Below are 72,089 nucleotides of genomic sequence, written 5' to 3'. Positions count from 1 at the left end.
ATGATACAGGGGTGAATAAATCGGGGTTAAATGATAGGGGGGTTAAATGAATAGGGGTGAAAAAGCGGGACACTTTTATAATAGGGCTTTAGGGCTACGGAAAGATAGGGGGTTAAATGATACAAGGGTGAAAAAATCGGGGTTAAGTGATAGGGGGGTTAATTGAATAGGGGTGAAAAAGCTTGACACTTTTATAATAGGGCTTTAGGGCTACGGAATGATAGGGTGTTAAATGATACAGGGGTGAATAAATCGGGGTTAAATGATAGGGGGGTTAAATGAATAGGGATGAAAAAGCGGGAAACTTTTATAATAGGGCTTTAGGGCTACGGAAAGATAGGGTGTTAAATGATACAGGGGTGAATAAATCGGGGTTAAATGATAGGGGGGGTCAAATGAATAGGGATGAAAAAGCGGGACACTTTTTTAATAGGGCCTTAGGGCTACCGAAAGATAGTGGGTTAAATGAAACAGGGTTGAATAAATCGGGGTTAAATGATAGGGGGGTTAAATGAATAGGGGCGTAAAAGTGGGACACTTTTATAATAGGGCTTTAGGGCTACGGAAAGATAGGGGGGTTAAATGATACAGGGGTGAAAAAATCGGGGTTAAATGATAGGGCGGTTAAATGAATAGGGGTGAAAGAGCGGGACACTTTTATAATAGGACTTTAGGGCTACCGAAAGATAGGGGGGTTAAATGATACAGGGGTGAATAAATCGGGGTTAAATGATAGGGGGGTTAAATGAATAGGAGTGAAAAAGCGGGACACTTTTGTAATCGGGCTTTAGGGCCACGGAAAGATAGGGTGTTAAATGATACAGGGGTGAATAAATCGGGGTTAATTGATAGGGGGGTTTAATGAATAGGGGTGAAAAAGCGGGACACTTTTATAATAGGGCTTTAGGGCCACGGAAAGATAGGGTGTTAAATGATACAGGGGTGAATAAATCGGGGTTAATTGATAGGGGGGTTTAATGAATAGGGGTGAAAAAGCGGGACACTTTTATAATAGGGCTTTAGGGCTACGGAAAGATAGGGGGTTAAATGATACAGGGGTGAAAAAATCGGGGTTAAATGATAGGGCGGTTAAATGAATAGGGGTGAAAAAGCGGGACACTTTTATAATAGGACTTTAGGGCTACCGAAAGATAGGGGGGTTAAATGATACAGGGGTGAATAAATCGGGGTTAAATGATAGGGGGGTTAAATGAATAGGAGTGAAAAAGTGGGACACTTTTATAATAGGGCTTTAGGGCTACCGAAAGATAGGGGGGTTAAATGTTACAAGGGTGAAAAAATCGGGGTTAAGTGATAGGGGGGTTAAATGAATAGGGGTGAAAAAGCGGACATTTTTATAATAGGGCTTTAGGGCTACCGAAAGATAGGGGGGTTAAATGATACAGGGGTGAATAAATCGGGGTTAAATGATAGGGGGGTTAAATGAATAGGGGTGAAAAAGCGGGACACTTTTATAATAGGGCTTTAGGGCTACGGAAAGATAGGGGGTTAAATGATACAGGGGTGAAAAAATCGGGGTAAAGTGATAGGGGGGTTAAATGAAAAGGGGTCAAAAAGCGAGACACTTTTATAATAGGGCTTTAGGGCTACGAAAGATAGGGGGTTAAATGATAGGGGGTTAAATGAATAGGAGTGAAAAAGCGGGACACTTTTATAATAGGGCTTTAGGGCCACGGAAACATAGGGTGTTAAATGATACAGGGGTGAATAAATCGGGGTTAATTGATAGGGGGGTTTAATGAATAGGGGTGAAAAAGCGGACATTTTTATAATAGGGCTTTAGGGCTACCGAAAGATAGTGGGGTTTATTGATACAGGGGTGAATAAATCGGGGTTAAATGATAGGGGGGTTAATTGAATAGGGGTGAAAAAGCGGGACACTTTTGTAATCGGGCTTTAGGGCCACGGAAAGATAGGGTGTTAAATGATACAGGGGTGAATAAATCGGGGTTAATTGATAGGGGGGTTTAATGAATAGGGGTGAAAAAGCGGGACACTTTTATAATAGGGCTTTAGGGCTACGGAAAGATAGGTGGTTAAATGATACAGGGGTGAATAAATCGGGTTTAAATGATAGGGGGGTTAAATGCTTAGGGGTGAAAAAGCGGGACACTTTTATAATAAGGCTTTTGGGCTACGGAAATATAGGGGATTAAATGATACAGGGGTTAATAAATCGGGGTTAAATGATAGGGGGGGGGGGGGTAAATGAATAGGGGTGAAAAAGCGCGACTCTTTTATAATAGGGTTTTAGGGCTACGGAAAGATAGGGGGTTAAATGATACAGGGGTGAATAAATCGGGGTTAAATGATAGGGGGTTAATTGAATAGGGTTGAAAAAGCGGGACACTTTCATAATAGGTTTTAGGGCTACGGAAAGATAGTCCAGGTGCACTGCCTTGCGTTTATGAACAGTTTGTGAACTGAATGTGCATCGTGTTTTTATCTTGAACATTTTTCGAAAAAAGTTGGTCTTTTGTAACGATTCTTCTGTTTTTGAATATGGGACATCAACATGTTTTGATCTTTTAAATACTCTTGATACAGTACTTATGATGTAATAACTAAAAAGTATCTGTTTTGTCGATTTATTTCGCAACTAGAATCCGTCACCAATTTTTTCTGTTACCTAGTAACGACCGCATTGTATGTACCCACCCTTAAGACAGTTCATAATTAGTTATACTACTATGGATTTGTTGGAGATATTGGGATTGATACGACAGGATCTTCTTCAGATTTATGGTTACATTTGAAAATTGGTTGGCTTAATGATTATTTAAATTTTAAATAATATTAAATGATAATTGATTAAGTAATAAATGATAATAGCAACTCAGCTGACTTCAGCTGAGTTTTGGTCATTTTTGCCCAGTTTATACCTGTAGTTTCAGTGATTAGAGAACTGTCAAACTTAATGGTTAACTTTTGCAGCACTTCAAAATTGTTTATATTTTATTTTTTAATAGTCAAACAAGTTAGTCACTTCTTAATAGCCGCCGTCAGCGTCTCAAAGACTATTATTGAGGCGCTCTCCTTTTTTACAATTCAAATAATTTGAATTGTATTGGGGCGCTGTTTTTTTAAGATCTGTTCACACATTTTCATGATTTTATTTTTGAAGTCAAATTGGAAAAGTGATTTTGGTCACGCTGAAACAGGAAGAGGAGCGAAAAAGCAAGTGGTTTTGTGGCGTGAATTTTTTTCGCTAATTTTAAAGTAGAGTGAGAAAACGGTGTTTGAACAAAAACTTGCTTTCTCGCTGGTGGTTTTTTGTTCACACGCGGCAATTTCACCTTGATTATTAGTTTTTCGAATTTTTGGATTGGATTATTTTCTAAATGCTTTTTTCAATCCATTAATGGTCCATTCTAGGCCTAGTTTTTTGTTTGAACCAAATTTATCTTTCTCGCCAGTGGTTTTTTGTTCACATGCGGCAATTACACTTTGATTTTTACTGTTTTTTTATTTTTTGGACCGGATCTTTTTTTAAATGGTTTTCCCACCCCATTCATAGTTCTTTCCAGGCCTAGTTTTCTGTTTGGACCAAATTTCATTTTCTCGCTAGTGGTTTTTTGTTCACATGCGGCATTTTGACATAGTTTTTAAAAAAAGTGATCTGATTTTTTTGTAAATGGTTTTCCCAATTCACTCATAGTCCGTTCTAGGTTAAGTTATTTCTTAGTCAATGAAAATTCTCTGAATTGTACGTTGGGACTTGTCCTGCTATGTTTTTTAATTAGCTTTACCTTTTGATCCCTTTTTTCGTTTTTTTTTTGAAGTCGCGATTTTTACGCTTAACTTTAGACTGGCTTCACTCACTGTTTCAACTGAATGGATTTTAAGTTCTTTCACGTACTGAGTTATATAATGCAGTGAATACAGTCAAGGTCAGATGAGCAAAATCAAAAGAAAAGGGATGAACATATAAGCGCGGTCGTTAAGTCATTTTGCCTTAGGTTATCAAAGTTCATTAAAGCGACTGGCGTTAGTATTATGCTAATTAGCCTTCAGTTTTGAAGCTGAATTAAGTGTAATTTTAGAACCTAACCGAATTTGTAGAATTTACACATCAAATATGAACACTTTGAAACTCCGAAAAATTCTCTCAATTCCTATCTCTTATTTTTTCTTTTTTCTGTTTCAAGCCCAATGTGCGTCAAGCGGGTCAACGGCGGCTATTTTCCGGCAGTTTGGCCAATTTTCCGCGTTATTGTAGTGTTTCGCCAGTAGGTTATCTAACTGTTTTTATCGCAACTAGAGTTGATTAATTTCCTGGTGAGGGCCTGGTTCTTAATCTCTAAGAGTTTGACCTCCTGGCAGGCAAGCCAACCCCATCCCCCGACACACACACCCACGCTCCAGATGTTATGTTCTTTCTTTTTAATGGGGTTTTTTCTCAATGGGCCATTTTTCAAATTATACCAATTCAAATTCTATAATCTTAAATTTTCATGATCTTAATTTTCTTAAAATTAGATCTTTCTGCAGCGTTACTGAACTATTCTCCCTCGCGAAAAATAGAATTGAAGATAATTAAGATCGTCTGATTCTAACGGCAACAGACATATACATGTGATCACGTTTTTTGTATTTTGCAACATTCCGTCACTTAGTTTTTTTGCACTACTATTTTACTACCAATCCTCTGCGTTGAAGAGACGTTTTAGAGCTCATTCGAAAAACAGATCGTTCCATTTTAAACAGTGAACCTCATCGCAACATTAATGATTCATTGCCTCGTTGTTTGCATTTTTGTGGGCTTTGAATTTTGATTCTGCCTTTCATTTGTTTGCCCCTTTCAGGCGTCTGATTTGTTCGAATTGATATGTTCGGTCGGTATCACTCAAAACAAATTTATATGATCAAACGAAATAGTTTTCCCTAAGGTAAATATATTTTCATGGACGTTTTGTTCCTGCCTTTCGTGTTCGGTCATTTGAAACAATACATAACAAACTATGTTAAACTACCACAAGCTTCTATAAATTTTTTGACCGTTTTTTATTTACCTTTTGTTGTTTGTTTATTGTGGGCAAAGATTCGTTTGTGTGACGTTGATAATTGATTTAATCCTTGTATTATGATGTTTCAGTGGTTACGGAACTGATAGATGATAACTCTCACAATAAAGCGAGAAAGAGATTTTAGTTCAAATTAATGAGAAAACTATTCATTAATTCTCGGATATGCGTGAATTTTGTATCCATTTGTATAGCGAAACTGTACAATATTTAAGTGTCCGATATTCGATAACAGCTCGGAAACAAAATTGAGAAATTCTATGGATAAATTTTTGGAAGGAGTTTTTCAACTTTGTTTGATTTGAAATAATTTAACTATGCTTAACTGAGCTCTCTGGTTACATGACAATATACCCAATGCCATTCTACCCATTGCCAAAATACCCAAAGCCATTATACCAAATATTCCAATAGTACCCCAATCCCAAAAGTACCCAATGCCAATATATCCAATTGTAATAATGACAATAATCACTTTGATGCTAACTTTGATAAAGAATGCTCATTTTATGTTCAAAGGTGAATTGCTAAAGCCTAATGTGCAAATAAAGAACAAAGCGAGACGAAATGACGTCAACTTTGTAGAATATTTTTGACTGAATTCTGTTCCGTTCTCGTGCTCCATTATTTGACCAGGAATCTGTTTCGCTTGTACTTGTCCGAGAAAAATTTCAAAATTATGCTCGTTTTGCTTTGAAAGTAAATGTTTGCCAGCAGTGGTACTGGCCGTAATTTTACATTTATAGGAGCTCCATTTTGAAGATTTCCAATGCTTAATAGTCTTTGTTTGCAATTTTTTTGAAACTCATGTCCATCAAGGATTAAAGTTAATCGGTTCTGCTGGGACGTACCCCAAGTAACTTCACTCATTTTTAGTGTCTATTTTCGGCCAGTTTAAAGAGTAGAATGATGCGCCAATTATTTTGAACAATTCAATTTCTGTGATAATTTTGCGTCTTGTTTACTTAAATTCCATCTAATTAGTTAATTTGTACTTAATTGTTGACTGGTACCTTAATTGTGGGATTGTACGTTAATTCCAAGATACGTACAGGATTGTACGCTAATTTAAGTATTAAATTTTAAATAGGGTAGTTTGGCCTTGGGTATAATGGAATGGGGTATTATGGCATTGGGTGTTTTGGCACGTGTCTTTTGTAATTGGGTATTATGGAATTGGGCATTTTGGCATTGGGTATTTTGGCACATTGTGTATTTTGGAATTTGGTATTTATTGCATTGAATTTTATGCTATTGGGTAAATTGTCCTGGCACCGCTGTCTCTACATAGGCTATATGCCTTAAAAACATCGATAATATGCCTTCTCAAATATATCTGGTGTTGTGAAAACTTCCTTTTGTCATTTTTTAAAACCAAAGAATTTTTTTCTTCTTTTCATGTATTTTGATTTTAAATCTTTTTCTAACATAATGGTTGTTCCTAGGAATGGCGTTTGCCATTAATTAATTTGTAAACATTTAAATCAGTGCGCTTCAATACAAAAATTAGAGGAACAAATTTATCAAAGGCGCTTCTTAGTTTGTTTATGTTCATTTGATCTAATTAGTTCTTTGCCGCAATTACCAAATTTTTTTCAGGAAAAAGGAATGTGCTTTTTTTATCATCTTTTGCTACATTAGGATCAATTCCTTTTCTTGAAGTTGCTAATTAATGTGTTTATTTTCGATTTCACAGAAAAGAACGGCTAGATTAGTTCAGTTGCATATGGACGGTAATAGAAGCAATGTGTCTATTTAAAGGGCCATTAAGCTTTTGCATTTCATCTCAAAACTTTGGTAGCAATTTATTTTTAGAGAACTGATATCATTTGTGAATAATTTCATATTCATTTCACAAAAGCGTTTCAGATTTCGGCCAATGAAATCTTGTTGCCGGGTTTTTTTCGTTTCACTGAAATTTTGAGAAAAGTTCCGACAATTGAAAAACTGGAAGAGATTGTTTCACAGATATCGAGAAAATTGACAATGAATTCACGAATGACTTTCAGGTAATTTATATGACATTGGTTTTCAGAGTTGGAGAGATTTTCTGAAATTTCTCAAAAATTGTCGCTCAAACCGAACAATGTGAAGTTAATGGCAGTTAATGAATTCAGTGCAGTTTATGTGACTCTTATAAATTAACATGTGGTATACATAAAGTTTCCGTCTGGGACTGGCTACTTTTTGAACATTTGCATACGATATTTCCTTTTCCACTAAAATGTTAAAATGTGTTTTTTTTGCAGTTGATACATCAGTTTTTTTAAAACGAAAACCATTAAAGAAGTTTTTTAAGGGAATTCAAAGACCACATCTTAGTTATCGAAAATGACCGCACCATGAATACACAGAGGTGTCAAATACTTAATGTTTGTTCGTTTTTATGAGAGGTTGAACTTGTTGATAAGGTTTCAACGAAAATAACGCAATCTGTTAATATTTGTCATTCTTAATACAAGATTAAAGATGTTCATTTTAAACGACATGAACGAAGTTTTACAAACAGCGGAAATTTCAAAGATAAGATACTATTAAACTGTTATTGAAACGTTTGGCAAATGAGCTATACCAACCAGAAATATGTTTAAACCAAAACGCCAACAAAAGGGCTTTTATGCTGTTAATTTTTTGGTTGTGATGTTCATTTTTTGTAGATGTGTTATCAAATCAGATGTTGCTAGAAAATTTAGAATACATATTTACTGAAAATGAAATAAATTAAATTAGATTAAGAATTCGCGGTGCCATCAGTTTAGAGTACAAGACATCAGTAAAAAAAAAGGTGCAATAAAATGTCAACTAAATATCAGCAACATACGTTTCCTCTCTAGGTTGGCCCTTCTGAAATAATAGTGACGTCATGTTAGTGAAATTGTTTTTTTTTATTAATTGAAGGAAAAACGGTAGCAGGAATTATCAATTAATCAAAAGAACATACACGTGAAATTCAATTTTTAAATAAGATTTGTAGAGGAGTGGTTCATTAAAGAATTTAAGACGTGGATCGCATCTATAGACCATGAAACAAGTAAATGGAACTTACATTATTTTTTTCTGAACTGTAGTTTCAAACATGGAGATCCTAGACCAGTTGAGAAGCCTTTGATAAAAGAAGCTTTTGACCCCTGCTTCTTCTCAAAGCGTAAATGTACCGATTTCTCCGCTTCTGGAAAACGGGAAGATATGCGCATGGGCCGACTAAATGAGCTCAAGCAGCAGCAGCAATCTCGTCTGAATCTATTCACTCGTAAAATTATCATAGAGAGAGTGAATTGAACAGCTTTAGGTTATCAACTATATTATTATCCATCACATTGTGTACGTATGCAGCAAAGGAAGAATGGTTGAGATTGTTCATTTTACTAATTAAGTTAATGTTGCTGCAAAACTTTACATGGTTACGAGTCGATTTTGAAAAAAATAGCATTACTGCTCCGTAAGAAAACTCATGTTATCGAAGGTGAGTAGGCGTCAAAAAAATTGTCAGAATGGAAATGGTTTGATAACTTTTGGCATTTCGTCCTCGGATCTCAGATTTTTTCGCTTTCACTGTGCAGGGGATGCATTATTATGTTCCTTTAGTTAACTGAGGATACGCATCAAGGATAAAGTTTATTTTTTTTAAAAAAAAATTGTACATTGTGTCATATGGCGTGTTGGCACATTGTGCAGACGCACATGGCCGATTTTCCTTGTTAATTTGATGGCCATCTATTGATGTACATAATTGGTTCTCACGAGAATTCCTGAAGTGTTACCCTTTACCGCCTCTCTTAACTGCACTTACTGTGCATGTTAATCCTGTATGTCAAGTGATCGAATTAGTGAATTCTAAAATTTGCCTTTCCTTTTTGAGCTTAAAATAACCCGGCATGGTGTGGATTAAGTTGTTAGTCAAGGTGAACAGATAGATCAGAGTTGAATTTTAGTTGCTCCGTTTGGGTTATGGCCTATTAAGGTAGTGCGTGTCGATATGTGCATGTATGTATAGATAACAGATAGTGGCATCATGACTACGCTATGACAATAAGTCGAAAGACAGTAGATCGAAAAAGCACAAATTTTGACGGCAAATCAAAAATAAATGTTATTCAAGCAAAACTGGTCAAGCAGACTTAAGAGCACACTGAGGCTATTGCGTTTAACATGTTTGTCTGTAATACGTCTGGTTTTGATAGATACACATCAAGTCCCACGGTCCGCCGAGGCTTGACCATGACTCGCGAGGCATGGCCAATCTCAAATAAATTTGCAAACACAGCTTAATTTGAGCCAATAAGTTGACAGATTAATTTTTGAGCTGCTGCATCAAGTTAACTTTTTTCGATCTATTGTTCTTTCGACCACATGTCCGATCACCCATAATGGCATAGTATTTTGATAGGTACTCAAATTTGCAGTGTGCCATGAAGTGACTAAGTGGGTAACTAGTGTGAGAAGAAGAGTAAATGGTTGCCATTTGTGTTAACTTGTCGTATGTCTTTTGGGAGATCAGCCAATGGATATAGAAATGTGTCCCCTTGCAATTAAGATAAATGCTAATGCATTGTGATGCTCCTAACTGCATTAACGGTAGCAGTGTGAACTAATACTCTTTCACACACACTCCCCCTCTCTCGCTCTCTTAAAGGCTCTCCGAGTTCAACTTTGCCTCATCCTTCAAACATTTTTGAACTATTTCCCTAAATTGAAAAATTGGGCTTCAATGGGAATTTTAAAAGGCTCTTCAAGTTGAACTGGTTATACCTAAGAAAATTCTGAGATAATTTAAAAATATCTGATGCAATTGAAAGAAAATAGTTTGCTAATAACTTTCCGAACGAAACCGTTGCAAAACCTTGTTGCAAAACAAATGTAACTGTAAATTAGTGAGTTTTGAAGTAGTAAAATTGATCTAATATTGATTACAAACATTTTCTGCTAAATATGTCAGATCCAGATGCTGTTTTAAGGGCTATTTTTAAGGCTAAGTTAGATGTCCTTAAAACAAGGAAAAGGTTGTAAACATATGTTTAATCGATTCAGTGCGCTTTACTCGGAAACCTCCTTCCCCCTTCTTTTTGTCTATCATTATAACCCAGTGATAGGATTATCCAGTGTTTTTCTTTCCATCAATTTTGGCTGATTAATTGCTCTCAAACGAAGTTTCTAGCAATTATATTAATCCTATCGGTCTTTTTTATGCGATTTTTTGCTCGACCAATTTTTTGTCCTCGAAAATTGGGATAAACAGGTAGCACCCAGCGGGCATGAAGTGCTCTTAGAGCCTTTCAGCTCAATAGTCTTTAATTATGCGATTCACAGAAGCCGGTTGTTTGAGAGCAATTCGCCCGACCTTGGTCGGTTATGTTTTATATATTTGACGTAGAAGGTCATGATTGGTATCATAAGAGAACCCTTCAAACGTAGAATAATTATATTGAACGTTTCATATAGATTATCGCAGTTTTTGAGAGTTTATTGAGGTTAAAAGTTTTTTTGAACATCGTTTGCTAATAACTTTCCGACGAAACCGTTGCAAAACCTTGTTGCAAAACAAATGTAACTGTAAATTAGTGAGTTTTGAAGTAGTAAAATTGATCTAATATTGATTACAAAGATTTTCTGCTAAATATGTCAGATCCAGATGCTGTTTTAAGGGCTATTTTTAAGGCTACGTTAGATGTCCTTAAAACAAGGAACAGGTTGTAAACATATGTTTAATCGATTCAGTGCGATTCTTTTTCACTTAACGTCTTTTTCGGTCAATTTTATATGTGTCTTGTTCCATTATGCTAACGTTTGACGCAATTACATGTTTTAACAGTTTCCTAACGATGGAAAAATTATTGTTGGTTTCATTCTTGGTTTCTGTATTCATAACTTTTCAGACTGATTTGGTGCGCTGTATGCTTTTTGAAGATCTATTCACTTTTTAAGTCTGATTTAAACCTCAAATAGGGGAACTAATTTTAGTGAAGCTGGATTTGTCAAGAGAACTAAATACCGAGTTTTATTAGTTGTGAATTTTGATCAAACCGCTTTTGAAGCGAAGTGAAAAGTCAGTGTTTGAACAAACAAAAATATGTTGGAAAAAATCAATGGGCGGCTAATGATTTTTATTATTTTGAAACTGTGATTTTAAGGAAAATTTTTTTGCGTTTCTCTTTTCAATTTTGATCTGATTTAATGTATTTTAAGTTTTGTCACATAGTCCTTTGAAGGAGAAGTACCCAAAGGACAAAAGTTTGAAAGTTTCTTTGGTTTCGTAAATTTCAACACTTTTTTGAGATTTCGAGTATTTGTGGTCTATTTCAAGTGTTGTCCCATATTTTCATTAATGACAGGCCCCATTGGCCCTTTAGAGAGCTCTAGTGAACATATCGATGCCTTTTTTTAGATTGTAGTCAATGTTGTTGCTAGATTTATTTGTCTTTAATAATATCATTGAGTTTTTGGACATTGTGGTCGGCTCGTAACTTTCATTTGAGAAGACCCAACTAATTTTAAGTACACCCCAAATTATTCTGCTCTGTAGTTTTCATTCTATTAATTTTCACTCTGAATCATTTTTTGTCATATTTTAATTTTCGGTGTTTTACATGTTTGTTGTTCGTTTTGTCTCCACTTCAGAAAGCTCATTGATGACTGGTCTTATTGCTCTGTAAAGAGCTTTGGTGATCATTTTAAGGTTTAGCTATTGCTTTCTGTGGCTTTTAAATTAAATGCTATGAATAAAATTGGATAAAATTATCAATGGATATTGATCTTTGCCCTTTTTTTGTTCTTTCTATCGATTCATAAATTTGTTTTTTTTAGAGAGAGAGAGAGAGAGCTACGGTTTGCTGGTTTTTCAACTTGGCTGTTTTTTCTTTTTTTTTACTGTGATGCAATGTTTTTCAATCTATTTTGTGTAGTTTGATTTTCTTTTTGTTGTCTTATTTGGTCCCTTTTATTCGAATGGACGCATTGACGTTCAAGTGAAGTGAAAGTAAGCATTAAAATTTCTCGATCTTTGCTGTTTTTTTGGATTTGACTTCGTGTTGAATCGTCCCTGGAAATTGTAAATTGTCTCTGTTTTTTTCCTGTATTTTTTGTTTTCTAATTGTTATTTCTTAGTCGCTTGGCAGGGCAGATCAGAATAAGTGCGTTGTCTTTTAAATGGCCCTAAAATTGTGTTTAAGTTGTCTCTTAGCCTGATTAATGGCACGTGTCATCGGCCCTCTGATGCTGCCGGCATTATTGAATTAATTTTGATTTTTCTGTTAGTTCGCTGAACCTTGCCTTTATTTGTTTTGATTCTCGTGCCTTGTTGTTGTTTTTTTTGTTAATATACAACTATATCTAGTGGTTAGCAGTTAAGCTTATGGTTGTTGACTTTGTCAGAAACTGTGCTTTGTTAACTTAGATTGCGCCGCTAGTTTTCTAAATGTTTTCTTTTTTTACTAATTCTATAATAATTTGGAGTTTTCCTGTCTCGGCTGAACTTCATAGACATCTATGCCAAAAACATGGATGAGCTGGGTGGAAGTATTCAGCGAACACTTTTTACCGAGCCTATTTGGTGTTAAATAGTAAAATTTGTTCGAACTTCAAGTTCTAGTTTTTAATATCTGTTTTTCAGCCTGTCTCCACAAATTTTTATGTGATATTTTGTTCACGCTCTACAAGACAAGCAGATTTTTTGTTCAGATGAAATTGCGGTTTGGAATTTTTCTACCTATGAAAAACTGCATTGCGTCATCTATATATTAATCGCGTGAACACATAAGGCGGCATGTTTTAGAGGCATCACTGTTGAGCATGTTTCAACAGTACTGCCGAAGAGCACGGTTAAGCAGTTGCCTAATTGGGGTTAATGACCGAAAAAGTGTGCTTTAAGGTCATTAACCGATTAATGTTTCTAAAAGGTCATTGACCCAAAAATGTTGCAAAAAGGTCATTGACCGAAAAGTTTTGCCAAAAGGTCATTGACCCAAAATGTTGCTAAGAGGTCGTGTCATCTACCGAAACATGCTTTGCGAAAAAGCGTGTTATCAGAATTTATGAAAATGACAGTAATCGGTGTTGCAATTAACCAGGAGAATAGTGTCGAAAAAATCATTGGCCAATTAGTTGTTCAATAAAGGGTTTGAGACCAGAAACTTCTTCAGAAAACGATCTTTGACCGAAAAGCTTTTGATACTGAAAAGGTAAATGAGGGAAATTGTTTCAAGACGAAGAGGGTTCTTTGACCGAAGAAAAGACATTGTTTTTTGTAATTCATTGTCAAAAATTGTTATTGATGAAAAAGGTGGTGTTGAAAATTTGTGAAGGAAAAGTCACTCACCGAAAACGTCATGGATTGCATTTTGGATGATGGAAATTTGTTTTCTCAGAGTTTCACTGTACGAAAGTTTTTTAATACAGATGAAATCAGCAAACAAAGTGTAAAAGACAAAAAAGCTGCCGATGCAAAAACCAATGTTAGGTGCCAAAAAATATGTATGACAAAACTGAGGTCTTGAATAAATACAAATTTTTTAGCACCCAGTAGAAGACTTGTTTACATTAAGGGTTGTTACTAATAAATTATTGCATACAAAACATGATAAGTATATAATCTACCTTCTTCAATTTTTTCGAAGAAAATTTTGTTGATGGCATTAGCCAGCACTTTAACTTAAAATGCATTCGCAAAGGCTTGCCAACGATTACTTTTTTTGAGCACATTCATTGTCTTGCGCACATCCACCGTGTTGTCACTAGCACATCCTTTTTATGAGAACCAGAATTCATTGTCTCACCCAGGATCATCTGTTTTCTCTTCTTTTGAACTGTTGTATCTCTCCATCTCTTCAGTTTCTTCTATCTTTCTTTTTTCTGTTGTTTGATCTTCTGGTTTTTTTTGCTCTTTAAGTGTTCTCTAACTGCAATATTTTTGCACTCAAATTTGTGCTTTTGTTTTTTGCGCCTGCTCACTATCTCGCTGATCTTGTACTTTCTCTCTCTCTCTCATGATTGAGGATTCTTTCTTTTTTCTGTCCCATTTGCCTTCATTGTATCGCTTTCGGTTTTTTTTGCGTTCTTTCTCTCGATCACCTCTTTTTTCCTCCTTTCTCTGTCTTTTTTCTTTTCTGTTCTTTTTGCTAACTTCTTCTTTTCTTTTTATTTGTCTGGTTTTGATTCAATTTTTTGTGTCCTATTGTTATTCTTAGGGTGGGTTCCTGATGTTATTATGGTTTCTGTTGCATTGTGTTCTTTCTGTTCTTTCCTCTTTCGCCAATTCTGATTTTTCGTTTTTTTTTTCTCGTTAATTCCCATATGGCTCCCGTTGGCTTTCTCCCAGACTCTTGTTTTTTTCTGATTTCCTTCACTGCTTTCAACCTTCTTTTGTTCCGTCTTTTTGGTTTTTTCGTACTTTTAAACCTATTTGCTCTCCACTCATTATATATTTCTGCTGATATCGATATCTCTCTTTCTCTCCCTCTTTATACCTCATTCTATCTGTTTTGATTTTTAATGCTCTGTGAGAACGTCTATTACTCTTAAGTCGCATAAAACTTCTCTTTTACAAATTTGGATCTCCATTTTTTGTTAGTGTGTCCAAAGTAGTTTTGCAAAAAAATTCATCGAAACTTTTGCATGTACACCAGTTATCACGAATAAGTTTTCAATGGAATATCAATAGTTAAAGTTTCAAGATAAGATGCATTCAGATAGCCTTTACGGACCTGCTAGTGAAATTGAAATCTTTGACGAAGGTCATTTGATCATTTAGTGAAATGAACAAAATGTATTCTTTGCAAGGTGCCTTCTCTAATCAAACCTTTCACAATTTTACATATTAGTTATAAATGGCTGATAACTTCTCATGCGTTCTTAAGCATTGTTCATATGTATTTATACGTTGTGGTTCCTAATTAGTGAAGTTTGCATACAATGATGGTAGCTGTGAGCGATGTGAATTTTTCTCTATCTCTGTTCAAATAGAAAAGGCTGTTGTTATTCCATATTAACCTCCCTCCCCCCACCCTCCTTCTCCTAAGGAAGCATCTTTTCAGCTTTTTCGGCGCATCATTTGCTGTCATTCAATTGTGACTTGTTCCCAATTTTTACTACGTGTGATAGACAACTTCAGACATCCTAATAGATGCAAAGAATTATAGGTCACAAATGGGGGGGGGGGGTTGACTGTGATATTTGTCATTTTTTGCCTGATACGTTACGCATGTAAAATTATAACGAGATGAATGGCTGTGATGTTGCTTAGCAAAAGAGCAGATGCATAATTTCTTTTGCCTTTGGTCTTTGTAGCTTCTCAGAGTAAAGTGTTGACCTGTTGAGGTGGTATGCATTTGAGATGAAAAAAGTATTGATTTGGTGAGATGAAAATGCATCAAAACAGCTCTGGGGGTTTTTAATCTATTGAGATTGTTTGTGTTGATGGGACTGAGTGCAATGGTTAAGGGTGCTTCTGTTCACTTGGAGCTGAGTAGTTCAAGGAATTCATTCTGTCAGAAGGTTTTAGGTTGAACAAAAAGTATTATGTATTGTTCAGCTCGTTAATATTAATGGTATAAATTGTTAGAGATGCTTTATGTGCTCTGCAATGTTCATTTTCGTGTTGAATATGTGTCAATTTTGGTGTCCCGCCTTTTCACCCCCCCCCCCCCCCACCCTTATTTAACCCAGATTAATCATGATTAACCCCGACACCATTCTATCATTCACCGTACTAATAATTTTAGTTCTGATCATTGTTTATTTTTCTTAGGGTTCGAGGGCACGTATGTTTTGTGTTACGCAGGGTTTGAGTAACGACTTTTAGGATTGACACCCAAACGTAGGGTTGCTAATGGTTTGGGAAAAGGGTTTTATGGTGAAAATTCTGCGAGGTTGAACACCTCATATTCAAATAGGGTTAAATTCAATTGGGAAGAGAAACAACCAATTTTAGATTTTTAGAATGTTCGGATTGTTGAACCTACTTGTTTTTTTTTCGATTTTTCCTCTCGCCGTTTCCTAGAATAATTTGTAATTGTGCAAGAGCTGTTCCGTTGTGAATATTTACTTCGGAGGAGCAAATTACTTCTATTCTGTTTTGAACTTCGTCTCAACGTGGCGGTGATTAGTTAGTTATTAACAGAAACCTATTGAAACTAGAAACAATTATCAATAATTAGGAATTGAACTCCTTAGGCAATCTGTACTCTCTTTCCTGTAGATAAAACGATCATGCACAAATTTTACTAGACCATGTAGATTATTGGTTAATCTCACAAATTTATCTAGCGATACACGACATTGTTTTGGCTTACTGGTCAGCATTCTGACCTCTCAAGAGTCTTTCCAGATAAGCGTTGTCATCATTTTGATTGAAGTAACTTCAATTCAAAAAATAACATCTCGACCAAACTTCACCGCCAAAATGACCGTAGGACTATTGGACGGAGTTGAAACCATTTACTTGGTTATAAAAAATGACTATTTTTATAACTATATAATCAAATGTTATCAATTGCAAGCCTAGCATGGCTTTCAATCAATGTTTTTATTGCGTTTACTACAGACAAACAGTTTTGAGGTTTCTTATCCCCGTGACTTTGTAGAAGGATTTGCATGGCCCATTCTTTATTCTGCTTTTAGCAAAACGTGAGCAATAATACAACCGCTCTGTAGAATAAGCTGGGTATTAATGACACCTCAGACATCAAATGAACAGCTAACAGACGGTCGCTTCATTTTCACTGCATTACCTAAAAAAATTTCCCTTGCATTCTTCTTAAACATGGCGCTGTATGAGAAAATAGACCCAATTTATCTTAACGCTACAAATTCAATGTGCTCTTTTTATGGAGTTCGTGGAAGAAATTAATTACCATAAGGAAGAAATCAACCAACTACGTAGAGGATGTGAACAACTAAGGACCGAAAAGGAAGAGCTTGCAAAAAGAGTTATCAGATTGTAACGTGTTTTATGTGTTTGACTTTTCATGGAGTAGAGAATGGCGGCGAGTACCCGGTACACAAAACTTTGGAACTAACCAGGCCGGTAAAAATTCAAATTTAAACTCACGATATTGCGGCCTGCTTTTACCTACCTGGGAACTGTAAAATAAATTCAACAATCGTTAGGTTTCTTTAGAGCCATCAGCCTTATTCGATATGGTATAATGGCAATTAGATTTTGATCCGACTTCCGGGGCAAAAGTTTACATAAACGAACGGAATGTGATTGAGACTTGCATAACTGTTGCAGAAAAGAAAAAAATCACAACCACGAGCAAAAAGTACGAGTTAAAATTTCAGAAAAACAATGGAAATTAGTATCCAGTGGACAGTCGACATCAACTTTGATTTAATTGTGAAAACTAATGCTAGTTTTCAAAGACTCCCCCCTCAAAGATGTTTTCAAAGGCATTTTGTTACAAAATATTTGGCAAATTATACTCCTTGACTGAGAAAGAATTCGATTTATTGGTTGAAAAAGAGTCTTCACCTTCAAAAAAAAGTACGAACTTGAACGATGAATGCACTAACTTTTCTAATATTTTGAGCAGTGAGAACCTTTGTAGTCTGCATACATTGATGATTGTCTTACTAAAAACAAAAGCAGAACTTTTTTATGTTTAAATTTTTGTTCCTTCAGATTTCATCATGCTGCCTAGTAGTTTTCGTTGATACATTAGAGCAGAAACCTGATGTTGTTGCTTTAACTGAGACATGGTTAAAAGAAAGTGACAAACCTGACGACTTCGATCTACCAGGTGATCAGAAATTAGTGTCAAAACCGAGAAAACAACGCTAAGCGACGATCGGACAGAGTTGGGTTTTACATCGCCGAAACTTTTCAAAATGCAATACAGGACACAAACACAGAAACAGTGCTTATGATTTGTATATAACTACGATGCAAAATGTTTGCATAATTTTTTTGTCATTTATAGACCTCCGGCATTGTAGTTGACTGGTCTTGAACCGAAGCTGGGAAGCATTCCCCGCTTTTTGAAACTCTAGTTTCATCTTTGGAGTTTTCATCATAGATATTTTTAGAGAAATTTAGAGAAAAAATTAGAAAAAACTACAAAAGAATATGGGCATCTTCTATGATCCTTTAACTGCCAAGTACAAAATCCGTTGCATACAGGAGTTACTGAAAATACAAAGAGCTGCGCTGATCAATTATTCATGGAAACAAACGTGAAAAATGAAACGCTATCAAAGACAATAAGCGATCATTTTATTTTAACTGCCGAGTTTACTGTGTCAAGTGTAAACATTAAAAGCATTCGACCGTCTACTCATGCGAAATTTCAGAGCAATCAAAGCAGATGAAGAGCTGATATTTCATTGTATTAGTCTAGAATATCAAAAACTCCTGGCAATTTGGTTGCCAATTATTATTTAAGCTTTTTTGAACAATTTTGTGCCTGAAAAGTTTTTCAGAAAAACTATGATTCCTAAATTTGCGAGCTGGATTACAAATAAAATTGAAAACACCATTGCATAGGGACAAATTGTTTCAAAAATAGATAGCAGAGCTTACTATAGAATACGAAACTAGCTATTACGGAAGGATTACGGAACAAGGTAACTAATCTGGTAAGAAACGGAAATAGAGATAAAAATTACAGAACTAGGCTAAAATCCGACCCCAAACATGATTTATGGGACGCTATGAACGCGCAAAGGAAATGAAAGTACCGTCGATTTACACAATTTTGATGACTTGAACGATTACTTTGTTTCGATAGGTCCAAAGTTATCTGAAAACTTTAATATCAAGAAAAGCAGCTCTTATATCCGCCATAATGAAAACGATGGTTTTCAATTGCTCTTGAACGAAGTTCATAGCAATTATTGTAAACGTGCGTGTCTTTTTATGCAAATTTTTTGCTTGACAATTTTGCATTTTTCTAGACCATTTAGTGACTTCTCAAGTGGCTTTTTTACGCTTTTGTTCATCATATATGAGTGATCTATTGCTCTCTGCGAAGTAAAGCTTGATGCTAATATATAATCGGTTGCAGTTTGGGACAATAAGTGACTCATAGCGCAGTGGTTAGTACGGATGGCTATGAATCGGGAGGTCAGGGGTCCGAATCCCGTTGGGGTTAAGGTTTTTTGCACCCATGAAAAATTGATTTAGGCTACAGACCCTGAATTAAATTGCCTCGCCTGTCGTTCGAGTGCAATTCTTCCGACGTTTATGTTTCATCCATTTAATGAATCAGAGTTTACAAAAATCTTGAAGAAACTTAAAAGCACTAAGAAAAGTGCTGTTCATGATGAAGTCTCAAACAAAATTTTGAAGTGTTTTTCTCCCGTTATTGAGTTTAATCTTGCAAAAGCAATAAATTATTGCTTGCTGGGGCATATTTTCTCAAGATCAGCTCAAAATAGCTCAAATAATATTCTTATATAAAGAGCCAATAAGACTGATCCTGGTATTTAGAGACCTATCGGTATAATGAGTACAATAAATGAAATCTTTGAGAAGATTTTACTGTAGAGGATTGAAATTTTGTGTAAATATCATTTTGCTAGCTAGCAATCGGTTTGGGTTCAGATCAAAAATGTCATGTGTCATGCCGTCGCCATCATAACGTAATTTTTTGTGGCGGTAATTGCTGATAAAACAACTATGCAAGCTGGTTTTTTTTACTTAAGCAAAGCTTTCGATACAATAGATCATACATACCTTTTTAGCAAAACTAGAAATATATGGATTCAGAGGCCCAACGTTAGAGCTATCATTGAGTTAATTAAGCAGGCGCACCCATTTTGCAAGTCCAGTATGCAAAAAACAGAAGAGCAAACAGTTTGTGACGTTCAACAGGGCTCTGTTCTGGGCCCTTTTTTATACATTTTGTATATCAAGATCTCTCCAGTTTGTATTTAAAGCACTTTAGTAATTTCTGCAGGTGATACTACTTGTAAATGCCAGAAGTGAAAATAATTCGCCTCTATAAATGGACCTTGAAAAAGGTTCCGAATGGTTTAATACTAACAAATTAACAATCAGGTAGACGAATGTGGAGATATAAATTTCGGGAGACCCACAAAAGAAAAAGTAAAGCTCAAGGACTACAAAACATCCTGTAAGTACACCAGAATTTACATTGCTAAAAACTGAGCATTACGTGGTGACGTTGATTTTGTTGTTAAAAATTTAAAAGTATTTATGTATCGGATAAGACCTTACCGAAAAAGAATTTTCTAATATTTTATCACACTTTTGACAGATGGATCAAAACTTATGATTTGTTGGTCCATGGAAACAGTACCAAAAAGAAATAAGAAAAAATGATAGAGTCCAACGAAAAATCTTTTGTGCACTTCTTTTCGGGAAGAAACATGAATGCTTAGGTCTTACACTAATTGATCACGGTACATACTGTATACGAATTTTAGGTGATTGAACTCGTTAAAGAACTTCTCAAGCAATTAATGTCTGAAGCTCCGGTACAATGTATATTTCCGTCAAGTTTAACAGTCATAGAAAAACAAACCAGATTGAGTGTAAGAGGTCTATTTCCCCCGCCACTTTCAAAAACTACAAAGAAACAAAAAATTTGTTTGTTAATTTGTTGAAAAAAACATATAAGTGGCTAAAACATCTTTTGTACCCGAAAATCTTCAAAGTTTTAGTTAACAATAAATGATAGCACAGATATCAACAATAAGCGAGCTCTACATTAAGGATAATAAGGATGTTGTTACCCTGTAATACTAACTATTTTCTAATGCGCTTGAGAAACTTGACATCAATTTTTTCTGGATTTGTTACTTTTTTGTTAGATCTGAGGACAGACTTAAAGGGGTTTTTGTGTCCTAATTGGTTTGTATTTGGACACGATTGTTTGAAATAATGTCCAATACTGTCTAATTGAATTAACTATTCTATTGTGAATTGCCATCAAATCTTGAATTTGATACATAAGGTAGCTGGAAACTAAAGAATATAGGGAGCTGGTTTGTGAGACGATTGAACTGCTCGAAAGGTTTTACAAAAATTGTTTTGCCGAAACTGGTTCAGTCGCATTGTTATAAAAATGTTTTTCAAAATTCATTTAGTTTGCGCACGTCGTGAGCTTTGGCTTCTTTTTTTTGGAACACTGGCATCGGTTTCGAAAGTTTGGCATTAATATTCAGATCGTGCTTAGTTTGGTTCTGATGTACACTAGTTAGCAACAGCTGGCATTTGTATAGGTGATAGTCATTTTCAGATGTTCCGACTCTTTTTATTGAACCCTCCTCCCTGAACTGCTCCTCACTCCAGAAATCAATACCTTCCCTTAAGAATCGAAACCTGCACATATCAGTCCTCATCGCACCTAACCTTAACCCCACCCCAAATGGGTGACTCACCCCACCCCAATCGACTACCTTTTATCCCTACTGTGCTTCTCTTACCATTACCTCCTTACCTGTTTTTATACCCTTCCCCACCATTAGCACTTTTTTGGTCCACGTGAAAAGTTTTGACCTGCAAGTTATGAATAATTTGTTCTGCATTAGGTGTTTGATGGTTCCTATTTCTCTTTTTTTTCTATAGATTTTGGCATTGTTTGTTATATTTTTTGGCAGAGTTTGTTCTTCTTGAGTCTTCTAGTAGTATCAGGTATTCTAGCGGTTATTTTTTGCATGTTCTTTTGTCTCTATATCTTGTATGGCGAATAATGATGCGAATTGTTATCATGGCATTGTCAAGCTAACCGATGTACCAGTCGTTTTTTGTGGAACGGGTGGAAAAAGTTTTTGAAAATAAACGAAAATTTCCTCGTGAATAGTCCGACTTATTTGCATAGATGAGCATACAGAATTGAAGCTGCCTTTTTGCATTCGATGTTAAGAATTGCAAATGTTTGAATGTAAATGCCCTAACTAATGATTAGAATTTTTGAGAGAACAAAAGTACTTTCAAAGCAAAACCGAGCTTTAATTTTCCATTTATTATGTACCATTGTTAGTCAAAACTAAATGAGTTAATGAGAACTTCACAAAAAACTGCCTTCAAAGAAGAAGCGGACATGTTTGCTGCTAATTCGAACTTGCTAACATTGATTTTTGTTTAGCCTTATCCCTAATTGCGGAGCCTCATTCGCAACATGAAAGAAAGCGAGTTCAAACAGGAAAACTTAATGATTTTTTGATGAGCGCATCTTCTTTGAATTGCTGTGTCTTTCAAATGTCAATCAATTGCTTATAAAAATACACTGCCATTTAAAAGCGCACAGTTCTCTGCAGAAGAAGTAATTAATAATTGAAAGTAAGAATACTTTTCTCTGCCTTAGACTGTTGGCTCCATACTTTGTTTTTGTTTATTTTGTGTTCAAAAAAGGGCTAGTTTGGATTAGCATAATTTATTCACGTGGTCTGAAAAGATTCAATTTTGATAGGCATACGCTTCGGGTTGTTTTAAAAACTACAAATGCGCTGGTATTATGGCTCTTAGGTAAAATGAAGCGCCATTGAAGGGTTACAAATTTCTACTTTAAATGAACTGAAAGAATTCCACATATGAATAAAATGTTAGTTAAATATGTATTGCTGCCATGATTATTCCCTATCATGTACTACAATTTTAAAAATGAATTGCGATATGGGAATTGTTAAGCATTTTAATTGCTTCCTTCAGTTCAAAATGACAGCCGGCATAAATTAAATGCAGTTTTGATCAATTTCTGACCATCAGCTTTGTGGTCGTTGTTTTGTTGTTCTTGGCAAATAATTTTATTTCGATCCTTCCGTATTTTAATGTACAATTGATTAATGTATACACCCTTATCCTTGAGGTTTTGTGTGTGAGTATGTGTGTGTTCGTGTGTGTGTGTGTGTGTGTGTGTGTGTGTGTGTGTGTGTGTGTGTGTGTGTGTGTGTGTGTGTGTGTGTGTGTGTGTGTTGGGGGAGGGGGTCGAGGAGAATTGGAGGGGCGTGGCGAGTAATAGAATTGGAAGGGCGGGGACGAGGGCGGAGGTGGTTAATTCGGGATGTGTTAAAATGCTCTCAAAAAAGTTTGTAGCAATTATATTAGTCATGCGGCCTTTTACGCTATTTTTCGCACAGGTCAACAGGTATTTTTTTTTGTCAACAGGTAAATCCCGGAGGGTATTAAGACCCTGAAACCCACTTGTAGGGGTACGCTAGTTCCTAAGTGTACATCTCTCTGTCTCATGAATCTGCTGAGATGACTTAAAATAAAACTGTAAAGGGCAGTTTCTGTAGGGTTTGCACCCGTAACCCCCTGCCACCCCCTTGAGACCTCACTCAGCTCATTAACCCCCCCTCCCTTTCGAACCCCCCCCCCCCCCACTCCCGCTTCAACACCCTAATGCTAGCTAGCCTCCCTAAACTCAAGCTGCCGACTACCAACGCAAACCGTTCGCCTGTTGTATGAGAGCCATTCGCCCGACTCTTATGCTTGATCAATTCCAAACTTCGTCCTAAATAACCGGACAAACTAAATTAGGTGGTATTATTTTTGGTGCAGTTCTCTTAGAGCTTTAGTGGTCTCTTATTGTACGGTTCATCAAAACTGCTGCGTCAGAAGGTGGAATTCAACTGTGTGAAGGACGGTTTGAGACACCCGTCCCGGAAACACACGCAACACGCACACCGTCGCCCAGTGAGGCCAGTCTCCCTAAGCATAAGCTAGCTGCTACCGAAACAAATCCTTCGCACATTACTTTGGAGCAATTAGTCCGACTTTAGTCGGTTTGGCTTAAAATCGTGTTTTTGGTGTTAGACTCTGTCATTTTTGTTTCGAGTCGGCAAGGTATCAGTGTTCTGAAATCTAATATCCTCCATTATAGTATGCTCACTGTGATGGATGGCTACACCTTCAAGGACCACTAAGCTGGGAGGGGTGCTATAATGGGAAAGACTCTAAATACTGATTAATCCTGTCTCTGCTTTAGTGTTGTTTCAGTATCCTCTTTAAAAAGTTATCATTAGCAGCAGAGAATTTTATCTGTAACTATTGAGGTTGCAGTCAATGGTTCGTTTTTTCTTCAACCCGATTCATTTAACCCTCTATTATTAATTGCTCTCTAACGAAGTTCGTAGCAATTGTGGATCTTTTCTGTTTTTGCCCCCCCCCCCCTCCCACGTCCATTTGCACCCCCCACTTACACATGTTATAGCATATTGTTTGCGTTTTATATAATGACATATATAATTATGCACAAACGGCATTTATGATTTAATTATGCAGCAAACATTTGAAATTAACACATTTAAAGTAATTCAAATTTGCTTATTATGTAAGCAGACAAATAATAATAATGCATGTTTTTACTATTTTTGCGCTTATCTTCCATAGGATTGACTTTGTGACACTAATTTTTTTGACAACCTGTAACAAAAATCCATCCAATCTTGTACCGGTGCCGGCAATTTATTGTGCCTAATTTGAAGGATCTGTAACGACGAAAAGTACATATTTGGGGGGTGCAAACAGACTGGTTATATAGGACTGGGGGAGGGGGGCAAAAACAGAAAAGATCTGCAATTAATGTAAACGTGTTAGTCTTTTCTATGCAAATTTTTCGCTTGATCGTTTTTGCGCTTTTATTCTAGAATATTTTTTTATTTTTTGTCTTCTCAAGTGAATTTTTCGTGCTTTCGTTCTTCATTTTTGAGTGAGTTTTATGGTTCTCACTCTGAAATAAAGCTTGTTGCTAATATAAGATCGATTGCAGCATAGTAAAAAGAAGGGTCTGATAACCGAGAGGGCAGTGCTTCTGGTGAGGGATCGGGAGGTCCATTTCCGTGGTCAACTACTTTTGCACCCATAAAGAAAAATGTATGTAGGCTACAGCCCCTGAATTAAATTGCCTCGCCTGTCGTTCGAGAGCTATTCTTCCGACATTAGTCGGTTTATGTTTTCACCCTGCAAATAAGCAGTCGACATGACAGGCATGTTTTCTCATAATCGAGCGGATAACTTAATCCCATTTTCAGTTGCAATTGTTTCAAGTCCCACTGGCCGCTTAGGCATGGCCAAATGATTACGTCTCTAACTTAATAGTACCAATTATATGAATGATTAATATCGTGGTGAATTGATAGGAATTGAGGATCTTTTCTGCTAGCGCCCCCCCCCCCCCCTAATAAGTTAGGCGACCCCACTTTTATATGTTTAAACATTTTGTATGCCTTTGAATTATTACGCATGAATATGTAGGATAGGCATTTAGAAAATACTAATAGAGAGGAGATTTGAAATTAATAAGTGCTTAGCAATAAGTCACTGCATATAATCTAACTATCAACCAAAAATTTTATCTTCTCATTTTTTTTTTGTTATTACAGGCTTTGTAGGGGCGTCTACGACTATGAATTTCTTGATAAATGATGCAAATATGGTTGTTGTTTTTTTGTAACAGGCATGTAATTATGAAAAGAAGTAACCCTTTCAGAAAGGATCAAAACAATGATTTGGGTGTGCCTAAATTTCGGCTATATAGGATGTGGCGCTAGCAGAAAAGATCCGGAATTGATAGAGGGGTTAAATGATAGGGGGTTAAATGAATAGGGGTGAAAAGGCAGGACATTAAAAATACTTTTGCAAATATTTAATTTTGTTCCCTTGATCTGGCGTTAAATTGTTCACAGTCCATGGCTTTTCTATTGATTGCTGAGTTATTCAATGCTCTTGCTGTTTTGTGCTTCAAAGTTTTTTGCTTCAAAATGATAGAAATGATTCAAAATTAATGTGATTATAGCAGAATTTGCACAAATTTGGAAAATTTTTAGGTTAATGAGTGATAAAAAATCGCGCGTGTGAATATTTCAAAACCTTTTCCCCTCATTTTCCCCTTCAAATTGATGTATTTCATTCATTTTCTCGTTAATAATTCATACATGAACACCGTTATTTATTTTGTTTGATATGCCGTTGCTTTTTTGAGCATGATTTAGTTAAGTTTTCCGTTACCCTAATTGAAAGCCGCGTTCAAACGGTTTTGAAATATCTCTCAACATTTATAAATCCCTATGACATGAAACCATAAAATTATCACGCTTAGGAAAACAACGACCTCTTAATGTTTTCAATTGAGAAAACCAACTATATAACGGAGAGATTTAAGAGAGAGAGAGAAATTTTAAGAACCTAATTTAACGAGCAATTTTAAAAACGATTTGATATTTGACTTTGGTGTTATTTTGTAAAATGCAGTGTTAGTTAACGCTAAGTGGAGTGTAAGTCGACTAAGTACAGCAGACAACTTACCCTGATTAATGACATATTTTTCAATATTGAGAGGCTGCAAAATCTGAAGCAGACGACCCCCCCCCCCCCCCAACTTCACCCTCCATGCCGTTCGCCCACTGCATGCATCACTGGGAAATCATGTCAAAATCAGGTTAGGCATATATTTTTCTGGTTACATGTTCCAGTATTAGACGTATATGCAATGTAATATCGATCCGATCTGTTTGACATTGTTTTTTTTTGCTCCTGGCTGTTTGAAAATCAGTTCACAACATACCATCCCAAATAACCGCACCACAAACAAGCAAACAAACAAACAGCATGACTAGTTGAGAGTAGATAGGAGAGAAGAGACTGGGATATTTACTAAGACATAAGCCCTCAGTCATGGTTGGTTAAGCCCGGATGATAATGATGGTCTTGCTATGATGAATAAAAGGTACTGAGGGTATCTAATAAAAGTGTCACTCATACTTTATGACAGGTACAATTACTCAATCAAAGGGGAATTGTGTTTATACAATATTGATGCCACTTCGATTCATTTTTGATGAGGCTTTTCAAATCAGATTTGAGCTCTGATTGCATTTTAGGAGCCCATATCAAAGAGATCAGACAAAATAGGAAACTTTCACTACTTCTGTCTGAAATATGTTCATGCCGTCTTTTCCTGACCTTGGGGTGATTCGCTGGGTTCAAAATTAGAGAATAAGCAAATTTTTAAATTCCATATGTCAGCAGTATTTAATTTCATATATGTTATTATTTTCTTTGTTTTTAAAGCTTTTATGTCGATTATGCATGTGGCCTAATTTTTTTTTGCGATTAATGGTCTTCATTTAAAATTTGAAAATTATTTATTTAGTGCGAGACTTTAATCGTTTGTACTTTTGCTTTGATTTCATGCCTTTGAAATAGAATTTTCCAATTTTGATAAACTTCGATTGGACAGTCTTAAAAGGAGTTACGAATGTTTTTCAAAGTAAACTTAAAAAGCGTAACAATAGGACGGCTTTCGCCATTCAGCTGAGCAACAAAATCGCAACTGATCCTCCGTAAGCTGTGCAAGTATAATACCAACTAAGGTTGTTCCAACATCAAAGAGAAAGCCGACGCGCGGCCGCTTACGTAGTTCAGCCCCTTTTCCCCCTTGGAAAAAGCATGAATGGTTTGAGTGGGATACGGTTGTCCACAGGGAGTGTTCGTAGTGAAATGAACTTTCTTGTGCTTTATTAGCCGGCTATGGTTGCCAGAATTGGCCTCTAAGTGGCAAATGATCATATGACAAAAGAGCCTCGCACCTGTCCCTCTTCTAACAGGTACAATAGGGAAAAAGAGCCAACAATTGAACCAAAACAAGGAAAGAAGAGCGGGAAATGCGATGGACAAAAGCTGCATTCACTTCATATGACACTGCATCAAGTTACGCAATCTTCTCTTCTGAGAGGAAATTGTTGTTGTAAACTCGAATCAAAAGAGCACTTTGTTCCCCGGTCATCTAAGAATAAAATAGTTTTAATTGGATTCAAGACTGTTTCTCTTTGATTTTATATTTGCGTAGGACGTTTTTATGGTAGCTGTTGTTCCGGTGTTTCTATTTTACAGAACTTCAGGCAGTTTTATAGTGATAACTTGAGGTTGTTAGTCTGTACTCGCGATAAATATTAATTCAAAGAGTTGAGTTTAAATTAGCTTGTTCATGAAAAATGAAAAAAAAAACGTGCTCTTTTTTGCCAACAGATTGAGGTTTTGATAAGGCCAAGAATGCGTCCATTCAAGATATAAAAATTTAAACAAAAGTTTTCGAAAAATTCGCCAGGCGTCAAAAATTATTATTATTATTATTGTTTTTCCGGCGGCTGAAGAAATTTTCGAAGCCTTATTGAAACAATTCTGCCGAAAAACAAGGAAATATTGAGAAATTTTTATAAAAGACACTCCGTAAAACCCTCTCAAGTAAAAACTTAACCTGTGCTATTCTGGAAAGGACCCGAAGACTCGTACAAAGTAAACTCTAGAGTCAGCAATGCACAAAAGGACAGCTCTAAATGAAATAAATAAAGAAACGACGAAAATCGAAATTGGTTCTCTAACACAACTCTAGAAAAATTTTAAATTTCTCACATTTTTGGTAGAAATAAAAATGGGCTAATAATTGTCTTGTGGTTCCGGCAGGTGGGTGAATGTGTAGGTGCGGCATCTGGAACGTGATGCTACCCAATAGTTTGAGAATGACAGTTGTTTTTTCGAGTTGTTTTTTGAGGCAAAAATCTTATATCATTTTTGCCTCAAAAAACAACTCGAAAAAACAACTGTCATTCTCAAATTAATAGGTAGTATCACGTTTTAAATTCTTATAACCGTCAAATGCGATAGTTAAAGTTTGTGCCCTGTACTGTCTTCGATAAAGTACTCAGTAACGTTGAAATATAATTATTATGATAGCTCATGCACTTATTATTGGTTTTCGAGTTTTAAATGAGCCTCTTTAGATATTTTGTCGAAGTAATTTCGAATCAGTCGCAGTTCCCTTTCGGAGGATGTGATTGTTAGAAATCGACTTCTAACTACAAGATAGAGCTAATAGAGATAAATGAAGTAAAACATAAAAATAATTGAAATGAATGTGATGTTTGACTTACCGAGAGAATGTCAAAAGGGCAGTTCATCTTATTCGTCCTAGTAATGTTTTTAATTGCTCTCAAACGATGTTTGTTGGAAATAAATTAGTCCTGTCGGTCTTTTTTATGCGATTTTTCGCTTGATCGATTGTTCGTCTGACCCATTTGACTGTTTGTCCTCAACAACGGGATAAACAATTAGCGCCCAGTGGGCCTTAAGTGCTTTTAGAGCCTGGAATGGTTTCAACATTTTGACATCACCAATTTTAGCATTTTTTTAATAGAAAACGTGCAATTTTTTTTTCATCATCACAGTTTTTTCATTTTTCATGTATTTCCAGACCCAGGGGCCAGAAAACCTCCTTAGGGGTTTGATAATAATTTACTGAAAATTTTTTTGGCCTTTGAGTAGTTTTCAAGTTTTTAATATCACAAATTGTTGCAATTTTTTGATAAAACTGGCATTTTTTCATTTTTTGAAAATGTTTGTCTTTTTTGGTTTCTCCAGCATCAAGAGCCAAGGAACCTCCTCTAGGATTCGAAATATGTATTTGTATAGTTTTTAGATTTAAAAAAAAATGTTTTTCAAGATTTTAACATCATGAATTTTTTTCATTTTTTTGACAAAACTTTTTTCCAACTTTTACATGTTTTGTAATTATTCAGGTTTTTCAGCCTCAGTGGTCAAAAAAAGTTCCGATAAGAAGTTGCTGGAAAATTTTTTTGGCCATGGATTAGTTTTCAACTTTTTAATATTAATTTTTTGCAGTTTCTTTAAACAAAATTTGCCTTGTTTCCATTTTTATAACCTTTTTTTGCCTTTTTAGAATTCTAGAGCCTTGAGAGCCACGGAATCTCCTCTCGGGTTTGACAATAGGCTACTGTATGGTTTCTAGTTGTATTGGAATGTTCTAAAAGATTTTAATAAAAATTTTAGCGTTTTTTTAAATGTATGCAATTTTTTCAATTTTTTTGAATCATTTTGCTTTTTTCCGGATTCAGGGGCCCCGAGACCTTCACCAAGGTTTGATAATAAGCTGCTAAACAGTTCCTAGAGGTATCAATATTTTAATAACTCCAGTTTTAACAAATTTTTGAAAATTATGGTCATGTTCCAAGTTTATGGATCTTTAGGAGCCAGTGAGTCTTTTTCAGGCTTGAAACAAGTTTACCGGATAGTCTCTGGCGACAATGAAATGGTTTTGATGAAAATATTTTTGAATTTCTGCACAATTTTGTTAAGATATGCAATTGTTTTCAAAATAATTGAATATTTTTGAAATTTTCTGAGTTTAACAATCATTACTGGCCAGCAAAACTTTTTAAATCTTGCAGATGGGTTACTTGACAGAACTACAGAGACAAAGAATAGTTTGGAACGTTTTCAATGCAAAATCTGGAAACTTAAAATGTTGTACAGTTTTTTTATTTCATTACTAACAAGACTAGAAAACTTAAAGTTGAAGAGCCGAATCTCATCTGGGAAAGTAATTCTAGCTCTTTCTCTCTCTCTTTCTCTATCTGTCCTTCTATTTAAGGAAAGGAGCTGGGGAAATAGAGGGAAAGGAGCTGGGGTTCCTTTCCTTCTATTTTCTCGTTTATATTTTATTTCTCTCACACACATCTCTCTCTCTCTCTCGTAGAAATGTAGTTACAGTAGAAATGTTTCATCGGAAATGACTGAACAAGCAGTTTTCAGGTAATCATTGTTAATTTCTCTCAAACGCAGTTTACAGCAAATATATAAATCCTGTTTGTATTTTTAATGCAATTTATTGGCCTGACCGATTTTTATTCTGACTCATTTGACTTTTCGTCCTCAGAAACTTGATAACGAGGTAGCGCCCAGTGGGCGTTAAGTTCTCTTAGAGCCTTTCAGCTCAATAGTCTCTAAGTTTGCGATTAACAGAAACTGTTTTGGAGACTTACATGCTTATGGTTTGAATGGCTCTTCTTAAAAATTGATCACACACCCCCATCAACCGGCCTCACATCAGTCTCCCCCAATCCACTTTTGCTCCCCCGCTGCGTTCAACTCACGCCCCTTCAACTAAGCTTAAGCTTGCCTCACTAAACCGTGGCTAGCTACTGACGAAGCCAACCGCTCGCCGGTCGTTTGAGAGCAATTCGCCCGACGTTAGTTGGTCATGTTTGCAGTCTCAAATGAGCTTCCCTAGATATTTTGGCGAAGAAATTGCTAATCGCTTGCAAATCCCTTTTGGAGGATGTGATTGTTAGAGATCGATTTCTTGACTACAACATACAGCCAGTAAAAAAAGTTGAAGTAAAGCATAGAGATAGTTAAAGTGAATGTGAAGGTTGACTTACCAAGAGAATTTCAAACGGGCACTTCATCTTATTAAGATTTTTGGAGTCTCAAATGAGTGTTTTTAGATATTTTGGGGAAGTAATTGCGAATCGCTTGCAATTCTTTTTTGGAGACTGTGATTGTTATAAATCGACTTTATGACTACAACATAGAGCTAGTAGAGATGGTTCAAGTAAAACAGGGATAGTTGAAATGAATGTAAAGTCTGACCTACCGAGATTATTTCAAAAGGTCAGTTCATCTTATTCGTCTTATTTATGTTTTTGAAGTCTCAAATGAGATTCTCTAGAAATTCTGGTGAAGTAAATGCGAATCGCTTGCAATTTGATTTTTGGAGGACGTGCGTGATTGTTAGTTATTGATTTTATAAGTACGACATAGGGCTAATAGAAGATGGTAGTTGGAGTGAATGTAAAATTTTGACCTACCGAGAGGTTGTCAAAAATGGTAGTTCATCTTAATCGTCTTAATAATGTTTGTGGTCTCAAATGATTATCTCTAGATTTTTTGGTGAAGTATATGCGAATCGCTCGCAATTTCTTTTCGGAAGATGTGAATGTTAGAGATCGACTTCATGAGCACAACATAGAGCTAGTAAAGATAGTTGAAGTAAAAAATAGAGATAGTTGAAGTGAATGTAAAATTTGACTCACCCAGAGAATGTCAAAAAGGCAATACATTCAGCGCAACAATGATGTGGAAATGAATCAAGCTAAATTTAGCTCACGAGCTTCGATTTAAATAATTTTTTTTATCATTTATATTATTTATATTATTTATAGCTGTAAGTTACTTGATTTTGATATTTCTATCCTCTAACTTTAATTGATTTTATTTTTATGACACCTCCGGAAATAGATTCAATTCTCGGAAACTTGAGAATATAAATCATATTTTGCTAGCCTTGTTTTTTCAACTATAACAAAAAAAAAACAATTGTTTCAATGAAGTTGACTACAAGTGACACCCTGCAGATGTGTTTGAGAGCTGTTCACTCCAGATCAGTTGGTTAAAATCTACTTCTTTCTCGGAATCCCTTTTAATGAGAATTGCTGATGGAAACATTTGAGTTAGCATTTTATACTCGCTCCTTTCAAATTCTAAATCATATTGCCAACGGAGTCAATTATAGGTTACGTGACTCTTTTTGAAGTAACTGAGAAGTTCTGGCGTTCACCGAGAGCCGTGCAGCGGTTCCAGATATTAATCCAGAATTTCGAAGTGACTCTGCAGAGTTACTTAACTTTGCTTAAAACACGCAACTTGCACGTTAGAAAAATGATGGAAGTCGGCTTCTGGCTATGTATATAGCCTCTCCTTGCATTTTTTCCGGCACTACAGACACCATTTTTACAACGAATTTTATAACGTGGAGGTGTGTGTTCTCATACAGGTACAGATGAGCATTTCATGCAATGTTTATGTTGGCTCTGTTATTTTTGCCTAAATCCGCACCTCTTCAACACTATCAACCCAGAGGCAGGGTTAGTGGGCATTGGTACTCCATTTCATGCCCCCTTTGGCATTGTATCTTGATATTTCTTGTCGCTTTTCCTGATATTTGTGGGAAGCATTCCAATTTTTTGCTATCGGCTCTAGATGAAAGCTGAGTTGAATCCTCCTCCGAGACTTCAAATAAATCCACTGTTCTATTTATTCAGTGCTATTCCTTGTCTCTTCTATCTTTGAGAGTGGACTGGCCACTTGAGTAAACGCAATCAAATGTCTCCATTGTTTGTTTTGTTTCTACGCAGGAAACTTATCGATTTATAGCGGCAGTTGTGATTTGAATGGAGCTAGGAGTGAGATAAGTCTTGCATGTGTGGGGGGACTGTTGTTGTTGAGCGAAGATAAAATTGATGATGTTATTGTTTGTCTATGGCAAAATCAATGCCCACTTAGACAACAACAGTAAACTGTGCTTGCTTATCTTGTGCATGTGTTCATTGGATTTGCCTTACTCTTAGCATGGTTTATCAGTGCTCATTCTTTATAATCATTTCAATTAAGTTAAGACAATGTGAAGCATTACGCGCATGATACAATCTGCACCTTTTTAAGTTCAATATAAAATTCTGAAGGTCAGAGCATTTTATATTGAACTTCAAAAATTGAACAGCTCATTTTTATGTATAATTTTTTCTCTTGTGTTGCTCGGGACCCGAACCGTCGTTTTAGAAATGTTACGCCTGAAAAAAAAAGATCTTTTTCTCTTAGTTTTACTGAACTATTAAATTACCCAACTAAAGAGAGAGAGAGAGTAAATTCCTCTGGATAACAAAATAAACAATAAAATTTTATATCAAAATAGATCAACAAAATTCGAACATCGCGTACATGTTTAGTATTCAAAAAGTTGTTTTGATATTTTTATGATATTTTTTGGCAGAAACTTAGACCACATTAATAGTGGTTGTATTTTCCATTTTCTCCAACTGTTTTGAGGACATTAATATGAGTCAGGTCCCCTACTTTTAAATGATATTGGGCTGATTGGTGGAATTGGGCGACAAGTACATTTTATAATTACCAATTAATATAATCGTTCATTAAATTGATTAGTCATTAAAATGAATTAAATTAAGTTTTTAATTCATAACTTAAATTTATCCAAGAAATAAATGTTACCCCGATGTGAATATTTTTTGGTGTCGCGTTGACCGAAATCATATAATTTGTGTTTTCTGTTCCTAGTAGCTAAAGCTAACTGTTGTCCTGGATTATTTTTCCTCAGTATGTTGAACCTTAAACCTGAAAGAATGTCCCTTTTGTTTATTCAATGCTCATTTTGGGAATTTTACTGGGGGTAATAAAAAGGGAGGAGTAGAACAAATATTAGTGTTCAAATGTCACTGTTGAAATCCCAATTACGTTGCTCTTTTTGTTCAGAAGGCGGTTAAATTTCAATTTGTATTTGAGCAGCCAATCGTTAACTATCTTCAGTACTGAATTTCACACTAGGTAGGAAGAGGCTGAGCTGTAAGGGTAATGAAGGTTCGTGTCTTGACATCTCTTGTCAAGTTTCACCCAATTAGCCTTCACTACTTGCAACATATTCTCTCAACAACTGTTGTACAACAGAAACCATCCGGGCAAATAGCCGAAAGTTTATGATTAGTTCATAATAAGTATTGGTGTCACGTCACAGTGATAAAGTCTCTGAAACAATCGGACATTCGTCGAGAAAGGCGGTTCGAGATGTAAGTCAGAATTTCGAAGAGTCGCGTAACCTCGCTTGAAATGCGTACTTAGAAATTTCAAAATCTGGTTTTATATATATGAGTGTCTGAGTTCAGGATAAAATTTTTCAAACAATTAATGCAAGGTTTGTTGCAACAATTAATTACAAATTTGCACAGAAGTGATCATTGAATTTTGAATTGCAGATTTAAGTAAAAACCGTGATTGAGATACAATTTCGGCAAGAATATCATTCGGTCCCGTGAATTTTTGTTTTATAATATATATGATGTAAGCCGTTGGGCGTATACCACACACTAACAGTTGTGTTTTATTCCATAGATACTTTACAGCATTTTGTTCTTTTTTTAAAAGTAAATAGTTCACCGCATTTTGTGAAAATCAGTTCATAAATTGATTTTTAGTGTTTCTTAATGCTGTGTTGAAGGCTTTTGAATGTCTAATTTGAGGCCGCGTTTCAACAAAAAGTTGTCAAGTTGCAGTATTTTGAAGGCATTAGTGCCAATTTTGTGTCTTTTGTTCAGGTGATTGTTTGAATTAGATGTCAGGTTAATCGAAAAATCTGTGGAAAACCAGTGAATTTGAACGCCTCAATCTTGACCTGCTGGCAGCTAATTCTAATTCCAGCTTTGCTATGATGGAAGAACAAGCTTAAAAATTTGTGTAAAGTTATGGCAATAGCTGAGAAAGTAGTGAGCAATTGAAAATTAGCAGATTGAATTGAAATACATGTCAGCGTTTGTGTAAGCTGTGAGTAACAGACATTTGTTCATAAATTATTGAAAAAGAGGTGTTAGTATAATGGTCAAAATAAATGAACAACGGTTTATTTCGATAACAAAAATTGGATAATTTATTGATGAAAGTGTTTTTGAGATCAACTTCAGACAATCTTCAGACAACCCCGTGTTGTTTAGCAACAGTGCCACGAAAAGTTGTCGAAGTTTGTACCCTTATTACCAAGGAAATCACGAGAAACTCTGTTGATAATTAACTGTTATTATAGCTGGAGTTCATTTGAAAATTAACTGACAATTTTAAGTGTGCTATCACAAGTATTCAGCACCCTTTAAAATATTTAAAACAGTGGCTCCAGACTGCCCCTTTTTATTAGATTACTAAGCTTGATTTTTGGCCATTTTTTGAACCTGAACATTGCCAGGAAAAGAGTACCTCGTACATTAAGTCCGAGGAAACGATATGAGAATTAAGCTCGATGATTTTAATTGCTCTCAAATGATGTTCGTACCAATTATTTTTAGTCATGTGGTCTTTTTTCATGCGATTGTTCAAGCGACCAATTTTTTGTCTGACCCTTTTTAGTTTTGGTCCTCTAAAAAACGCAATAAGCAGGTAAAATCCGGGGGCCTTAAGTGGCTGATTAGCTCTCTCAGAGCATTACGCCTTACTAGTCTCTAAGTATACGTAAAAACAAAAATTTTTGTCGCCCTAAGGCCTCAGTGCCCTGACACGAGGGCGCTTGCGCCCAAGTGCTGGGCGCGAGGCTCGATGGGTATCAAGATTTTGTTGTAACGTATTTAAAGAACCAAAGGGTACGAAAGAGAATTTCGTTTGAAATGAAATTTAGGAGTACATTTTTCAGATCAGTGAAAGAAAACTTTTCGCCAATTTTTTCTTATTTCATGTTTTTCAGTAATTTCAATAATATTTTCTCCAATTCACTCTTTCAGATGCAATGAAAAAAAAACAAGTGAAGCTTAAAAAGACACAAGAGTTTAAATAGACCAAACGTCTCAGTCTCCGATAGCGAAGCAGCCGATTATTTACAGCTGTTTGATTCAAGTTTCAAAAATTGATTTCTTAGTTTGAAATATTGAACTGAGACCTAAGGAAGTAATGTCTAATTTTGTTGACCTATTCGTAGTGTCCTATAGGATACTAAGTTGAGCGCAAAAAAATGAGACTTTCTTTTCCTTAAATCGAAGCTCAATCTTTCAAACAAAGCTCTCTGCTTCGAAGTTTTACTGACGATGGAATTGTACACTGGGTTCTCTAAGTATGCAAATTTTTTGAGTAGACAATTTCATGGTGTGCAAGTTGGTTCTTAAGCTTACAAATTTGAGATAGCAAATCTCATTTTGCTTTGTTGAATTGAATATATATTTTAAATAGCCACGCATTTCCTTTTTTGAGTCAATTTAGTCGGTATTCATGTTACTGAAAAATAGTTCCGTAAAATCGAGGAAAATAAATTGTTTGTTGTATCTCCAGATGCTTGAGACTGCAATTTTGACGCTGCAGGTATAACAATGAGAAAAATCATATTCTTAGAGATATACTTTAAATTAGATCTCTTGCTTGCTTTTCTTGTTGATTTGAGTCTTTCACATTGTATCCCGACCGCCAATTTATATTCCATTATTGTATATTTTTAGTCATGGGGATATATGTTAGATGACCACTGAGCCGATGGTCTATAATAGGAAATAGCCATAGATTTTTTAAAATAACAACGGCACCTAATTTTTGTCATAGCAAAAGTTGATGAGAACGATAACCACATGATAGTTGGTTTTCTCTCCAAAGTATTCAACTCCTCAAATATGCGTTAGAGTTAGATAACTGGTTTGCAGTAGCAGTCGTGTGTTAAATCTCATTTTTTGTCGCTGAATTATTTTTGCTTCTCGAAAAACTGGCTGGCAAAAATTGGCTTAGCTAAATTGCTTGTTAGATTTCAGGTTCTCACCCCGTTGGTGGATTATACCATTTTAAAATGCTCATAATAATTCATTGATTTTTTGTCTACTGGCGCATTATTTGATGGTTTATGATAATCAGCGAGCCCCTCAGTAGTTTGGAATCACTGACGCCAATTTCGGGATTCTTCCTTTCAAAGTCTTTTTTGCATTAGTCTGTTTAAACCACTGTAAACTCATTTATGTTAAAATTCTCAGCCGACTTCAAAACATTTTAAAGGTGTTCAGAGTCTCAAAAATTCTTGACGCCTTTCAGAAAGAATTCGACGCTCAATTAATTTTTTCGGAGAAAAAAGTTTAATGATTTTTTAACCGATATTTGGTTTTATTTGAAGTTTTACTTGTTTTACTTGTAATGTAGTTTCGATTGTAATGTACTTTGAAAACTATTTGGTATTTTGCAATGCACGAGACTGCGCACAATCTTTTTTGGTGATGTGACTTCCAGCAAACACTGTAGGGCAAATAAATGTATTCTGTCTATGAACAAATGATCAAATGACGTTGATGAACAAAAGCATGTGAGATTATAGAACAAAAAAAACATCTGAGAAAAAAATGAGAATATATTCATATCGGTATGAACTCTGATGACATGGCGATAACGCCGTCTGAAAGAACTGTTATCGGGTACTTTGTTTCGCAGTATAACTCTTCGCATATCCGAGACCTTCATATAAAAGAGAAACAAAAGTTTGCCCAGCAGGTAATTCTTTTGAACCGAAATTCGCTTCCTCATTTCAAGACACTCTGTTTATTAAAATTGCAAAAGTTTAAGGAGTGAGAGGAAATTTTGTTTTGTTAAGTTATAAAGAAATCGCCACGAAATTGTCGATGTTACCTTTTGCTCATGATAAGAGCTCTTTTTGCTTTATGATAAGCTGGGGCTTTAAAGAAATGATTAAAGTATTGAAATTGGCTTGAAGTAGGTTCAGTTTGTTATAATTATCTATTTATCTATTTCTTTTTCCATCAAGCTCAATTATTGAAGCTCATTTAGTTCACTGAATTTCAGTGTTAACATGGGGTTTCATTTACGTGGGAGTTTTACTACCTTTTAGAGTCTTATTTCCTTTTAGAATCAGACGGGGGGGGGGGGGGGTGGTTTTTTCTAGACCTTGGTTATTTCCTGCGGGGGAGATTTCCTAATTTACTCTTCATTGGTATGCAGGCAAGAAGATATAAAAATACTACCTCATTAAAAATCACATTAAAAGATTTGTTTCTGTGTAGGTGATTGCACCCGAGACGGTTGAGGGCACGAAGTACAATGGTATCCCAATTCCAGTTCCACCTGACAAGGTTCTGGAACAGTACGATCACCAGCTGAAGATAGCATCTAATCTACACAACTCAAATACCACATCCACCTCATCCCCCGCTCTTCATCCGGGGTCTACTGGAGCTAGTAATCAGAAGGGCGCACCTGTTATCTCGGAAAGAGGGGAAAAGGGAATGCCGACTGGGACTCAAACTCCCAAATTGATGCTGGTTGCTTTTTACGAGACACCTACGACATGGTAAGAAGTTGATAATTCTCATTCGGGGTTAAAACTTGTACCTGCAGAGATTTGGAAAGGCTCTCTATTTGTTCATTTGTTCGTGTTCGGTCTTTGGCGTTTCTTAGTGTACTTGCACCGATGGTTGCCTGCATTCGAAATACAATGGTGGCATATATTTGCTTGCATAATTCTGAGGCAATCTTTGATTCCTTACATCTGTCATTACAGAAACTAGATATTTTGGTGCCTACAGAAAAATACTTCTAATCAGACTAAATCAGAGCACTGTATACACTGAAACTTGTCCGGTTGTCCTGCCACACCCTATAATTTCCTCTCTGAGAATGTCCCACCGTACGCTGGATGTTGGTATGATAATAGTTAGTTCTAAGTCTGGACCTCCTCGACTTGGGATAGTCAGATCATGTTCGTTTTCCGTGGGTACAACGCCGATAATTGTATGAAATCATATACAGATCTTGGATATGGTTAGTGACATACCATTGCTGTGAAATCGTGTTCTTTTGGCGATGAAACCAAATTTAGGGCAATGATTTTGGGATTTTCAGGCAGTGGGTGAGCGAGAACCAGCTGGAACCCCTGTTCACAGACGAGGCGCTAGACGAGGCCAAGTTGGAGGAGCCACGGAAGTCGGTGGACAAGCTGAAGGTACGTGTGGCATACTCGAAGGCTAGGAGGGCTTACGAACTGTTCAGTGGACAAAGAGACCCAACTGACGATGTGATTCAATGAACTTATCGAACAATCAAACTGTCATCATTTGTACATAGTCATAGAATGGAACTATTTCTGTTTCTCCATTTGTTGACAAATGGGATCTTTTCCGTTTGTGCCCCCCTCCCCCAGCTTGCTGCGTGCATATTATTTGCAATGGGGGTGCATAACGTACTTGGGGGGGGGGGGGGGAGGGAGGGAGGAGGACAAACGGAAAAAATCCGACACATGCGCAGTCTGATATTAATCTTGGATTTAATTTCTAAGCGACTTTAGCAGAGTCACTTAACATTGCTAGAAACACGAACTTAGTAAGTTTTAAAACCTGGCACAGCATACATCTGGCATTTTAAAACTTGCACTCGAGTGTTTCGAGGCAATATGTTTAATGAATATCACATGCAAAAAATAATAGGATTTGAACTTTATGAACTCAGTATGGTTCATAAATTATTGATATATGAGAGATAGAACAGAAACAGTTTCCTTCAGTTATAGACTTGTTCTTATTTTTCTGTCCTTAAAATGAGACTCTCGTTATTCTAGAACTGCTGCTGGAAGACATTACCCTCCTTAGAATCTGTATTTCAGACTGTCGGGCTCTATTCTGTCAAAGCAGCCAGTAAATAAATTTGTAAATGTTGAAACATTTACAGTTGATTGGGCTTCAAATGATGCAACTGAATTGTGACCACAATTTTGCTCCCTGATTCAAAATAGGCGAATTTTATCTGAAGATTGAATCGAGCACGATAGGTTAGTGCATTACGTTTCAAGTTGTTCTGACCTTTTTGATCGATAAGTATTTAGGAACCATAATTGACCCCTTCGCTCGTTGCCCCACTAACTTATTTTTCTCATCAGAAAACAATTAATCTCGCGTTTATTAAGAGGTTTAATACAAATAGGTACAGCAAGAGGGCGTAAGTTTATCGCAGATTTTGTAAGAATTTTCACGCGATATTTATTTTTGAGCAAAACGTATTTGAATTAACCCGCCTCTTCCCCTAAATTCATTAAGCTTCAGCTTTGTTAATTATGATTAATTTAATGGTATTTTGTTTTGGATTTATGTCATTGCCAATCAGCCATTTTTTGTAATTTACCTTTTTCTGTCAATCTAAACTCTCTTCAGTTTTGAAGTATGTTAAATTGATTCTCCAGAGACAGAAATGCTCTTTCAAACAAACAGAAATTTCTGCACACTATTTGAAGTTACAATGTAATAGCCCTAATTCAATTTGTCAAGTCTATTATGTTCTAATCGAATTATCGTCGGACATTTGCCTTCAAATTTATGTCTCAATTTTGGAGTGTAGAAATTCTTAGTCTATTAAGAGAGACATTTTATTCACGCAACATTGATCGATAACTATTCTCAACCTTTTCGGTAAAGCATCATTGCTATTCATATGAGCAATTTGTTTAGCGAAAAAAATGGTAACCGGGGAATAATGCATTCTGTTTAAAATTTCCGATTAAACTGTTTTAGAATAAATATTTTGCATTTTGAGCTTAATTATGTTAAGACGGCACTGTTTAAAAATAGAAATTCCTTCATTAAAAGGCGCCCCGAATCAAATCAGGGTTGCCGAATCACAAGAAGCTTGAGTAAATGAACAAGATTTGAAAAGATTATCCCTGCCTTGTTCAATTCAGAGGCAAAATTGAACTAGTAGGTTTAAGAATGTGTCTATGGCATAAAATTCCAATCAGCAAAATGTTAATCAAAATCCATTCCATTCATGAGTATATAATGACTGTAATGATGGGCAAGTACTTGTCACGGTCTTTGAAACCTTTGATCAAATCAGCGACAATACAAGTATATAAACTACTTCTTAAGAAAATATTAGGTTGTCAGTTGGTTGATTGCTGCGCAAATAAACTAGCAAGAAATGAGTAGTTGTCTGTAGTATCACAGAAAATCTGTTTGATAATGATTATGATTATCAGTTTCTGAAAATATTACTTATGAAGCGAAGAAAATAATAAGCAATTATTTATCCTGAAAATTCAAAATGTTTGCAAATGAATTTTTTCGATGTTTTCTAACAAACAATTGAAAGCATTAAAAAATAATCCAAAAAATTATCTAATTGTACAGAAAAGGGTAACAATCAGTTTTTTTCAATAAAACTAATTTGAGGCATACAAGATAAACAATTTCAAGGCTGTGCTCGTGGAATTTTTTTTTAAGTTAAAGAAAACAAATAGGAGTGCAGGAATCATGCTCATTAAAATTAAGAATTCAAAAAATAATGTTCCAATAGGGAAATCGCAGAAATTGAAATACGGATTGCCCGCAATTAATTAACTTGCTGCAAATTTGGGATTCGAACAAAGGAATTGAAATGTACGACATTTATATATAATACACATGGCTTTGACAAAAAATGTATTGGGCAATGGATTAATCTTCATGATTCTCACCCGTTAGGCAATCCAAAGCTGAGAAACTGTCCGAAATTGTAAACGGAAACAAATAAAACGTGAGATCTCAATCATTTGCAAGCTAAAGACTGTAAAAAGATGATTTTAAAACTACTATTTGTTAAAATATCGAACAAACTATAGTCTTGAACTTAGTGAGAATTAGAAAGAAAGTTTAACTTACCAGATTACAAAGACAAAAGCAAATTGACTTTAATCAAAGAATTTATATAAATTAATCGTCAAAGAAATGGTGCTTAGAATCAATATTCGGTTCAAATCGGTTAATCTAGATAACTAAAATTAGAGTGAGACTAATTGATGTAAAATCTTTCCAGCATGTATTGAATGATCATGATACCACCGGAAGTGTGCACGAATTCTTAGAAAAGTGTAAATGCATACCACCTATGGTAAGGAAATTTCAGGGAAATTTGCCGAAGCAAACAAAATTGGGTAACCCTTGCGACCCCCACTGTAATTCATGGTGCTAAGATTAGTTTTGTGTCTTGACTTTCGCGCACTGATAATGGGTATATATACAGCTGATATAAAAATACTACCTCATTAAAAATCACATTAAAAGATTTGTTTCTGTGTAGGTGATTGCACCCGAGACGGTTGAGGGCACGAAGTACAATGGTATCCCAATTCCAGTTCCACCTGACAAGGTTCTGGAACAGTACGATCACCAGCTGAAGATAGCATCTAATCTACACAACTCAAATACCACATCCACCTCATCCCCCGCTCTTCATCCGGGGTCTACTGGAGCTAGTAATCAGAAGGGCGCACCTGTTATCTCGGAAAGAGGGGAAAAGGGAATGCCGACTGGGACTCAAACTCCCAAATTGATGCTGGTTGCTTTTTACGAGACACCTACGACATGGTAAGAAGTTGATAATTCTCATTCGGGGTTAAAACTTGTACCTGCAGAGATTTGGAAAGGCTCTCTATTTGTTCATTTGTTCGTGTTCGGTCTTTGGCGTTTCTTAGTGTACTTGCACCGATGGTTGCCTGCATTCGAAATACAATGGTGGCATATATTTGCTTGCATAATTCTGAGGCAATCTTTGATTCCTTACATCTGTCATTACAGAAACTAGATATTTTGGTGCCTACAGAAAAATACTTCTAATCAGACTAAATCAGAGCACTGTATACACTGAAACTTGTCCGGTTGTCCTGCCACACCCTATAATTTCCTCTCTGAGAATGTCCCACCGTACGCTGGATGTTGGTATGATAATAGTTAGTTCTAAGTCTGGACCTCCTCGACTTGGGATAGTCAGATCATGTTCGTTTTCCGTGGGTACAACGCCGATAATTGTATGAAATCATATACAGATCTTGGATATGGTTAGTGACATACCATTGCTGTGAAATCGTGTTCTTTTGGCGATGAAACCAAATTTAGGGCAATGATTTTGGGATTTTCAGGCAGTGGGTGAGCGAGAACCAGCTGGAACCCCTGTTCACAGACGAGGCGCTAGACGAGGCCAAGTTGGAGGAGCCACGGAAGTCGGTGGACAAGCTGAAGGTACGTGTGGCATACTCGAAGGCTAGGAGGGCTTACGAACTGTTCAGTGGACAAAGAGACCCAACTGACGATGTGATTCAATGAACTTATCGAACAATCAAACTGTCATCATTTGTACATAGTCATAGAATGGAACTATTTCTGTTTCTCCATTTGTTGACAAATGGGATCTTTTCCGTTTGTGCCCCCCTCCCCCAGCTTGCTGCGTGCATATTATTTGCAATGGGGGTGCATAACGTACTTGGGGGGGGAGGGAGGGAGGAGGACAAACGGAAAAAATCCGACACATGCGCAGTCTGATATTAATCTTGGATTTAATTTCTAAGCGACTTTAGCAGAGTCACTTAACATTGCTAGAAACACGAACTTAGTAAGTTTTAAAACCTGGCACAGCATACATCTGGCATTTTAAAACTTGCACTCGAGTGTTTCGAGGCAATATGTTTAATGAATATCACATGCAAAAAATAATAGGATTTGAACTTTATGAACTCAGTATGGTTCATAAATTATTGATATATGAGAGATAGAACAGAAACAGTTTCCTTCAGTTATAGACTTGTTCTTATTTTTCTGTCCTTAAAATGAGACTCTCGTTATTCTAGAACTGCTGCTGGAAGACATTACCCTCCTTAGAATCTGTATTTCAGACTGTCGGGCTCTATTCTGTCAAAGCAGCCAGTAAATAAATTTGTAAATGTTGAAACATTTACAGTTGATTGGGCTTCAAATGATGCAACTGAATTGTGACCACAATTTTGCTCCCTGATTCAAAATAGGCGAATTTTATCTGAAGATTGAATCGAGCACGATAGGTTAGTGCATTACGTTTCAAGTTGTTCTGACCTTTTTGATCGATAAGTATTTAGGAACCATAATTGACCCCTTCGCTCGTTGCCCCACTAACTTATTTTTCTCATCAGAAAACAATTAATCTCGCGTTTATTAAGAGGTTTAATACAAATAGGTACAGCAAGAGGGCGTAAGTTTATCGCAGATTTTGTAAGAATTTTCACGCGATATTTATTTTTGAGCAAAACGTATTTGAATTAACCCGCCTCTTCCCCTAAATTCATTAAGCTTCAGCTTTGTTAATTATGATTAATTTAATGGTATTTTGTTTTGGATTTATGTCATTGCCAATCAGCCATTTTTTGTAATTTACCTTTTTCTGTCAATCTAAACTCTCTTCAGTTTTGAAGTATGTTAAATTGATTCTCCAGAGACAGAAATGCTCTTTCAAACAAACAGAAATTTCTGCACACTATTTGAAGTTACAATGTAATAGCCCTAATTCAATTTGTCAAGTCTATTATGTTCTAATCGAATTATCGTCGGACATTTGCCTTCAAATTTATGTCTCAATTTTGGAGTGTAGAAATTCTTAGTCTATTAAGAGAGACATTTTATTCACGCAACATTGATCGATAACTATTCTCAACCTTTTCGGTAAAGCATCATTGCTATTCATATGAGCAATTTGTTTAGCGAAAAAAATGGTAACCGGGGAATAATGCATTCTGTTTAAAATTTCCGATTAAACTGTTTTAGAATAAATATTTTGCATTTTGAGCTTAATTATGTTAAGACGGCACTGTTTAAAAATAGAAATTCCTTCATTAAAAGGCGCCCCGAATCAAATCAGGGTTGCCGAATCACAAGAAGCTTGAGTAAATGAACAAGATTTGAAAAGATTATCCCTGCCTTGTTCAATTCAGAGGCAAAATTGAACTAGTAGGTTTAAGAATGTGTCTATGGCATAAAATTCCAATCAGCAAAATGTTAATCAAAATCCATTCCATTCATGAGTATATAATGACTGTAATGATGGGCAAGTACTTGTCACGGTCTTTGAAACCTTTGATCAAATCAGCGACAATACAAGTATATAAACTACTTCTTAAGAAAATATTAGGTTGTCAGTTGGTTGATTGCTGCGCAAATAAACTAGCAAGAAATGAGTAGTTGTCTGTAGTATCACAGAAAATCTGTTTGATAATGATTATGATTATCAGTTTCTGAAAATATTACTTATGAAGCGAAGAAAATAATAAGCAATTATTTATCCTGAAAATTCAAAATGTTTGCAAATGAATTTTTTCGATGTTTTCTAACAAACAATTGAAAGCATTAAAAAATAATCCAAAAAATTATCTAATTGTACAGAAAAGGGTAACAATCAGTTTTTTTCAATAAAACTAATTTGAGGCATACAAGATAAACAATTTCAAGGCTGTGCTCGTGGAATTTTTTTTTAAGTTAAAGAAAACAAATAGGAGTGCAGGAATCATGCTCATTAAAATTAAGAATTCAAAAAATAATGTTCCAATAGGGAAATCGCAGAAATTGAAATACGGATTGCCCGCAATTAATTAACTTGCTGCAAATTTGGGATTCGAACAAAGGAATTGAAATGTACGACATTTATATATAATACACATGGCTTTGACAAAAAATGTATTGGGCAATGGATTAATCTTCATGATTCTCACCCGTTAGGCAATCCAAAGCTGAGAAACTGTCCGAAATTGTAAACGGAAACAAATAAAACGTGAGATCTCAATCATTTGCAAGCTAAAGACTGTAAAAAGATGATTTTAAAACTACTATTTGTTAAAATATCGAACAAACTATAGTCTTGAACTTAGTGAGAATTAGAAAGAAAGTTTAACTTACCAGATTACAAAGACAAAAGCAAATTGACTTTAATCAAAGAATTTATATAAATTAATCGTCAAAGAAATGGTGCTTAGAATCAATATTCGGTTCAAATCGGTTAATCTAGATAACTAATATTAGAGTGAGACTAATTGATGTAAAATCTTTCCAGCATGTATTGAATGATCATGATACCACCGGAAGTGTGCACGAATTCTTAGAAAAGTGTAAATGCATACCACCTATGGTAAGGAAATTTCAGGGAAATTTGCCGAAGCAAACAAAATTGGGTAACCCTTGCGACCCCCACTGTAATTCATGGTGCTAAGATTAGTTTTGTGTCTTGACTTTCGCGCACTGATAATGGGTATATATACAGCTGATTTTTGAGCCTTTTTTCATCCCCAAAATCAAATCTTCATCTTGATCTAATAATCAGATCTCTCCTGTAAATCTCTAAATTATACTGTAAAATATCACTTTTGTTCGCATTTTGAGAAATTAAGTTTTCTACTAAGTTGAAAACACCTTTTATTCCGCTTGCGAAAACCCATAACCCAAAAATTTGTGGGCCCAGAAAATTTCTAAGTCTTATAAAACTTATAAAGCTAATTTCATAAACAAAATTAATTTGTTGTTGACAGTCATAATCCTTTTCTGCTTAGTACCTTTTCTTTTCAAAACGGTTTTGCCTGCTCAAACTACGATGGATCAACAGACAGTGAAGCTGCTGACCTACACAGGAAAGGCACAGGATTTTCCAATCTGGAGCACAAGATTTGTGACAATTACGCAGACGAAGGGACTCTACAAATCACTACTTCGGACAGAGGAGCAACCCAATGAGCCTGCACCACTAGCCAATGGGGCGAGTAATGATGAGAAGAAGAACCACAAGGTACTGAAGGATGCATATGAGAAAGATGTTGCATACATCTTTGAGAAACGGAACAATGTCTGGTGCCATCTGGCACTGACTCTAGATGCAACAACCCTCATGCTGATGAGACATGACTGTGTGGGAGATGACGGCATCGGAGATGGAGCAAAGGCTTGGAAGCTTTTGCACGAGAGATTTCAGAGTGTGGACACGCCAACAGTGGTGATTTTGGCGGTATAGCTTGCTCGACTGCAGCTCGAGGTCTCTGAAGATTCAAATAGTTTCTTCATCAGAGGACAGGAGTTTCCCACAAGGCTACAAGAAGCAGTGGACCCTCTTCAACGCCTTGGTCCTCAATGGTCTGCCAATGAGGTATGAAAGTTTTGTTATACAGGAAAGCTTCAACCCGGCAACGAACTTCACAGAGTTGAGGAAAAGGCTGCAGAACTTCCATGAGAGCCCATCACAGACGCACAAGTGACAGATTGGTTCAGTGGCACTGGCAGTGAAGCGCGACGTCAAGAAGGGACCCAAGAAAGGAAACTGCTTTGTGTGTGGGATCCATGGACACTTTTCCAACGACTGCAGAAGGAAGGAGACAGCACAATGCAGCAACTGTCGTGAAAAGGGTCACCTAGACAGGACATGAAGGAGACGAGATGGAGGCAAATATGAGTCAGTGGCAATGGGTCCGACATTGGCTTCACCAGATGAACACTGGGCAGCTCTTACCCAGTGGAAGACAACAGGCATGCTAGTGAACCGTGGTTGTAAAGATCACATAGTGACGAACATCGACGCGTTCTTGGACTTTGCGCCCATTCAATCAGTTGTCAGAAATCCCAACGGAGAGATTTCCAGAGTGGTTGGCAGAGGCTGTATGAGGATCAGCATACCCTCAAACAAAGGGGAATTCCAAAGTGAACTCAAAAATGATTTGTGTGTGCCTGACTATTCTTCAAACCTCGTATCAGTCTCAAGATGCACGGAGTGGTGGCATAGCTTCACGAGAAAGGAAATAGCTGCATGAAATTCCAGAAGGGGACTCGGGTAAAACTAACACAAGAAAATAAATTGTTTTGACTTACTCTGCAGCGTTCTAGAATTCAATTTGAGTTCCGACAGCGTTAAACTTGGCAGTGCAAGGAAGTGGCACAGACGATTGGGTCATTTGAATCAAGCGGATGTGGTCAGGAATGCACCAGAGACAGTTGTGGAACTCGATGATGTATGCAATGTCTGCGAATTGCAAATATCACAAGGAGTACAGTACCAAAAGTGGCAGAGACCCAAGCAGGAGAGAAGCTGGAGAGGGTGTTCATAGACGTGATGGGACTTTTCAGAGTAGAGTCACGGTCAGGGTTCCGGTTCTGCATTGTGTTTGCAGACCACAAATTTTACACGAAGTTTGTGTTTGTGGACTTGCATAAGGCAAAGAGTGAAGCACTGGCTAGCCTGAAGAAGTTTGTTCTCATTGTGGGGACGCCCAGGAAGCTGAGACAAGACAATGCGAAGGAGTTTTTCTCAGAGCAATTCAAAATGTATAGTTTAGATGCATGCATTATACAGGAGAAGACCATATCAGAGACGCCAGAACAGATTGGGTCAGCTGAGAAGTGCAACAGGACACTGCTGGAGACAGCAAGATGCTTGCTCATTGACTCGGGTCTTCCCAAAATGATGTGGGGAGCAGCAGTTCTCCGCGCATTAAGGATCAGGAACTTGATTGTGGGACGAGAAGAAAAATGCCCAGCAGAGCTGATGCGAGGTTTAAAACCTAAGCTTTCAATTAGTAAATTATCTATTTTTGGTTGCACAGTCTCCATAAGGAAGCGGGACGGAGATGTCAGCAAACTTGAATCCAACGCACTGGAAGGAAAGTTTGTGGGTTACACTGAAGAAGACAACGGATACCTGGTGTACGTACCCAACACACGCAAGGTGGTGGCAGTTCGAGATGTGATCATCGAGGAGTCCGAAGTGGGCTCAATCCCTGTCAACACAGAGACGCCCGACCTACTAGATGAGGGGTCACAGCAACTGGGGATCTGGCACCCAGATGATGGTCATCAGGACGATGGGAACAAAGAGGAGCAGGGCACATCTACTGCGACATGACAGGAGCGACATGACGATGGCAACAAAGAGGAGCAGGGCACATCTACTGCGACATGACAGGAAGGGCATGACGCAGAGAGTGTGAACATTTACGACACTGAGTGTGAGACTACTTATAGACGAGATGCCTGGGACGTTGAGGAAGCAGCACTAGACGAAGAATCTACTGCAACAAGAAGGAGTCTCAGAAACTCTGAGTTGCTGGAAGACAGTGGCATAGAGGACTTCTCACAGTCCGAGACGGTTGGCTTCTTTGAGAGGCACTGGAGCAAGCGAACAGGGCAGAGCACAGACGAGGGACACGAGCAAGGAATGTTCCACAATTTTTTGGAAAAGTCAGGACCCATCTTGCTTGGACTGAGAGTGACTATGTGGAACCCAAAACAATCTACGAAGCCAAGCAAGGTGACGATTGGGATCAGTGGCACCGGGCAATGAAGGACGAGGTCAAGGCACTCCATGACAACAAGACTTGGAACCTAGTGGTGAGACCACCCACGGACAGGGACGTCATACCGGGCAAATGGGTCTACAAAGTGAAATTGGAACCCAGTGGTCAAGTGGAAAAATAAAAAGCGCGCTATGTTGCGAAAAGTTTCAAACAGTTGGAAGGGTTGGACTTCTTTGAGACTTTTGAGCCTACCTGTAAGCCAGAGGCGTTCAGGATTCCGCTTCAACTATCAGTTAAGCAGTGCCATGTGATGCACCAGTTTGATGTCAAGACGGCTTTCCCGCACTCACCAATAGTGGTAGAAGTGTTTCTGGAACAGCCCAAGGAGTTTGTAAAACAAGGATCAGATGGAGAGAAAATAGTATTTCGGCTGAATAAATCAATTTATGGTTTGAAACAGACAGCTAACAACTGGTATAAGGAACTGGCAAACTTCATACTGAGACAGGGTTTCACCAGAAGCAAGAATGATCAATGCTTGTTCGCGATAGCAGAGACAGAGGGTCACACCTTCATCTTGGCCTGGGTTGACGAAATCATAGTAGCATCAGGAAGCATGACAGTGATCTCCGATGTCAAAAAAGCACTTGAGACAACATTTCACACGAAAGACAGAGGGAGATTACACTGGCTTCTGGGTCTAAGATTCAGACGAGAAGAGGGCAAAGTCACAGTCCACAAAGAACGGTGCATAGAAACAATGCTTGAGCGCTTTCAAACGGATCAATGCAAACCCTCAAGAACTCCAGCTGATTTGAATTTAAAACTTCAGACAGCACAGAACGGAGACGAAGAAGTGGACCAGAGGATCTTCAGAAGCTTGGTTGGATCACTTCTGTATCTGGCCAAACAGACGAGGCCAGACATCATGTTCACAGTCAACAATCTGTCCAGACACATGAATGTACCTACCAATCAACAGTGGATGTGCGGAAAACAACTTCTGTGATATCTTCAAGGCTCAAAAGGTTTAAAACTTACTTACACAAAAGAAGCTAGTTAGGATTTAGTGGGGAAAGTGATGTAGACTGGTTTGGTGACGTGAACGACAGAAAATCAACAACGGGCTACTACTTCAAGCTCAACGGACATGGCGCAGCACGCAGCTGTGGTGTCAAGAAGCAGGCCATAGTTGCTCTCTCTTCATCAGAAGCAGAATATCAGGGCGTGGCAGCAGCAGTTCAAGAAGCATTGTATCTGAAACAACTTCGGGAGGATTTCGGCATCCAACAGAAACATCCAATAGCAATTGGAGAGACCAACCAGAGTTTCATCAGATTGTGCCAAAACCCACTCATGCACAAGATGAGCAAACACATTGGCACAAAATTTCACTTCATTTGGGACAAGTCGGAAGATTGGACTATTTCAATTCATTACGTTCCTACTGACAAAATGGCAGCCCACATCTTCACGAAATCCTTAACCGTATCGACAGTGGAAACACTCAGAACTGTTTTGATGGGAACAGACTCTACGCAATTAGCTCAAGTCTGATTGGGGGTGTTAGAATATCGATCAAACTATAGTCTTGAACTTAGTGAGAATTAGAAAGAAAGTGTGACTTACCATATTACAAAGACAAGAGTAAATTGATTTTACTCACAGAATTTATTTAAATGAATCGTCAAAGAAATGGCGCTTAGAATCAATATACTGTTCAAATCGGTGAATCTAGATAACTAATATTAGAGTGAGACTATTTGATGTAAAATCATCCCAGCATGTATTGAATGATTGATACCACCGGAAAGGTGAAGGAATTCTTAGAAAAGTGTAAATGCATACCACCTATGGTACCCCCTGGGACTGGTTTCTGGGAAATTTGCAGAAGCAAACCATATTGGGTAACCCTTGCGACCCCCACTGAAAATCATGGCGCTAAGATTAGTTTTGTATCTGGACTCTCGCGCATTGATAATGGGTATTTATACAGCTGATTTTTGAGCCATTTTTCATCCCCAAATTCAAATCACCATCCTGATCTAATAATCATATCTCTCCTCTAAATCTCTAAATTCTACTGTGAAATATAATATTTTATTATTCTCTCATTTTGAGAAATTATTTTTTCTACTTAGTTAAAAACGCTTTTTATTCCGCTTGCGAAAACCCATAATCCAACACTATTCATAAAAGAGACTTGGTCGCATCGTTTCGCATATCTCTTCTTCAAATTAAGACAACTTTTAATTGTATAGAATCCAAGTTCAAATGATTGAAACTTTTAATTACAAAATGGCAAACTAATGTTTGTTGGTGTTTTCCTTTTTTAAGAAAAAATGATTTGTTTCGATTTATTTAATTGATTTTGTGAGTTTCAATTCGAATTGTTCGCCGGTTTGTATTCGCACGGAGGAAAAATGTTGCTAAATGTTTTGGGTAAATCTGACTGTTTATTGAAGTTTGAAGGCAAAAAATGTTTGAAAGACTCAACGATTTTCTTGATTTTGACAACTGGAAACAAAAGATTAAAAATGAGATTAAGCTGAAGTTGAACAGCGTGCAATTTAGTTTCAAATTAGCAGCCGTCAATTAGCAGCCGTCAATTTAGTTTCAAATTAGTAGCCGACAGTTTGTTGTTTTGTTGTTTTTAAGGAACCGAGATGTAGTACCTTTAGCGAATTAGGGCAGCCGAATATTTCAAGTTTTGAGGTCAGTTTTGCGACTGGTCGTTGGGATCACATTTTTTCACAGCTTCTTGTTTTTCAGTTTTCATTATGAAACTACTTCCCCTGTAATTAAAAGACCACTTAAACATTTTGCTAAACAGGAAGTGCCAAAATTACTTTGCAAGCTGATCAGTGCGAGAAAAATGAAATCGCGAGAAATTGAAGCCAGTTTTGGATGTCCTGTTGATGGAACCAAATTGAACCGGCTTTACTTAAGAGAAAAAAATCAAAACATTTGAAGTCAAAGTTTTTCTATGCGATATTCGGGAAATTTTTTAAAGTTTTTATTGTGCTAGAAATATAGCTATAATTCAGTTTGTCTCTTGTGACCCCGTAAGACTTTGAAAATCGGATAACTAAAGTTTCATTTATAATCAACTTACTAGTCTCGCCCTAGTTCGGCGTGCTATCGCACCAGCAAAATCTCTTTTTGTACTCTTTTCCAAGTGTTAACAAAAGTTGCCCAGTTTCCTAAGAATCTCGGGATTTTCCTAAGTTTCTCCTCGGGACGTGTACCCAGCACTCGGGTGCAAGAGCTCTCATGTCAGGGAAATAAGTACCTCGGACGACTGCGACTTTTGTTCTAACATGTACAGTTCCATAACGCTATCCTATGATTTTAGTGATCATATATACCAGCCAATAATGGCAAAACGGCTTAAATTAACAACTTTTTATCCAAGTATATTCAGTTTTTTATTTTTCACCCCAGCGAAGTTGAACTTATTTTTTAAAAGCATGATTTTTGTTCACACGAGAAGTGCGTAGCTCGTTAATTTCAGTAGTCAAATTTTAAAATCTTACGTGCTGTGAAGAATATTTTTGAAGTGTTTCATTTTGGAATTATTGGGAGAAAGTTCCGACGGTATAACCACTTAAAAAAATACAAAAAGTACTTTAGTTTTGCTAGTAAACTAAAACTTAAACTTAATGGAAAAAGTGAAGCAGACTAACTTGTAAATTCAACTGGTGGTTAATTGACTAGTTAACAAACTGGACATTCTTTTGCGTGGGAGGATGAAAGAAGAGAGTAAAATTACAGAGACAGATTCGGCTGCAAAGTTCAAACACTGACTAGTTTGATATGCCTGGTTGAGCAGAAAGTGGCCAATCCCTCTCAAACAGGAGTTGTAGACCACCGTCGTCAGACATCCCGTCTCGCTAACCCCCCAATCGCCCCCGTAAACCCATTTCAAAAAAGTAAGCAGAAAGAACCAGGTCATAAACACACTGCTTGTTATCACACTTTCAAAGTCAATATTAGCACCTTCAACGTTATTCGGTTGGGTTGAGTTGTACTTTTTCCATCGCCAAAACGTCCACAGAAAAGTAGTCGCACAATTGAGGCATAAAAAGTTTGCAAAAATTTGAATTCGTTGGTAGTAAAACTGTCGCAGAACTGAGTTTGAAGGAGTGTGAGTTATTATTAGAGTAATGACCCCCGATATGATGGTAACTTGAATAATGGCAGACATCAATATTGCTTTTCTGGTACTGGTTAATAGAAGCTTCGAAGAGATGTGAATAATGAAAAGAGCAATTTTAAGCAGAGATGCACACAAACTGAGCAGAACTGTCAATTTGTAGAACTGAGTGTAGATCTCGCCTGAAACAGAAACTCACGTACTTGAAACAATTTTCAACTGCGAAGGGGGGGGGGGCTCAACCCAGTGATAGAGCTTGACAGCAACTCTACGGACTGGATAGACTGACCAGGGACCCATCCAGAGTCTAGATGGTCTGCTGAGAATTTCACTCGGAGTCTTGATAGTCTGGTAGTATGCTTGGGATATTCTGAAAAGCGCCCTTTTCGATCCTTTACCGTCTGCCCAGAAATCTTTCCAGAGTCTGCATCGTCTGATCCTAGCAATGAGGTTCAGTCACAAAAAATAACCGCTTCTCCGAAAAAAGTATCACAAAAAGGCAAACAAACTTCTTTTTGAGAAAAAAAACAGTCAAATTTTTGCTGTCGCGTTGCGCAAAACAAATCAGTCTGATGAGGGCTTATTTTGGTACGCATAGACGGGTATCCCTTGAGCGGAAACCAAATTGTTCTGATCAGAGCTCATTTGGTACATCGCTATGAATCATCCACTAAATTATTAGGTTGTAAAGTTTGTTCTTTTTACCAAGCCAAGCTTTGTATTGAACAGTTGTTGTTAAAAATCAATGCCAGTTGTGTCAATCTCCAGCCTCCAAATGGTCTCTTATCATAGGTTGTCTCAGAACATTTCGGAGATCATTTACAATGATAATTTTGAGGGTTGTTTTGTTTTCTTCATCAGGGTTAATTAATAACGCGCTAGTTTTATTACAGCAACATGGGATTTTCTTCATTTTTTCTTATATCGGAGTTAAAAAAATCGTAGTTCTCCACAGGTAAAAAAACAACTAAGTACTATTTATATGGTTTAATGGAATTTTGGGCGTCTTTGTGATATTTAATAATCGTAATTTTGTGAAAAATTTCCATGTCTCTCAATTTAAAAACTAGTCTGCACTGACATAAACAAGTTCCCGCTGAAAAACAGGGACAACTATTCATTTAAACTCAGTTTTGAATTCACTGAGAGGTCACTGTTTATCAATTTTTGACTCTACATAAAATTAGCTCAGGTAAAGATACTTGAAAGCAGTTCATTCAACTACTAGTTCAAAAATTGTTCATGAGCGCAGACACCAAAATCTCTTGACTTACAATTCAGTAGTTTTATTTCTGATTAGTTTACTTTTTCCAACTGTTTATGACTGAAAGGAAAATTTCTCGACGTAATTACAAAAATTAAGCCTCAAATATGTCGCAAAAGTATCAAAAATACTCCGAGAGTTGTAGTTCGAAGCATTTTAGTTTCAGAACAATTTTAAGTAACATTTTGATTATTTTGATAATCAGATTTAATTAATTCCAATTATTTTGTTACTACAGGTCCGTTAGTTTATTGTACTTGCCGCATAAATCAAACGGAGCAAACTGTTCATGAAAGTGTATAGTTGATTTTAAAGCACAACAGTAAATTCAAAATTTAATTGAATGAGCAATACAAAAGTCTGCTTTCGAATTGCAGTTCATTTTGTGTTGAAGTCCATTGTATGGTTAACTTTTTATCATAGTTCAAAGCCGGAACAGAGAAAATGCTCTATAAAATCATCAAAAGAGCATCAATAAACACGTTTGCTTGTCCATGTTTGTTCGTTGCACTAAATCTCGCAAAACCATTTTTAATGCTTAAATTTTGAATTTTTTAAATTATAACTCAAAGAATTTGAATTGTATTGGGTTCCTGGGCATTTTCAAAGATCCGTTCGCACATTTTAAAGTGATGATTTTGGTCACGCCGATATTGGAAGTCGAGAAAAAAAATCAAGTGGTTTTGCGGCTTATATTTGAAGTATAGTGAGGAAACGGCATCTTTCACTCAAAAAAAGAAAAATAAGCCGTTTTGCTAGGGTTCTTCGGTTCACAGGCGGTAATTTGACTGCAATTTAACTCATTGCTCGATTTGTTGATTGGAATTTTTTCTAAACGTTGTTGCCGCTCCATTCATAGTACACACTTGTTTAGTCTATGAAAAATTTTTGAATTATTTCAAGACTTGTCCTGCTATGTTTTTGAAGATCTGTTCACACATTTTTATGATTTTTGAAGTAAAATTGGAGTAATGATTTTGGTCACGCCGAAATAGGAAGGAAAGGAAAAAGCGAGTGGTGTTGTGGCGTGAATTTCTTCACTCCGATTTCAAAGAAGATTGAGAAAGTGCTGTTTGAACAAAAGTGTGCTTTCTTGCTTGTGGTTTTTTGTTCACATGCGACAACTTGACTTCAATTTTACTGTTTTTTTTTCAATTTTTTTGGCCGGATTTTTTTTCTGAATGGTTTTTCCAATCCATTCATGGTCCATTTTAGGTATAGTTTTTTGTTTAGTCAATGAAGTCAGGAATTGTCCTGCTTTGTTTTTCATTTTATTGTTGACTGTATTTTTTCCGGTAGTTTTTGTCACCAACGCTCTATAATATTCGCCTGCAAATGATAAATTATAGATTCTTAGATTTACCAAGACTCAAATTGGAGTAGTGAGATGTCTGCTGGTCGTCCATGAGATAAGGAATTGAGAAATCTCTTGTGAGACCAGGCCCTGACAGTAAAAGAACAGCATTCATAACACAACATAGCACCAAGTATGAGACATTTATGAAGTTGTTTAGGAACCAGAATACTGAATCTAATCTATTGTTGATTATTTTAACTGACTCAAACTTCGAAGCTGAAACAGTTTTCGCATCTTCCTTCGATTGTTTATGTTCAGTTGGTTTGTGTTCAGCTTTTACCATTTTTTCATCTGAATTTAATGTAACATGTTTCGGTTCTGGGGATTCGAAGAGTCGTTTCTTAATAACGAATAGGTTGACTGAGACCGAAGCTAAGGAAAGAATGATTTGAAAGGAGGCCTGGAATAGAGTCACGTGACCGTAGCACTGGATAAGGTTTTGTGTGTCCGTGGATACGAAGGTGCCAGATATGTCCCTGTAACCTTCCAAAAACATCGCAGGTTTCTGATCAACAGAGAGCAGATAAAAAGTACTCTTGTAAACTTCTGTAAATTCAATATGCGCGGATGTTTCTAATCAGTTTGGGTTATAAATGTGAGATGTTTATAGAAACTTGCGAAGGTTTTTTCTTGAAAAAAAAGTAACGCAAAATGTCTGCGTTAGCAGAATTACAACATTAAATGGCCTTGTATTTGCATTTGAGGAACTGCAAGCCGAGATTCGAATTGTTTGGAAAAAGGGGGCACCAAAAGTGACAGAAAAAGCCCAGAAATAAACAATCGTTGCCCAAAATAGCTGCGGGTCTTGATATGTCAATAGGGGACATTTGAGGAGAACAAATGAAAGTAGTTTATGGCAGCATCAAACATACTCGACATTTTTGCAATCGCGTTGTTGTTGATTTGTCTTCCTGGGCTTGACCTTGTGAAGAAATCCAGATATTATAATAGAACGGCGGTGTGGTAATAAAACAGGCACGCATTCTGCACTAGTACAAAATTGGACTTTTTATGCTCATGATTTTGATTGACATAATACAAATATCGTAATTTCTACGCTTCCCAAATCGGAAAAGCGTTTTTCTAGAACGAAAAATTGCAGCAAAACACACTTTGCTGTCCAGAACAAAATTTGTACACTTAGCAGCGTAAATTGTGTTTATTGTAGGGAAAATTAAAAAGACAAACCTGAGAATTTGTCATGGAAAAAAGTCCAACTCTTTTAGCTATATTTTTTCACGGGTGGTGGAAATTCTGCTGCTTGATTGGATGAAATTTAATCAGAAGTGAAATATACTATAGTGGTTGCTGACTGAACTGTAGATGTGTTCCATTAAAAATGGGAAATCATACACTGCCTTTTTGTTTGATGAGCATAATTTATTTAGTATTTGTGGATATACTTTGAACACTGTTTGCTCAAAATGAGAGACTCAGCAGAAAAGAAAACAATTCCTGCCGTAATTTAAGGAAAAGCACTGTTTTGAAAAATTTTATGCTCTTAAACAATCACAACAATATAAACTAAATTATTGCTTCTCAAAATAGTCTATTTTTAGAAAAAAACTTCAATTTTTCTCAACTCTTATATTATAACACAATAATTATGCCGAATTAAAGCTAAACTTCGCCGTTTTATATTAAAAATCAAAATTCTAAAAAAATTAAGACAAATATTTGGCTAAAAACGTGGTATATTTGTAGCAAATAAGCGTAGAAACCGCTTTTTTAGGTTATGAGACCGGTTGGTGCGTTTTCGTTCAAATGGACAGAAATGGAACCGTTTTGTATAGCTATCATATTAATAGGGCGTGATCAGATGTGAATAGAAAGAGCTCTCCATAGCCACCGCCTCCATCCCCCCAAGCAGCATTTGTGGAACAGGGATTATGGGAACAATTGGACTTAATTCATCCCTCAAATCAAGAATCTTACCTCCCTCCCACCCCACACCCCTTGCCCCTCGAGTTGTGGGTGTATTAAAGGCAGAGTGAAAAAGGATGGATGGTTTTTGCTCAGATTAGAAGAATATAGTCTTGTTACATGCAATCTCTACCATCTCACCTGTACTCGAATTCCACTTAGCTCAAGTTCATATCTTGCTTAGATTTCTTAATAAGCGTTTTAGTTGATTTTTCGCCTCTTAATTTCAGATGAATTGCACAATATATAATATAGATTATAATAAGGCCGATAATGATGTTGCTGTGCTAAATGGGAGTGGTTAGGGATTAAATTACGTGCTTTTAGGGTGAGTGGAAATTAACCAGACCGATTAAAACCTAACCAATATATTGCGTCAGTCAAATCCAAAAATTCATGAAGTGTATTTTAATGCAGCTCAATCATAGACATCAAGTTACGGAACATTCACCTATATATTAAAAGAAATCCGTTTCTGTTGTTAAAATTCATGGGATCTATACTACAATAATCCCAAGTTGAGGTCTGACTTTGGGCTTTTTTACGACGAGGGCTCATTTGAACGCACACAGGGGGTATGGAACGTTCGAAGAAACCCAGACGAGGAGGATTTTTCTAACGTGGAACATAAAATCAATGGTAAAAACAGCTCATTCTGTTATTTATTTGAATAAAAATTTGTGGACATTATGCCGTTTTCAATGACCTATCACACGGTTTGGTCTAGCTGATAATCTTTGGTAATTAACATTAAAACAACTACGCACACCTGATGACCTTACTCTTCGTTTAGATTCCATGCAAGTTTCTAACGACGCTCAATGGGTCTAGTTTTTTTCATAATTTACAATTCCCAAGTTGTACAAAAATTTTTTTTTTACAGAACTCGGATTCAAATTGTCAAAATATCTTTTGCAGAGCTCGAAAACTTTCAAATTATTTCAAATCCGAAACATTTGCTAGCAAATTTGTTACCTCCGCTTCCTTGACATAGAAAAAAACTGACCAATTTTTTATGCATTCGGGAAACGAAATCTTGGTAACAAATTGGGCATTAAAAAGCATTTTTTAATTCATATGTCTGAAAATTTCCAAAAACTGAAGTGATTGGCTTAATTGGGAACGGAGTAACCCAATTCAGAATACCTGATTGTATTGAACTCCGGAACATAAAGTAAAACTTTTTGAGTCAAACATGCTTACCAAACCTGCATCATAGTAATTGCAATTTCTACAGAAATTGATTTTTCCGGCAAACCAAGATAAAGTTAATGCAGCTATGCCTCGATGCGTTCAAAGTCTCATCACCTCTCAAGACACAAACTAGTATCAGGGGTTCTCTTAAATTTTGGATTGCCCGGCTTTTTTATTAAATATTTGTCGTTGTTGCCTATCAGCTTGCTATCACCTCCTCAGCAGATGCCTTTTCATCTTTTGATCTGCACAGCTTCAAAAAGAGGAGAACTCAAAACCCAGGTTAATTTGAGGGATTGTTTGTCTAAAAAAATAAGGTTTTTGAAAAAAAAATTAAAATTAAAATCATGACTTTCAGTGCAAAAGCCTCAATGAAAAATTCTCATTGTATATCAACATTTTCTTTAGTAGTGCCCTATCTCAGTTTAACTGCCAATAATATTGAACTAATATATTACAAATAATGCCTCTGGACTATCTTTTCTTGACATTACGGCAAAACAATAGGTTTTAACCAAAAGTTCGAAAACTTAAATAAAAAATTGGAAGCATCAGTCATTTATTGTGTGGGAAGGGAAAAAACAAAAACATCTGATGATAATTCTGACACTTGAAGCAGAAAACTGATCAGACAGTAGAACAAATGTTATATAATAGTTTAAACCCTCCAAAATTGGGAAACGTTGTCACCTTTAATCACAAAGAATTGATGTTTATTTTTGGAAATGCTATTCGCTTAAAAAATTGCTTCTGCAGTTTTAGTTGTAAATCAACAAAGCGGCCTGTTAATGTCCGTTCGCACATGATGTTCCGACCCGAGCTCATCTACATTTTTGACTTAATTGTCAACCAAATGAAGAGATAACAAAAATAGATGTTTGAGTTTCAAACAATCGTTACACAACCTATCTACTATTTGAATTACATAATGCCATGCCTCATTACAGCGTCAATGACATCTGACAATAAACAGACTAGGAGACAAAAAAACAAACAACAAAATTAGCAAAAACAAAAACTTCACGGCAAAAATTGAAAATCTAAATTTAAAAGCACATAATAAAAACGTCAAAATGCAGTCAAATAAAACCTTAACTACTCGAATTAACTTTTTCCTAACTGTGGATGGAAAGTTTTCTTAATGAGACTAAGTACTAAGTCAAAAAAGACCAGGATCAATGAGGCGAAATTCAAAAATTAATCAACATTTTTTAAACCAAGAAATTTCAAAAGTGCTTAAAAATCATTAGCTTTTAACAAATAATCTTTGATAAATTACTAAAAAGTTATTACAAAACCAAAAGGAACTGTCTTTGGGTAGACTATGCCATGAAAACGAACTAAACAAAAACTCAAAAAATTACAAACAATTCGCGAAAACACAATCTATTGCTACCATTAAAATCATTAGTTATTATCTGAATACTATGTATTTTTAATTGAATTGTTTTTTCTAATAATTCAGTTGAAGGAAATATACTGAGAGATTAAATAAGTTGATTTGGGCAACATTTGAAAACCATTGGGATCTGTTACAAGGCGATTGTTCTGACAGAAGAGAAAAAGAAACGCAAAAAATGAGAACTCGAAAAACGTTTACAAAAACGCATATTGTCCAACAAACAAAGCATCGGTGACAAATAATATCAGTAGATATGTTATTTTTCGAATCACAAGAAATTGGATGTGACCTCTCTATGTTACAATTTGACGAAAAGAACAACAAAAACTGGAAAGTTTGAAAAAAATTTGAAAATGTATACAATAAACGTTAAGACTAAAGACTACAAACTGACCGCTTCTGGTAAAATCATTCCTTGAATCCTCAATTACAAGCTTAAGAGACTTGTCAGCACTTTACGGCTAAAAACCCAAGAAACAAAAACAGGCAAAAAACAGTTGATTCATGAAAAAAAATGAGCGAGAAAAGTGTCGAAGGCAATAAAATATGAATTTTTCACTATAGACTTTTCTATGTTCAAATAATTTTTTAACAGAAATGGGATTCGCTTTTTTATCAATATAATTTCAAAATATCAAGTTTGAGTAAATACATTAGAGCCACGAAATTCTTAAGAAAACTCGTAAAATCAACGCCATTAAATTCATAAGCTTTCAACGGAATCCACTAAACGCTAGACATTATGCCTCTATGGGACAACAAGTTAGTTTATCATTCATATTTCATCAATAAAACCTTACAACAAGTTATTGACGATGAAAACAACAGCAGAGACAGGTAAAAACTAAAAAATCAGCAGAAAAGTGCCAGGAGAAAGTTTCGAAGAAATTTTAATCATAAGCTCCTCTCTGAAAACTTTATCTATGATCCGTTGAAAGTTTTCCCTAAACCCATAAAATATATGAAAACTAGTGGCATTGAAGTTTTAAAACTAATAGGTAGAAAATGAAGCCGCTAAACAGATTATTTTTGGCTGGAATAGAACTAAAAAAAGATCTTGTAAATAGTAAGTTTGACAAACAGTTCACGAAAAAAAAGTTTAGGAATGGTTAATGTTAAAAAAAAACTTGAAAAACTATATTTAAAGTCTTAATAGCCTTAAAACTCAAAAGCTTTCAACGGAGGTCAATGACTACGCTCAGGAATAGCACGATGGTGAAAGATTTGTTTTTATGCATAGATAATCAATACGACATCACAATAAGTCTTAAGACTATGAAAACAACAACAAAAACAGTCGAAAGCCAAAATTCAGTATAAAAATGCGAGAAAACTTCGAAGCCATTTAAACCATTAGTTTTTCTCTGAAAATTTTCTCTGTGATCCACAGAATGTCTTCTTTAAGCCAATGGGATAAGAATAATTTTTGGATATTGTGTATAATATTTGGATAATATGATAAGAGTTCAAAAGTAACCAATGATACGAAAATATCAAAAAAATTTCTTAAAAATTTTTGAATTCTTTTGTCACTGAATTCCTTATATCAGAAGTTAGAAGAAAAAACCGCTAAAGAGATTATTTTCGTCGCAAGAGAAAGCAAATGGGTTCTGTAAAAACTGAGACTGACTAACAGTTCACGAAGAATTTAGGATTGGTTAGAGTTCAAGAAAATTTTCAAAAAATTATATTTAATTTCTTAACAGCCATCAAATTCAATAGACTTCGACGGAAGTCAATGAATACCTTCAAATATGCCCCAATGGGAGAATAGGGATGTTTGTCATGCATAGGTGATCAATATGACATCACAACAAGTCTTATGACTATGAAAACAACAACAACAAAAACAGGTAAAAACCAAAAATTCAGTATAAAAAGTGCAAGAAGAAAATGTCGAAGCCATTTAAACCGCAAGCTTTTCTCTGAAAATTTTATCTTTGATCCATTGAATAATTTTTTTTTAAGCCAATAATAGATGAATAATACGGAAATGTCCAAAAATTTTTAAAAAGTTTTTTCAAATCTTTTGTCATATAACTAAAATATAGAAGATAAATCTGCTAGCCAGATCAAATTTGGTTACACTAGGACGAAAGAGAGTGTTGTCATTGCAGAGACTGACTTACAGTTCACGATAAAAGTTTACGATTGGTTAATCTTCAAAAAAAGATTTCGAAAAATTATTTTTACAGTTTTAACAGCTATTAGCTATCCTGTCAAAGCACTAGATATGTTCCTTTAAATCTCATTACGGAGCATATTGCACTGTTAGTCAATGAGTCCATGCCAAAAGACTCCAAAAAATTACTGAACCTCAAAAAGAAATTCAAAATTTTTTAAATTAAGAAAACTCAGAGTCGAAGCCAAAAAAACACGAGCAATTCCTTGAAAACGATTTTTTTGTTCACTGGGCTTCATTTGACTGTAAAGGAGGTTTGTCATTAACAGAACCTCGATATGAAAAGTGACTTGTCTCTAGGTGACTTAAAAAAGCAAAAAAAGTAGAAAAGTTTTATTAAAAAAAGAGCTCTCAAATAGAATTCCAATTTTTTTGATATTGAACCTCCCTATGAGACCACAACTAGTCTTTTTTTAACGCCTTTAATCTTTTAGGAACACAAAATTGGTTCATTCTTTGGCAAGAAGTTTAAGTTTGAATAACTATTTTTATAGAAAATATTTTAATTTGAAGAAAAATCACACTAAAAGTGAACAAATTCCGTGTTCAAACAAAAATTCAATCCTCGATAACTCCTCGAAAAATACGAAAATCAAAAAAATCTTTTTAATTTTTAATTCTACGGTGGAACAGCTTTTCAATTATACCACTCACATTTCTCTGCGATGAATATATCGATCGGCCAAAATTGACTGAACAAAAAAAAGCCAACTGAGTATATAGTTGCTCCCCCCACAAGTGGGGTCGGAACAATAAAGCACGCCAGAAAACATTTAAACAAGTTCTGCAAATATAAACATTAGAACACGTCAAAGCGCATGCTTCATGTATCGTTAAGAAACACAATTTTCCTTTCTGGGGTGAGCTGCTCTCCGTAGACAACCTTTTTTTATTTCTGTTCCTTTTTTTTTTCATTTCAATCTCTTCAAAAACTATACTCTTTAAATCATTATTCCACGCCTGTACTGAAAATTGGATGTTTTTGGTGAAAAAAGGAAGCATAATTTACGTCCAAAATTAGGGAAAGACATGCAAAACCAAATAGTTTTCGTGTCTTCCAGGTATCATCAGTTAATGCACAATCCCAAAGAATTTAGCTTGTTATGGCTGTGACCAGAAGCAGCTTGGTTTGCAAAAATTTCCAATATTTCACTTTTGTTGTGCAGACATTTTCTCTATTTTACAAGAGCAGTTGCTCAATATCCGAAGGTTGCTTCAAAAAAATTGAACTGAAAGTAGAAGACTACTCCAGAAAAGATTGCATTGTATGAGGAAATGAAACAAGAATAAACAAGTTGTGATTCTCATTGGCGCTGAAACTTAACGTTATCAAATTCAGTTTGTTACATAACTTGCATTAAACACCAAACAAAAATTTTTGCAAAATTTTTATCAAAATTTCTAAGTAAAAGGGTTTCTCGGGTCTCTTGCATTCCTTAGACGAAAGTAAACAAATTTCTGCGATTTCTCGGAGACAATCATTCTAAAGTTCGGGTTTTCTGCATGAACGTGCCATCAAATTCCGCCTGATTTTTTTTCAAATGATGGTCGGCATCTGATTGTGTTCTTCATCTTTGTTCTACCTTGAGAAGATGCGTTGATTCTTGATGATATCGATAAAAGAGAATACGTGATGCTAAAATTATTTCAATTTTTCTAGTTTTCGTCAGATTCAGATAATGTATACTTACGTAGAATTTTTCACATTTTAAACTATTTTAAATGGAAGCAGCGGAACAACTCTTGTCTGAAATACTGATAAACACTCCAGAGCCTTAGTTCGTTACATCATAGTTCATTTACATTGTTGGGCAAAATATCGATTCAATTCACAGATTGCCGAAAAAAATCAAATTATTGTCTGTTTTTTAATTGTACATCATGAAAATATGGAAATATTGCAGAAAACGTGAAATACAAAAACAAGATAGATAACAAAAACAACGAACAAAAAAATGCTTTCTTTGTTCCTTTTTTGGTGAATGCTGGCCCATTATTGCAGCAAGCTTGCCAGGTAGAACAATTGAGTTTCATCAAAGTAAACAATTCTATTTAAAAAAAACAGTTTAAAAATTAATTTAACAAATTATTTTTTTTGTTCCTGGTTTTTGTTATCTGCAACAAAAACAAGGAACAAGAAAAAACAAAGTTAAACCTTGACTGAACCGACCTCAGCTTGAATGGCAAAGATATTTATTATTTTAGTTTTTCTTTCACTTACAAGAACCGAAATCAGTTACACTGCATTTGAAAGCCGCTTCAAACGAATTGATCTGAAAGTAGAAATCACACATTGCAATCACCTCTTCCGGAACCCATTCTATTGAAGAAATAAAAAGAGAGAAAACAAATTTTGGTTATAGTTAGTTTTAGAGTTTTAACCTGCCTCAAATGTTGTTTGTTTCAAAACTTCCCGAGTCGATCTGAATCCACCGCAAAATCATTTTAAAAATTTAAATTAATTTTTTAAACTCTTTTTAAACAGGAATGTTTACATTGATAAAAGTCAATCGTTCTACCGTACAGACTTACTGCAATTATGGGAGAGCAATGTTGGTTCATCTAATCCCCCTGTCAGATGCATTTTTGTTTCCTGAGTACACAGCCTCATTTTAAACCTGAACCCATTAGCTATGGCAAAATAGAGTTTTATTTATGTTAATTATCGTAAATTGGCGAAAGCCATTTGATTAAAATTTTGAATTCTTTTCTTTTCTTTCCAAAATTGTTTTTGTGACTGGCTTGTTTGAGTAAATCTGAAAATTGCTACCAAAAATATTGGTAGCATCTCTTGGGTTCTCTGCCAATCCATATTACAAATGTTTCCTTTGCTTGGTTAATCTTTCGGTAGGTGGCTTTTTGTTCGTGCGTAGTTCCCATTCAACGCTAGTCACATCTTCCAAAAGTTTTTTTCCTCTGGAAAAAATAAACAAATACAGACTAACTTCGGACGAGGCAATAAATTTGGAAGGAGGCATTTAGAACTGACCATTAAGCTACACAAAATTTGGGTTATGTTGGGTTATGGACTTTCGCAAGCGGAATAAAAAGCGTTTATAACTAAGTAAAAGAATTAATTTCTCAAAAATGAGAGAATAACAAAATGATATTTTACAGTAGAATTTAGAGATTTACAGGAGAGATCTGATTATTAGATCAAGATGGTGATTTGAATTTGGGGATGAAAAAGGACTCAAAAATCAGCTGTATATATACCCATTATCAGTGTGAAAAAGTCAAGATACAAAACTAATCTTAGCGCCGTGATTTATAGTGCGGGTCGCAAATGTTACCCAATATGGTTTGCTTCTGCAAATCAGTCGCAAAGGGAACCATAAATGGAATGCATTTGCACTTTTCTAAGAATTCATTCACACTTCCGGAGATATCATCATCATTTAATACATGCTGGGAAGATTTTACATCACTTAATCTAACTCTAATAATAGTTATCTAGATTCACCAATTTGAACCGAATATTGGTTCTCAGCACCATTTCTTGACGATTCATTTATATAATTTCTTTGATCGAAGTCATATTGCTTGTCTTTCTAATCTGGTAAGTCAAACTTTCTTTCTAATTCTCACTAAGTTTAAGAATATAGTTTGATCGATATTCTAACACCCCCACTCAGACTTGAGCTGATTTCGTAGAGTCTGCTCCCATCAAAACTGCTCTGAATGTTTCCACTTTCGAAACGGATAAGGACTTTGTGAAGATGTCTGCTGCCATTTTGTCTGTAGGGACGTAATGAATTGAAATAGTCCCATCCTCAGTCTTGTCACGAATGAACTGAAACTTTTTTCGATGTGCTTGCTCCTTTTGTGCAAGACTGGGTTTAGGCAGAGTCTGATACAACTTTGGTTGTCCTCTCCAATTGCTATTGGACGTTTCTGTTGGATGCCAAAGTCCTCTAGAAGTTGTTTCAGGTAGAGTGCTTCCTGAACTGCTGCTGCCATGCCCTGATATTCTGCTTCTGATGAAGAAAGAGCAACTGTGGCCTGCTTCTTGACACCCCAGCTGAGTGCTGCGCCACGTCCGTTGAGCTTGAAGTAATAGCCCGTTGGTGATTTTCTGTCGTTCACGTCTCCAGACCAGTCTGCATCACTTTTCCCCACTAAATCATAACTAGCCTCTTTTGTGTAAGTAAGTTTTAAACCTTTTGAACCTTGAAGATATCGCAGAAGTCGTTTTCCGCACATCCAGTGTTGATTGGTAGGTGCATTCATGTGTCTGGACAGAATGTTGACTGTGAACATGATGTCTGGCCTCGTCTGTTTGGCCAGATACAGAAGTGATCCAGCCAAGCTTCTGTAGATCCTCTGGTCCACTTCTTCGTCTCCGTTCTGTGCTGTCTGAAGTTTCAAATTCAAATCAACTGGAGTTCTTGAGGGTTTGCATTGATCCATTTGAAACCGCTCAAGCATTGTTTCTATGTAGCGTTCTTGGTCGACTGTGACTTTGCCCTCATCTCGTCTGATTCTTAGACCCAGAAACCAGTGTAGTCTCCCTCTGTCTTCCATGTGAAAGGTTGCTTCTACTGCCTTCTTGACATCAGAGATCACTGTCATACTTCTTGATGCTACTATGATGTCGTCAACCCAGACCAAGATGAAGGTGTGATCCTCTGCCTCTGATCTTGCGAACAAGCAGTGATCGTTCCTGCTTCTGGTGAACCCCTGTCTCAGTATGAAGTTTGCCAGTTCCTTACACCAGTTGTTAGCTGTCTGTTTCAAACCATAAATTGATTTATTTAGTCAACATACTAACTTCTCCTCATCTGATCTGCGTTTTACAAACTCCTGTGGCTGTTCCAGATACACTTCTTCCTCGTTGGTGAGTGCAGGAAAGCAGTCTTGACATCAAATTGGTGCATCACATGGCCCTGCTTCGCTGATAGCTGAAGTAGAATCCTGAATGTCTCTGGCTTACAGGTGGGCGCAAAAGTCTCAAAGTAGTCCAGTCTTTCCACTTGTTTGAAGCCTTTTGCCACATAGCGCGCTTTGTACTTGTCCACTTGACCACTGGGTCCCAATTTCACTTTGTAGACCCATTTGCCCGGTATGACGTCCCTGTCTGTGGGTGGTCTCACTAGGTTCCAAGTCTCGATGTCTTGGAGTGCCTTGACCTCGTCCTTCATTGCCCGGTGCCACTGGTCCCAATCGTCACCTTGCTTGGCCTCGTAGACTGTTTTGGGTTCACATAATCGCCCTCAGTCACAGCGAGATGGGTCCTGACTTCTCCAAAAAATTGCGGAACATTCCTTGCTCGTGTCCCTCATCTGGGCTCTGCTCTGTCCGCGTGTTCCAGTGCATCTTCATTGAAGCCAACTGTCTCTAACTGTGAGAAGTCTTCTGTGTCACTGTCTTCCAGTGACTCTGAGTCTCTGTAACTCCCTCTTGTTGCAGTAGATCCTTCATCTAGTGCTGTTTCTCCAACATCTGAGGCCTCTGGTCTCAGTGTTGTTTCTTGAGTGTTCACGCTCCCTGCGTCATGCAACTCCTCCTTTATTGCAGTAGATGTGTCCTGTCGTTCTCTGTTGTCATCATCTTGATGACCATCATCTGGGTGCCAGATTCCCAGTTCCGACCCATCATCTAGTGGGTCAGCCGTTTCTTTGTTGTCAGGGATTGAGCCCACTTCAGATTCCTTGACGATCACATCTCGAACTGCCATCACCTTGCGTGTGTTGGGTATGTACACCAGGTATCCGTTTTCTCCTTCAGTGTAACCCACAAACATTCCTTCCAGTGCCTGGGGTTCGAGTTTGCTGACTTCTCTGTCCCTCTTCCTCATGAAGACTCTGCAACCAAAAATAGATAATTTACTAACTGAAAGCTTAGGTTTTATACCTCTCATCAGTTCTGCTGGGCATTTTTCTTCTCCTCGTCTCACAACCAAGTTTCTAATCCTTGCTGCGTGAAGAATTGTTGCTCCCCACATCATCTTGGGAAGTCCTGAGTCAATGAGCAAACATCTTGCCATCTCCAGCAGTGTCCTGTTGCACCTCTCAGCTAACCCATTCTGTTGTGGCGTCTCTGGTATGGTCTTTTCCTGTAGAATGCCTGCATCTCAGCAGTACGTCTTGAACTGCTCTGAGAGAAACTCCTTCGCATTGTCTTGCCTCAGCTTCTTGGGCGTCCCCACACTGAGAACAAATTTCTTCAGGCTGGCCAGTGCTTCACTCTTTGCCTTAAGCAAGTCCACAAACACAAACTTCGTGTACTGGTCTGCAAACACTATGCAGAACCGGAAACCTGACAGTGACTCTATTCTGAAAGGTCCCATCAAGTCTGTGAACACCCTCTCCAGCTTCTCTTCTGCTTGGCTCTCTGCCACTCTTGGTACTGGAGTCTTTGTGATCTTGGCCAATGCACACACATTGCATACATGATCGAGTTCCCCCACTGTCTCTGGTGCATTCCTGACCACATCCGCTTGATTCAAATGACCCAATCGTCTGTGCCACTTCCTTGCGCTGTCAAGTTTTACGCTGTTGGAACTCATCTTGAATTCTAGAACGCTGCAGGGTAAGTAAAACAAATTATTTTCTTGTGTTAGTTTTACCCGAGTTCCCTTCTGGAGTTTCATGCAGCTGTTTCCTCTCTCGAAAGTGAAGCTATGTCCCCACTCCGTGCATCTTGAGACTGATAAGAGGTTTGAAGAATAGTCCGGCACACACAGAAAATTTTTGAGTTTGCATTGGAATTCCCCTTTGTTTGAGGGTATGCTGATCCTCACACAGCCTCTGCCCACCACTCTGGAAGCCTCTCCGTTGGGATTTCTGACAACTGATTGAATGGGCGCAAAGTCCAAGAACGCGTCGATGTTCGTCACTATGTGATCTGTACAACCACAGTTCACTAGCATGCCTGCTGTCTTCCACTGGTCAAGAGCTGCCCAGCATTCCTCGTCTGGTGTAGCCAATGTTGGACCCATTGCCAGTGACTCATGTTTGCCTCCATCTCTTTGTCTCTTGCATGCCCTGTCTAGGTGACCCTTCTCACCACACTTGCTGCATTGTGCTGTCTCCTTCTTCCTGCAGTCCTTGGCAAAGTGTCCAGGGATCCCACACACAAAGCAGTTTCCTTTCTTGGGTCCCTTCTTGAAGTCACGCTTCACTGCCAGTGCCACTGAACCACTTTGTCCCTTGTGTCTCTGCACCGTGCTCTCATGAAAGTTCTGCAGCCTTTTCTTCAACTCTGTGAAGTTCGTTGCCGGGTTGAAGCTTTCTGTATAACAAAACTTTCATACCTCATTGGCAGACCATTGAGGACCAAGGCGTTGAAGAGGGTCTCTGAGACTGCTTCCCCTGCTTCTTGTAGCCTTGTGAGCAACTCCTGTCCTCTGATGAAGAAGCTGTCCAAATCCTCAGAATCCTCGAGTTGCAGTCGAGCAAGCTGTGCCACTAAAGTCACCACTGTCGGCGTCTCCACACTCTGAAATCTCTCTTGCAAAAGCTTCCAAGCCTTTGCTCCATCTCCAATGCCATCACCTCCCAAACAGTCATGTCTCATCAGCAAGAGGGTTGTTGCATCTAGAGTCAGTGCCAGATGGCACCAAACATTGTTCCGCTTCTCCTTGATGTCTGCAACTTCCTTCTCATATGCATCCTTCAGCATCTTGTTATTCTTCTTCTCATCATTGGTTGCCCCATTGGCCAGCGGCGCAGGCTCATTGGGTTGCTCCTCTGTCCCCAGTAGTGATTTGTAGAGTCCCTTCGTCTGCATCATCGCCACAAATCTTGTGCTCCAGATTGGAAAGTCCTGTGCCTTTCCTGTGTAGGTCAGCAGCTTCACTGTCTGTTGATCCAATGAAGTTTGAGCAGGCAAAACAGTTGTGAAAAGAAAAAGTACTAAGCAGAAAAGGATTATGACTGTCAACAACAAATTGGTTTTGTTTTAGAAATCAATTTTATGACTTAGAAAATTGCTGGGCCCATAACCTGTTGGGTTATGGACTTTCGCAAGCGGAAAAAAAGCGTTTTTAACTAAGTAAAAGAATTAATTTCTCAAAAATGAGAGAATAACAAAATGATATTATACAGTAGAATTTAGAGATTTACAGGAGAGATCTGATTATTAGATCAAGATGGTGATTTGAATTTGGGGATGAAAAAGGACTCAAAAATCAGCTGTATATATACCCATTATCAGTGTGAAAAAGTCAAGATAAAAAACTAATCTTAGCACCGTGATTTATAGTGGGGGTCGCAAAGAAGGTTACCCAATATGGTTTGCTTCTGCAAATCAGTCGCAAAGGGCACCATAAATGGAATGCATTTGCACTTTTCTAAGAATTCATTCACACTTCCGGAGATATCATCATCATTTAATACATGCTGGGAAGATTTTACATCACTTAATCTAACTCTAATAATAGTTATCTAGATTCACCAATTTGAACCGAATATTGATTCTCACCACCATTTCTTGACGATTCATTTATATAATTTCTTTGATCGAAGTCATATTGCTTGTCTTTCTAATCTGGTAAGTCAAACTTTCTTTCTAATTCTCACTAAGTTTAAGACTATAGTTTGATCGATATTCAAACATTTTTTCCTCTGGAAAAAATAAACAAATACAGACTAACTTCGGACGAGGCAATAAATTTGGAAGGAGGCATTTAGAATTGACCATTAAGCTACAGAAAATTTTGCGTAAATACACACACGGTTACAATAATTGCTTCATTCGAGAGCAATTAAAGAGTCACTATTCAGCCTTCGCCCTTAAGTGTACATTAATATTTTGACACGTTTTCGTGTTTTTTTTTTTCAAAGTGAAGAGGTCATGAGCTTAGATAAAGGACATTTTTAAAGATTTTTTGGGCCAATTTTTGATTAAGAAACCGAGGTCAAATTTGCTTAAAAAAATGTAAATTAATGTGAGATTTGGAAATTAACTGCAAATTAATGAGTTATGTCTTTGTTTGCAAATAAATGTGAGAATTTGCAAAAATTTGCAAGTTAATGTCACATTTGAAAAACTAGTTTGCAGATATTTGAAATATAATACATTATTTTACAAAGTTTGTAAATCCATTTGCAAATTTTTGCAAACTTGAACTTAGGTTTCAACTATGGTTTGTAGCGGCCGCCCAATCAGAGTCCTATATCAATTTTCTCACAAAATGTTTATCAACACAAATTGGCCCCCATTGAGGTTATAATTACGATAAAATTTAGTACCTTACATGAAATTACCTGCAAGTATCCTGTCAATAATTATCCAAACAGAAAGTCAAGACAGAA

General features: G+C 36.5%; 3 protein-coding genes across 3 annotated transcripts; 2 read left to right on the top strand and 1 right to left on the bottom strand.

Annotated features, from left to right (window-relative positions):
- The first annotated feature begins 16,579 nt into the window (after positions 1-16,579).
- On the top strand, positions 16,580-39,483 carry LOC142341469 (uncharacterized). Its single transcript, XM_075392430.1, has 3 exons — positions 16,580-17,061; positions 38,331-38,617; positions 39,169-39,483. Exons 1-3 carry the CDS (start codon positions 16,987-16,989, stop codon positions 39,350-39,352), a joined length of 546 nt encoding a protein of 181 aa, XP_075248545.1. The 5' UTR covers positions 16,580-16,986; the 3' UTR covers positions 39,353-39,483.
- Positions 39,484-41,090: 1,607 nt separating this feature from the next.
- Positions 41,091-43,522, top strand: LOC142340670 (uncharacterized). The gene is made up of 3 exons (XM_075391360.1): positions 41,091-41,159; positions 42,370-42,656; positions 43,208-43,522. Exons 1-3 carry the CDS (start codon positions 41,091-41,093, stop codon positions 43,389-43,391), a joined length of 540 nt encoding a protein of 179 aa, XP_075247475.1. The 3' UTR covers positions 43,392-43,522.
- An 8,841-nt stretch (positions 43,523-52,363) lies between these two features.
- On the bottom strand, positions 52,364-57,312 carry LOC142340741 (uncharacterized). Its single transcript, XM_075391443.1, has 2 exons — positions 56,138-57,312; positions 52,364-53,692 (listed from the first exon to the last, which is right to left on the bottom strand). Exons 1-2 carry the CDS (start codon positions 56,625-56,627, stop codon positions 53,049-53,051), a joined length of 1,134 nt encoding a protein of 377 aa, XP_075247558.1. The 5' UTR covers positions 56,628-57,312; the 3' UTR covers positions 52,364-53,048.
- Positions 57,313-72,089: the final 14,777 nt, after the last annotated feature.

This window comes from Convolutriloba macropyga, chromosome 6 (genome assembly GCF_964194025.1).
Source record: "Convolutriloba macropyga chromosome 6, txConMacr16.3, whole genome shotgun sequence".
Lineage (NCBI taxonomy): Eukaryota > Metazoa > Xenacoelomorpha > Acoela > Convolutidae > Convolutriloba > Convolutriloba macropyga.
This window is presented reverse-complemented; position numbering and strand designations above follow the sequence as displayed.

Coding starts and splice junctions, on each gene's coding strand:
- LOC142341469 (XM_075392430.1), top strand. CDS start 16,987: ATGTGTTTGACTTTTCATGGAGTAGAGAATGGCGGCGAGTACCCGGTA. Junction 17,062..38,330: donor CTTTGGAACTAACCAGGCCG/GTAAAAATTCAA, acceptor GTTTCTGTGTAG/GTGATTGCACCCGAGACGGT. Junction 38,618..39,168: donor TACGAGACACCTACGACATG/GTAAGAAGTTGA, acceptor TGGGATTTTCAG/GCAGTGGGTGAGCGAGAACC.
- LOC142340670 (XM_075391360.1), top strand. CDS start 41,091: ATGACTGTAATGATGGGCAAGTACTTGTCACGGTCTTTGAAACCTTTG. Junction 41,160..42,369: donor TCAAATCAGCGACAATACAA/GTATATAAACTA, acceptor GTTTCTGTGTAG/GTGATTGCACCCGAGACGGT. Junction 42,657..43,207: donor TACGAGACACCTACGACATG/GTAAGAAGTTGA, acceptor TGGGATTTTCAG/GCAGTGGGTGAGCGAGAACC.
- LOC142340741 (XM_075391443.1), bottom strand. CDS start 56,627: ATGTTTTTGGAAGGTTACAGGGACATATCTGGCACCTTCGTATCCACG. Junction 53,693..56,137: donor CTACTCCAATTTGAGTCTTG/GTAAATCTAAGA, acceptor TTTCTGTTTCAG/GCGAGATCTACACTCAGTTC.